This window comes from Primulina eburnea, chromosome 1 (genome assembly GCF_022965805.1).
Source record: "Primulina eburnea isolate SZY01 chromosome 1, ASM2296580v1, whole genome shotgun sequence".
Taxonomy (NCBI): domain Eukaryota; kingdom Viridiplantae; phylum Streptophyta; class Magnoliopsida; order Lamiales; family Gesneriaceae; genus Primulina; species Primulina eburnea.
In genome coordinates this window covers 59,775,073-59,845,717 of record NC_133101.1, presented here as the reverse complement: position 1 = coordinate 59,845,717, position 70,645 = coordinate 59,775,073, and the positions used below count along the sequence as shown (strand labels likewise).

At 35.6% G+C, this 70,645-nt stretch overlaps 8 protein-coding genes and 1 pseudogene across 15 annotated transcripts; 4 read left to right on the top strand and 5 right to left on the bottom strand.

Annotated features, from left to right (window-relative positions):
* Window positions 1–74: 74 nt before the first annotated feature.
* LOC140835487 (ATP-dependent zinc metalloprotease FTSH 3, mitochondrial-like) lies at window positions 75–6,606 on the top strand. The gene is made up of 8 exons (XM_073200982.1): window positions 75–270; window positions 391–646; window positions 742–813; window positions 1,371–1,504; window positions 2,597–3,091; window positions 3,206–3,973; window positions 5,506–5,733; window positions 5,825–6,606. Exons 1-8 carry the CDS (start codon window positions 220–222, stop codon window positions 6,302–6,304), a joined length of 2,484 nt encoding a protein of 827 aa, XP_073057083.1. The 5' UTR covers window positions 75–219; the 3' UTR covers window positions 6,305–6,606.
* A 1,163-nt stretch (window positions 6,607–7,769) lies between these two features.
* On the top strand, window positions 7,770–8,596 carry LOC140809099 (uncharacterized; the record flags this gene model as incomplete). The annotated part of the gene is made up of 4 exons (XM_073166584.1): window positions 7,770–7,806; window positions 7,905–8,002; window positions 8,125–8,162; window positions 8,506–8,596. Coding segments are annotated over 4 exons (264 nt in total), but the record flags the coding sequence as incomplete, so codon positions are not given.
* A 1,622-nt stretch (window positions 8,597–10,218) lies between these two features.
* LOC140835550 (scarecrow-like protein 14) lies at window positions 10,219–12,844 on the bottom strand. Its single transcript, XM_073201036.1, has one exon. The coding sequence runs from the start codon at window positions 12,518–12,520 to the stop codon at window positions 10,352–10,354; it is 2,169 nt and encodes a 722-aa protein (XP_073057137.1). The 5' UTR covers window positions 12,521–12,844; the 3' UTR covers window positions 10,219–10,351.
* A 14,000-nt stretch (window positions 12,845–26,844) lies between these two features.
* LOC140835516 (scarecrow-like protein 14) lies at window positions 26,845–30,217 on the bottom strand. 4 transcript variants are annotated; one of them, XM_073201017.1, is made up of 2 exons: window positions 29,909–30,217; window positions 26,845–29,389 (listed from the first exon to the last, which is right to left on the bottom strand). In XM_073201017.1, the coding sequence occupies exon 2, from the start codon at window positions 29,368–29,370 to the stop codon at window positions 27,130–27,132; it is 2,241 nt and encodes a 746-aa protein (XP_073057118.1). In that variant the 5' UTR covers window positions 29,371–29,389; window positions 29,909–30,217; the 3' UTR covers window positions 26,845–27,129. The 4 variants fall into 4 exon arrangements, with proteins under 4 accessions (XP_073057118.1, XP_073057114.1, XP_073057109.1 ...); XM_073201013.1 differs by having other exon boundaries at window positions 30,004–30,217; XM_073201008.1 differs by having other exon boundaries at window positions 30,036–30,216.
* Window positions 30,218–31,342: 1,125 nt separating this feature from the next.
* LOC140835479 (telomere repeat-binding protein 5-like) lies at window positions 31,343–36,362 on the bottom strand. Its single transcript, XM_073200976.1, has 10 exons — window positions 35,773–36,362; window positions 34,438–34,535; window positions 33,540–34,335; window positions 33,249–33,455; window positions 33,116–33,178; window positions 32,942–33,021; window positions 32,608–32,852; window positions 32,199–32,516; window positions 31,808–31,871; window positions 31,343–31,598 (listed from the first exon to the last, which is right to left on the bottom strand). Exons 2-10 carry the CDS (start codon window positions 34,516–34,518, stop codon window positions 31,404–31,406), a joined length of 2,049 nt encoding a protein of 682 aa, XP_073057077.1. The 5' UTR covers window positions 34,519–34,535; window positions 35,773–36,362; the 3' UTR covers window positions 31,343–31,403.
* Window positions 36,363–37,996: 1,634 nt separating this feature from the next.
* LOC140835470 (oxysterol-binding protein-related protein 3C-like) lies at window positions 37,997–44,579 on the bottom strand. The gene is made up of 10 exons (XM_073200966.1): window positions 44,317–44,579; window positions 43,174–43,267; window positions 41,611–41,727; window positions 41,450–41,522; window positions 41,229–41,347; window positions 40,873–40,994; window positions 40,603–40,779; window positions 40,023–40,167; window positions 39,400–39,578; window positions 37,997–38,431 (listed from the first exon to the last, which is right to left on the bottom strand). Exons 1-10 carry the CDS (start codon window positions 44,415–44,417, stop codon window positions 38,185–38,187), a joined length of 1,374 nt encoding a protein of 457 aa, XP_073057067.1. The 5' UTR covers window positions 44,418–44,579; the 3' UTR covers window positions 37,997–38,184.
* Window positions 44,580–46,884: 2,305 nt separating this feature from the next.
* Window positions 46,885–49,982, top strand: LOC140835451 (uncharacterized). 4 transcript variants are annotated; one of them, XM_073200958.1, is made up of 5 exons: window positions 46,885–46,979; window positions 47,184–47,306; window positions 48,686–48,789; window positions 49,356–49,485; window positions 49,583–49,982. In XM_073200958.1, exons 2-5 carry the CDS (start codon window positions 47,184–47,186, stop codon window positions 49,619–49,621), a joined length of 396 nt encoding a protein of 131 aa, XP_073057059.1. In that variant the 5' UTR covers window positions 46,885–46,979; the 3' UTR covers window positions 49,622–49,982. The 4 variants fall into 4 exon arrangements, with proteins under 4 accessions (XP_073057059.1, XP_073057054.1, XP_073057049.1 ...); XM_073200953.1 differs by having other exon boundaries at window positions 46,894–47,101; XM_073200948.1 differs by having other exon boundaries at window positions 46,894–47,104.
* A 1,256-nt stretch (window positions 49,983–51,238) lies between these two features.
* Window positions 51,239–52,694, bottom strand: LOC140809089 (xyloglucan galactosyltransferase KATAMARI1 homolog; annotated as a pseudogene).
* Window positions 52,695–56,056: 3,362 nt separating this feature from the next.
* LOC140813358 (RHOMBOID-like protein 1) lies at window positions 56,057–58,403 on the top strand. 2 transcript variants are annotated; one of them, XM_073171877.1, is made up of 6 exons: window positions 56,057–56,505; window positions 56,950–57,113; window positions 57,207–57,370; window positions 57,456–57,715; window positions 57,879–57,996; window positions 58,125–58,403. In XM_073171877.1, the coding sequence occupies exons 1-6, from the start codon at window positions 56,180–56,182 to the stop codon at window positions 58,251–58,253; spliced, it is 1,161 nt and encodes a 386-aa protein (XP_073027978.1). In that variant the 5' UTR covers window positions 56,057–56,179; the 3' UTR covers window positions 58,254–58,403. The 2 variants fall into 2 exon arrangements, with proteins under 2 accessions (XP_073027978.1, XP_073027985.1); XM_073171884.1 differs by having other exon boundaries at window positions 56,291–56,528.
* The last annotated feature ends 12,242 nt before the right edge of the window (window positions 58,404–70,645 follow it).

Sequence of the window (70,645 nt, the reverse complement as noted above, 5' to 3'; positions counted from 1 at the left end):
TGTAAGATCGTCTTACGAGACAGTGGATAAAAAGATTAGTAAAATATTTTTATCATTTTGACTGGAAAAAAAAAGATATTTGTATCATTCAATTCATGCTGTTTGGGTTTCAATTGGCTTCGATATAAAAAAAATCTGAACAATCGTAAATTACTCAATTAATTACAATAAACTATAAAATCCATCTCTACCACGCGAAATCGATCAGATTGCCGAATAATGATTTATTCCAGAATCGGTCGTTCCTTGTCGCGTGCCTCTCGTTCAAGAGTAAGCCACTTTCGAGCCTCCGCTTTGATATATATCTTTTGGGTGAAGTTTATAGATGTTTTCATCGGAGTATTTTTATTATTCTGTTTTGTTTTGTTTTGTTTTGTTTTTTGTTTGTAGAATGTGATTAATGGTGTTGACAACGGCGGGTCCTTGTTGTTGAACAAGGAAATTCTTGGAGCTCGGCATGTGTATCATTCGAATTATATTGTGAATAATACGTTTCATGGAAAACTAGGTTTTCTCAGCGGGTATTTAGCTACGAAAGGAGCTAAAAATGGGTTGATCTCTAGATCTTATCCATCAAATTCTAAGCACTTAATTGAAAAAGCCCGGATACGTAGATTTTTCTCTAGTGAAGCGCCAAAGAAGAAAAGTAAGAGCTTCTATTTTTAGTTCTATGTTGAAAATTTGGAATTGTGTATCATAGGTCGCGCCTTTTAATTTGTTTGTTGTGTTTTGTGTTGCTAGACTACGAAAAATTTTATCCCAGACAGAAAAAAGAAATTCCGAAGCAAAATGAGCAGAAATCTGGTTCGAAAGGTTTGTTATTCTTTCCTTATTTTTTGCATAGAAGACAGTCGGTGGAATCAATGAGATGTTTAAAGCTGCAAGTTAAGTCCTTGCGGAAATTATGACTCAGTTAAAATAAATTATGACACAGTTAAAATACATAAACCTGAGGGCTGAGTCCCATGGTTGTTTGTCTTTTTATATTGAACCCTGTATTGATTAATGAACAAATCTTCATTTGGTGTTTCTTCAAGCAGTATCATGCATCTAGGCATATCTTACTCAAGTTTTCTTCAGATATGTGATTCGATTGGTGCATCACTAAGAATTTTGCTACTGTTTGGAATATGTTTTCTTCAATTGGCTCCATCTGATTATGTTCTCCTTTGTTGTGATGGCTCCACAATAACAGTTGAGTGCTTGGCAAAGTGTCTTCTGTATAACTGTATGAGTGCCGTGATATTTCCACAATATGAAATTGAGTTTTGAGATTTTACCTTGGCGCAACATTTGAATGTTAGACTTTTAGATGTTTTTAAGTTGCCATATCAAATATCTTTCTGTGACCTTGGTTTATTCAATCTCAGAGGAAGGAAATACAGATGATCATGGCAATTTTCAAGACACTTTCACCAAGAATTTGCTAAATATCGTCCCACCAATCTTGGCGCTCGCATTGGTTGTTTCATTATTTCCACACATGCCGCATGAAGAGAAACAGGTAATATTATGCGTACTTACTATTTTTAATACTAAAATGAAGAATTGCGGGACTCTTTGCTCTTCTGGACTTTGGCTAGTTAATCTGTGTTGCTTTCTCTGTCTTAAAAATGTAGATGGATAAGTAGTCTATATAAATTTTACAATGTTACAATTTTTAAAACCCCGTGGATTTATTTACAGTCTCTCTCTTGAATACTAATCCGTTGGTTTCTCTGGGAAAAATAATCATCATGCTATTTTTTTATGTACGTCACGAACTGGTTTGATTTTGTATTGGTATTGATTGCTCGATTGCAATTCTCATATTCTTGGAACTTCAATTGCCATTTGAGTATATATCTATAAGGTTTAGACTTCAAAAGTAATTGGGCAAGTTATAATGTTCTTTATGCTCGTTCCTTCTTGTGGTGGGAGCATACCAGTTCTATAATATTGTTAATGATAATATCAAACCATTTAAAGGCCAAAAGGCCAATAATCAAATATTATATGCAGCGCAATTCAAATAATTTGACTTTCGGAATCAGCACTTGTTGGTACTTGGTAATTACTTGCTGAACTGTCACAATTTAATTTACTTTATGCGGTGGATGTTCACATTCATGGAATAAAAGAAGAGGAAAATGAGAAAAATAGTATAGATTGGTTTTCTGTTATGGATAGATACATAATGTCAGGTTCTAAGAAATAGTTTTAAAGAGGAAAAAGGCAAAAAAATTGCTACTCTTTAATTTGAGGAGTATTGGATTAAGCAACAGTATACACATACTATTCCGGACGCCATTTATGAGGAACTACCAAGAGCTTTAATTTCATGATATATTTAAATAACCCTGATATTAAGGCCATTCTCAAAAATGTCCTGGCACTGAAATGTTAAAACATATGTTTTTAGACTAATGTCTGCCTTGGATAACATTTGATTGCTTATTGACATAGCAAGATGGAAATGATTGTTTATGTGGTCGGGCCTGGTTAATTTGGGACTAAGGCTTGCAATGATATGGTGATGATTGTTGATGTCAATGACACTTCTATAAATTTTCTACTTTAGTCTTTTGAAATAAACTTATTGACTGTAACCTAGCAGATTAGTTTTCAAGAGTTCAAAAACAAGCTGCTGGAACCAGGTTTAGTGGACCAAATTGTTGTGTCTAATAAGTCAGTTGCTAAAATTTATGTAAGAAGCTCACCACGAAGTCAAAATAGCAATGATACAACTGGAGAATCTAAATTTGAAGATCCTGTTGGTGGCGCCCTTGCAAGTGAGAAAACAAGCCAATATAAATATTATTTTAATATTGGGAGTGTTGATTCGTTTGAAGAAAAGTTAGAGGAAGCCCAGGTAGCATTGGGGATTGACCGACATGATTATGTACCTGTTACTTATGTTTCTGAAATGGTTTGGTTCCAAGAATTAATGAGATTTGCTCCTACGGTTTTGTTATTGGGATTCCTCTTTTACATGGGTCGGAAAATGCAAGGGGGAATCGGTGTTGGAGGTACTGGTGGAAAGGGCGCACGTGGGATTTTCAACATCGGAAAAGCGCACATCACGAAGGTGGACAAAAATGCAAAAAATAAGGTTTGTCATCAAATCCTACCATCTTGAACCAAATATTTTGAGCATTTTCCATTCTATGGATATGAGTCTCCGAGGCTAAAGGTCTTTGTCCTCTCTTTTTTCCTTTTGTTTCAGATTTATTTTAAAGACGTTGCCGGCTGTGATGAAGCAAAGCAGGAGATTATGGAGTTTGTTCACTTCCTAAAGAACCCTAAGAAGTATGAGGAGCTGGGAGCCAAAATTCCTAAAGGTGCTCTGCTGGTTGGACCTCCAGGGACGGGTAAAACGCTTCTGGCAAAAGCAACTGCTGGTGAATCTGGTGTGCCTTTTTTGTCCATATCTGGTTCTGATTTCATGGAAATGTTTGTTGGTGTTGGGCCGTCAAGAGTTAGAAACTTGTTTCAAGAGGCAAGGCAATGTGCACCTAGTATCATATTCATTGATGAGATTGATGCAATTGGAAGAGCAAGAGGACGTGGGGGTTTTGCTGGTTCTAATGATGAGCGTGAAAGCACCCTTAACCAGTTGCTTGTAGAAATGGATGGGTTTGGAACTACATCTGGTGTGGTTGTTATTGCTGGCACCAACAGACCTGATATTTTAGACAAGGCCTTGTTGAGGCCTGGTCGATTTGATCGTCAAATCAGCTTAGATAAACCGGATATCAAAGGCCGTGAACAGATATTTCAGATCTACTTGAAGAAGCTTAAACTAGATCATGAACCACCTTATTATTCTCAGAGACTAGCGGCCCTCACTCCTGGATTTGCTGGTGCAGATATTGCAAATGTTTGCAATGAAGCTGCATTGATAGCTGCCAGATGTGATCAAACTCTGGTGAAAATGGAAAATTTTGATGGAGCAATAGACAGAATCATTGGTGGTCTTGAGAAGAAAAATAAGGTATGTCATTATGAATTGGGATCTTCTTGTTTATCGGGGTATAATTGTTTCTAGTTTTTCTACTGCTTGCGGAAGCTCTGGTACGAGGCAAATGAGTTTATTTTATGGAATTTTAGCCTCTCATCACCATGGCTAATTTTAAACAACTGTTTAGGAATTCAAGTCTTAAAGTTATATTTAACATAAGCAACAAATTGAGGACTGCTCGACACATAAGCAACAAATTGAGGACTGCTTGACACTCCTACTTTAGTGATCACTGATAAGTTGCTGCGATGTCAATTCTTCATCTATTATGCACTGTTTTCAAAATCATGAGGTGGGAGTACAATTATTGATTGGGATTATGAAAATCAGAAGAAAATGCCAAATTCAGAATATACTGGCCTTCGTCTTTTTCTTTAAAAATATAGTATATCTTAAATTTAATATATTGGTTGAGTATCATGTAAAACTTGAAGAAAGCATTCTCTGTTGTCACTGTTTGTACGTGTATTTGCTTCACATTTTCATCCAAACAAAATATTGACAATATTATCTTCATGGTAATTTAGAATCTAAATCTAGCTTAATATGACGAAAGTTTTCTGGAGTTGGATGGTTGAGTGATGATTTTACAGCTTAGTTGGATGTCTTGGAGGGGTGACTTCATGTATAGCTGAAGTTAGTATGTTCAAAAGTTGATAACAATGCAACATTCATTTCGAGACAGTTGAATGATGATGTAAATCTTACATTTCTCCGTGTAAAGTTGACAGTTGCCCGCATTTAATTGCTTCTGGATTCCTTTCAAAGTTCTAAAATTTGTTTGAATTTTGTCCCTTGATTTTCTAGCAATATTTCAATCACGTCAAACTTGTTGCCTAGGATTTTGGTTATGGACTCATAAAACATGATGTGTAATTGACGTTATATATGTTCTTATTTCTTTAATTATAAATGCCACTTGCTCGCCACATTAAGTGAATTTCTATTCTTTCCTTTTCCCTCTCAAAGGTCTGATATAAGGGGCTGAGTTGCAAGTTGGATCTAGAGGGGCTTTTGTCTATTATCTTTTGCGACTTTCTGTAGTTTGTGATATAGATATTGGCGTCCTTTTCCCTCTCAAAGGTCTGATACAAGGGGTTGAGTTGCGAGTTGGACTTGTATCATATGATCTAGAGGGGCTTATTTATGTCTATTATCTTTCTCGACTTTCTACAGTTTGTGATATGAAATGGGCGTCAGCACGGAAGTGCTTTTCTGAAGTCATTCTGTTTTTCTCTTTGATGGAACTTGGAATAAGTTCCTGGAGAAATAGTTTCCATAGGTCTCATTATCATTTAAAACAGTCTTTCATATGAGGTGCAATGTACTCATAGCAGTCGAACTCTAATCCCGATGATATATTACTGCATTTAAAATTATATTCTTTAGATCGACTGGTGCATAATGTATTTATGATTTCATAGTAACGTAATTGATTTTCTGCAGACTTTGTGACCCCTTTCTTTTCCATTAAGCACAACATTTTTCTGCTTTTCTCTCAACAGGTTATAAGTAAACTCGAAAGGCGGACTGTAGCCTATCATGAATCAGGCCATGCTGTAGTCGGTTGGTTTCTGGAACATGCAGAACCCTTGTTGAAGGTGACTATTGTTCCTCGTGGTTCAGCAGCACTCGGCTTCGCGCAATATGTTCCCAGTGAGAACCTTCTCATGACTAAAGAACAGCTTTTTGATATGACTTGCATGACCCTTGGTGGGCGTGCTGCAGAACAGGTTGCCAAGTATTTTAATTGACTTTGAAATTCTTAATTCCATCTTCTCTATGTATAAAATTTTTATACTTTTATTCCATTTTTTGGTTCAGGTATTACTGGGGAAAATTTCAACTGGAGCTCAGAATGATTTGGAGAAAGTGACGAAAATGACTTATGCCCAGGTTGCGGTCTACGGTTTTAGTGAGAAAGTAGGCCTTCTCTCGTTTCCACAGAGGGATGATGGATTTGAGATGAGCAAACCCTACAGCAGCAAGACTGCAGCTATTATTGATGCCGAAGTGCGAGACTGGGTTTCAAAGGCATACACACATACATTGCAACTCGTAGAGGAACACAAAGAACAAGTGGCACAGATTGCTGAATTGTTGCTGGAAAAAGAAACTCTTCATCAAGAGGATTTGGTCCAGGTACTTGGCGAGCGTCCTTTCAAATCAAGTGAGTTGACGAATTATGACAGATTTAAGCAAGGATTTCAGGAGGAAGAACAAAAGGTTGGGAAAACTTTAGAGGATGGGATAACAGAAGATGACGGGTCTTCACCTCTTATTCCAGAAGTAGTTCCCGCCTGAGTTTCCGTTGATCTTAGCTGATTTCTGATGTTTGTTTCTGACATATCCAGAGTGCAAAGTTCTACCTGCACCTATGATGCCTCGGGTTGCTCTTGTACTAACTGGAAAAATTCGTCGATACATGCCATAAAAATGTATTATTACTAAAGACTTTTCTGCATTTGATCATCGCTTCGTTTTAATCTGGCGAAGGGAATCTGGATTGTAGAGAAGACAGCGGAGGATGTAATTAATTGGTTTGTAAATGTAACGTAGTGACAATAAAATCTTGGCGACAAAAGGGGTTTCATTGTTCTTTCTCCCATCATTGTCCCAGTTTCGCTTGTTCGTTCAAGATTTCTTCTATCCAATAATCCTGTCCGTTTTATGGAATGACTGCATTTACGAAATCAAGTTTTATCTTGCTACCAATATTTTCATGATCGGATCGATAACCGAATCGGTCTATTTTTTAAAAAAACATACCAATCCATTAAATCGAAATTCTGTAATATTATATAAAATATTAATATAATATAATGAATAATATATTTAAATTTAAAACCTAGAAATGTATATAAATAAACAAAAAAATATATATTTATCCTAAGTTTAAAAACTAAATTATATATTTAAAGCATCAATTATAGTTATATATATTTAAAACAAAAAATAGATTAAATAAACTATAACAATGCTAAAGTAATATTCTTAACAAACTCTTAATTTCAAATAATCATATATATAACAAAATATTAAATTTAAGGTTTTTAAAAATAAGAAATTTTTTTTTATTAAAAAAAAAAAACTGAAAACCTGTCGACAAGTATAATTATTAACTTTTATAAACTAATTATTATTAACAATTAAAGGAGATTTCGAACATAACTCGAGAGAACACGCTTTAACGAAGGATGTAGCAATTGAAAATAAATATTTGTGCACATAAACAGTTATGCTTCTGCTCACAAACCGTGACAATTTTTGTGTTCATCAATGAGATGACACTCAACTATTGAATATACAATTTTGATATGTCTCATCACATCTAATATGTGAGCTACACCTAGTTGTGGACACAAAAGTGTGCATGATTGGTTTGCAGCATAACAAAGCTGCACACATAAATATATAACTTATTTTTGTCCCTTCGGATTTGAAACAGCACGAAGGGACTCGTGTAGGCGCCCCCCCGCGCGCGCTGTCGAGCGCTCTCAGTAGCGCCTGTCGAGATCTCTCAGTAGGCGCGCACGGGTGCGCGCCTGCTACTGTTCATCGAACTTTTTTTTTTGAGTTTCAGTCCCTTGTATGTTTCGACTACTCGTTTGAAATTCTTTCAACATTCAATGAACTCGTTTCAAGTTTAATTCGATACCACCGAACTTAATATTCATTCATTAAGCTTCGTTATTCGTTTCGAATTTTTCCAATCAAACACATTGATTAATTTGCTTAATTTTCATTCATCAAACATCAAATTATCCAACATGGTATACCTATTGAATGCACCAAGAACATCATAGGTAACATGTTGATAATGTTTATTTATATAATTTGTGAAAGTGGTCTAATTTCATTTTATTATTCATTCATTGACTTCTCATTTGATTTTTTGATTTAGAGTACATGATCAATAAGCTTCAGATAGAGAAGGGTAAAGCTCCGGAAACGTGTGCTTTATTGTACAAGGATTATGGAACCACTATGGCTGGTCTTAGGGTATGTGTTCTTGAATTTTTTCGTTAAACGCACATTTGACAATGAAGGTGATTGAAGAGAAACAATTTACCGTTGAATCAGACTTATAACTTCATAACTTAAAATTCCTTTTTTTTTTTCAGTTCATTGGATCTGATTTTGATTATGATGATTGTCACAGGTACTTAATATTGTTCCTTTTAAATCTTCTTGTTTTGTTTTGATTGTAGCTTCTTTTTGCTAAGAAATGTACATAGGAGAAGTGTTTGTTGCTGCACTCTCCTCTATAGCAAAATCATTATCAAAGTTTAATGTTTTCAATGGATATCTTACTAAAAAATAAAATCAGAAATTGAAATGATATGCCATGTGTCATATCTATATTATTACAAGCATTTCCATCTCATTTCCTTTGAAATGAAACAAATGTGGAAACGTGTTCCCTGCTGTTTTTCATAATAGAATTGTATCTGTCTAATTTTGTCTTCGTGCAAGTGTTCAAGACACCATATTCTTTTGTGCAGCTTTGTGCATGGAAGATTACCTTATGAATGGCTAAAGCTCGATCATACATTAAGAAGTCTTCTGCATAGCTTATGTTGCAGCCGATATTGATGTTGGAATAAAGTGTGAGGAAGGAGAGATGGGTGGTCACTCGGTTATTTTTGTTTGTGTGAGTGAGACTAGCTTTGTTTCCATTGTATATCATCACAATGGAATTTGAGGTTGTAACAGCTTACCGATAAGAAAAGTTGCCAGTTCCTCTCTTATTTTGATTCATTATTGATGATAAACCGATAGAAATTTGAGGTTGTAGCAGCATACCGACAAGAAAAGTTGTAAGTTCCTTTCGTTTAATATGTAGAAGTGAATACCTTCCATTTAAGTGTCTGAACTTCGACAATGTCACTTGATACAGATTTTTTCAAACGGAAATGACGCTTATGTCGCTCAAATTCTTAGCTGGCTAGGAACAGAGGATTGCTCTGATGATATCATATGTTTTGAGACGTTGAATCCTACAAACAAGGATGTAGTAGTTGATGATTTTGGTGATGAGTTGAACAGATTGAAGAGCATTTTGCAATTTGTCTGGCTTTATGCTTATATTTGACTATTTTCTTGATTTTCTCTTGTTCTAGGACTTCCCAAGTCCCCTTTTGTGTGCTAACCATTTGAAAACGCCTTTGAACAAGCCTTTAAGGTTGCAGATATTAATCCTCACAAAACGGTAGGAGATGAAGCACACTATATTCCTAGTTTTTTTCTTGGCATCTCATACTGACCGATACATCCGTTTGCATACTTTACAATATAGCTTTAACAACATTTAGATCCTTCATAGGAAATACATCGTAAAACAGAATTAATTTGTTTTCCAGTTGTTCTTTGATGACTATTCGAAATCTACAAACAGCAAAGCCCTTAGCCTATAAACCGTTCTTGTATTTGAATCCACCACTCGTTCCCCAGGACAAAAACTAGACAACTAAAGTATCAAACGTGTACATTTTTCCTAAGTACCTGTATTTCTTGAATAAAGGTTGGCAAACCTCATAAGCCAAAAAGGTGTAGATTATTCATCGGAGAGCATCCACAATATGGAGGAGGCCTTACCAGAGCTGTGGGAAGCCAGAGAGAAGATGGATACGCTCCATTCTGAGAAAGCTTCTCTTGAGACTTGAGTGAGAGCTTGAACTTGGGGCAAGTCTCACTAGATCTTTAGAACATACAAATTTGAACTCCTTGTTTTCGCTCACTTCTTTTTCCTGTATTTCTTCCGAGTATTGGAAATAACCATTGTTTTTACCATTCCTAACTGTATTGCTTGGCTTAATGGATGTGGATTTTTACCATATCCACCTAATCACTTTAATAACAGTAGCAATTTTCTCATGCATTTATCCTCCACCTTCCTTATATCAGTTACATTGCATCCATATTATGATTAAATCTATTTTTATTGAGAATCCATAATTATCCAACCATCCAAGCCCTCGATAGTCATCTATGTACCATGGATAAAAAAAAAAATCAGTACTTGAAATGCAATATGGCTACAACTTTACGACCTGCTAGAATTTTTGATAGTTTTGGTCATCATCACACATTGTACATCTCTTGCATTGGATGATTAATTCTAAGAGACCAGAAAGATATTCCAACACAACTGAATGGTGAAATTAATTATGGAAGTAACAAACGAGTAACATCAAAAGCAGGTGTGGCAAGAAGGGTCAATCATACGAAAGACGAAAAGTTCCATACAGACAAGAGCTATCCACAACTAAGGCAAGAGCTCTACAAACATGCTCCGTACATTATGCTCCACAAAAAATTCTATTTAATATAGCTTGTACCATCGTTAGATCACTTGCTGGTAGGCTTCCAATATGAGAGACCATATATGACACGACCTTTCCATCCTTGCAGCATCCACATCCCATCTTCATCCACTGAAAAGTCCTTGTGATATTCCTTCTTCACCTTGTTCTTCACATGTTTAACGATTTCTGGATCGAGCGGGAGCTGTCTAAATCCCGCTCTTATATTCCTGGCCTGCCACTGCTTATACGTCTCTGGCCTCTCGACCCTCTCACTGCCTTCACAAGCTACAATATTCATAATTTCCTTCCCAAAGATCTGTTCCTCGAAAAGAAGCCTTTCTGGGTCCTCCGGAGCTATGGAAGCCTCAAACATATCAAACATGGAGGAGAAGTGGAAGAGTGTTTCTCTAAATCGAGTAATAAAGAAAGGGGTATTGTACGTCCCATTGACGACTCCATGTATGAACAGATCAGGATTGATCTTCCTGATCAAATCTAAAACTGCATCTCTCGGGCTGTTCACGGTTACAGTCTCGTCTGGCACATTTTGAAGCCGGTGCAAAGAATTGACCACAAGTAGCTCGTTTTTGTCAATCCTGAGATCTTCAAGTTTGATAGTTTCCCACTTTTGAGCTATGGCCGTAAACTTAAATGGGACGTTGAATCTATCACAGTAGTTTGCAAGACGGTGGCCAGTGTCCTTGACCCTCTCTGCTGGCCGAAAACCTGTCTGTGGAAAATCTATACCGGTTATTCGAAGCTTTGGAGGTCCTTCCGGTCGATCAGAAAGAGCCTGGATCAGGCAGGGCCACTGGAATCCATACAGAATTCCAAAGTCAATAATGTGAATTCTTGTAGCTCCAGTGGTTAGTTTCTTGATCGTCCTGTTTGCAAACACATTCGACATCTTCCTGTACGGACATGCTGAGATATAAGTCTTGTAAGCTTTCAAAATCATCGCAGCCGATATCCTCCTGGAAGAAAACACAGCGTATAATTCTGTCCCAGTCCCAGCCAAACGAGCCTCAAGGGCATTGGCAAAATGGTGAGCCAGCCTTTCCGAGCCATCACCATGAGGAGACGAGTGCTGCCTTATCCGGATTAAGAGATCATTGAAGGTCCTCCTGTCAAAACTTGCAACAGCTTGTGCACATTGTATTAATAGGCCCCTCAAATCCACCACTTCTTTCGCCTCGCCTCGCTTCTTGCCACCTTTCGAATTTCCTTTCTTTGAATCTTTCGATTTATCTTTTTTTCGGGATTTCTTTGTTGGTTCACTTTTCTTGACTTCGTCATGGGCGAGCATCAGGGGTTTTTTGGTATTTGAACAAAGCAACACATTATCATACATCTCAAGTGGCTCCACTTCACCTAGATCGTCAGCCACTTGTTTGCGACTCCGGTACTCCTCCCGAAAATCACCATCTCCTCTACCACGGTTCTTCTTCTCTTTTGAACTATTTGGAGAACAGTCAAGTTTGTCTCTTCCCACGACTTCCGTACAATCATCATTTTTATCCTTAGTTTCTAAGGAATGGCTAACAAAGTTATCACTAAGCTTGAGTTCTGGGCTCTCACTCAATGGATTGGAAACCGAAAATTGACTCAACGGAGGGCAATCCAGTGTAAAACCACCATGACTAATGATCCTTTCCGAGGAACCAAAAAATGACTGTGAATCTAACTGCCTAGCCAACGAAGAAGAATTCAGAACTTCATATGAAGGGGTAACAACAAAGGACTCGAACTCCCTTTGATTTTGATCATTCCAATTGGACTCAATGAAACTGGTGGTATCAGAGGAGCTTGCACTAACACTATCCCTGGTATTTTTCGTGAAATTATCACTCGGGCTTCCGGGACTTTCACCAAGATCATTATTAAGAACATCATACAAGGATTTTTCAGTGGCTTGGAGAGCCAAACAATCATGAAGCATACAAGGCTTATTTTCTAAGTCTATTTCTTCCATAAGCATATGGTTTATGAACTTAAGCATCGGATCAGAATGGTCAAATTCTGTAGGACTTTCCCCCTCAGATGAAGATTCATCAGCAGGGGGCGACCCTTTCGTGTTAACCGGGAATCCATCAAAATCATGGTTGAAGTTGTATTCATTTAATCCTTTTTCTTCGGGAAATTTTGGTTTTGCGTGGTGATTAAATTGAAAATCTTCCGTAGCAACCGGGTATTGATGGACTACAGTATTCATTCCAAACTCAAACTTAAATTGAGTTTTATACCAGCTAGTTAAAACAGAAAAATCTTGAAATTTGATACTTTTATATCAAAAAAATAGCTAGCTACCTTATCCAAAAAACCAGGACAAGAAAGTGAAAAAAGGCCCAAACCCCTAAAATAGAATTAAAAAAATTCCTCGTAAATCAGAAGCAATTTCCCCTCAAAACAAAATAATGTTGTGTACCTTGGAGGAGAATATCAAAGATTGAATCTTGACGGGTTTCCAGCCATAGAAAAGAAAAAAGATGGAGACAACAAAAAGTTTGACCGAAAGTTTCCTAATAAAAGAAGGGATCGGGTTTTTATAGAAGTAAATGCAGATGAAAATGGCCAAGGGAAACAAAGAAGATTCGAGGAAATTCATGATCCTTAGAGCAGGGGCCAAAAGTAGTGGAGCCGGTAAACCATTAAAGTAGTCACCCACCCTTGACTTTTCACTCCCTGTGTAAAGATTCGAATATATTACAAAGATTCATACATGAACCTGTCTAGAAAGTCTCGTTGTCTTCGTCTCGACTGTTTGTTCTTGAAAGACATGCATTCTAAATTAACGAGTGGAGGATGAATCTTGATTACAAAATCGAATATTTGATTATATTATTATAATTAATTTGGAGGATTCTTTGACGATCTGTTCAAGTTGTCGAATGTAGTAACCCGATTCCTAATTTGAGTTAATTATCGGATTAATTATATTTTCGGTGGGATCGGAAGGACCGAACAAGTTCGGATCATCCGATGAGTTCGGATCGTCCGATGAGTTCGGATCGTCTGAGCCAGTGTCGGACCGTCCGAGACAGGTGGCTGGACACGTGGAAGGGTTCTGGACACGTAGTAAGGTTCGGATCATCCGATTGGGGTTCGGATCGTCCGAGACAGGTGGCTGTACTCGTGGAAGTCATGCAAGGATCGGATCGTCCGATCAGAGTTCGGACCGTCCGAAGTGTGCCGGATCGGAGCTTCCGAAATGGTTCGGATCGTCCGAATATTAGCTATAAATAGAGGCGCGAGGCTTCATTTGTGACTCGCCAATTCAGAGAGTTCCATAGCATTTCAGTCGTTTCTGTGAGATTCTAGTCTTTTTCCGAGGTTCGGGCACTAGCGGGGAGCTGCTGGTCTTGTAGCGGAGCTGTGCTCTAGTTGGGAGCTAGCGGCATCAGTGGGCTAGCGACGGACGAAGGCTTGGACTAGACCTGTTGTCTGGTTATTCCAGTGGATTAGGATTGCTGTGATAGAGGTACGGAAGTACTATCCGAGATATCCTGGTCGAGTATACATTCTTATATGTGTTGCATGATTATGTGGTGCATTGATATATGTCATATGATGCATGCTATTATGTCACGTTTATTACTGCATGTTGCATTTCATGTGGAGCCGTATCTCCTTCGAGATAGCCTTTACTGTTGAGCTGTATCTCTTTCGAGATAAGCTATATATCTTGTGGGGCCGCTCAGCCCTGTCTTGTCTTGTGGACGCATGGACACCGAGAGTACACAGTGGCCGACGGGTCGGGAGGGCTTCGGTGATCCGGGACATTTTAGGTCCACGTCTGTTCTTGCAGTGGATGCAGTGACCCAGAGGTAGGACCGCGCGGCACTATCCACTTGGCGCCTCTAGACTGAGCATTTTGAGATCTTTTGTGATTCCTGTTTCTTGACTACCCTGGTATCATATCATAGCATGTGCATTTCATATAGGTTTGTATACTCATGCTTTTGTACTGGGCGTTCTTATCGCTCACGTCCTCGGTTTTGTTTATCTTGGACACCCCATTTCCACGGGGCAGGCCTCAGGTTGGATGGCTCAGGAGGAGGAGGAGGACGTTGAGTAGCCGGTGGAGTTATTTATTCAGTACTCTTTGATTCGATATGGTTGTACCGTATACTTTCTTTTCATTCTGAGTTGTTATGGATTTTCGATGGGGTTGTATAACTATCATTTGTTGACCTTTTCCGCTATTATCTCTGATTGTTATTAATTAAGTTAAGTTGCATGCTTAGTTCTTGATTAGTAGGTGATTCTGGAACGGGTCACTACATTTATGGTATCAGAGCATGCTTACGATTTTGGGATATAGATTCTGTTTTGGGATTTTCGTTGACCATTTTACCATTTTTCCCCATTCTATCTTGTAGCGATGGCTGACCACTTTGGTGATGAGAGTAGTCAGGGGAGTGTAGGTCGTTGGGGCGACCAGGATGATCATAGGCGTCATCGTGAGCATCGTCATCGTCGGGATGGTCCTAGGCGTTTTGAGTTGCATCGTTTTATTCAGATGGGGCCTAAGCCTCTAGTCGGTGGAGAGACTCTCGATGATGCTGAGGACTGGTTAGAGCGCATGGAGAGTTGTTTCCGTGCATTTCAGTGCACCGAGGAGCAGAAGATAGAGACCCTTAGCTTTCTTCTCGAGGGCCGTGCGCGCAAGTGGTGGCGATCGACTTCTGCGCCGATAGTCCAGTCCCAGGGTAGGGTGACTTGGGCCGATTTCCGTGCAGCTTTCATGCAGCTGTATTTTCCTCCAGCCCTTCGCCAGGCGAAGACGATTGAGCTCCTGAACCTTAAGCAGGGGAGTATGTCTGTTGATGAGTATCAGCAGAAATTCTTCGAGCTGTTACCCTTCGCTCCTCATATCAGTGGCAGTTCTGAGGCCAAGTATGACCATTTCCTCCAGGGTCTTAACCAGGAGATCTTTGACCGAGTCACTGTCTGTGATAATCCTACTTCTTATGATGGGTTAGTGAACCGGTGTCGCCAGGCAGAGATCAGTCTCCAGCGTGGTAGGGCTATTCTTTCTTCTAGACCTCCGAGTACTCTGAGGCCTCGATCTCAGTCGTTCAAGAAATCTGGTTCGTCTTCTTCTGGATCTGGATCTCGATCTAGCGGTGTTTTCCGTTTTGGTAAGAAGAAGGAATCTTGTGCGCATTGTGGGAAGAACCATCCATCGGAGCAATGCCGAGCAGCCGCAGGAGCTTGTTATCAGTGCGGAGAGATGGGGCATATTAAGAAGAATTGTCCTCAGTTGCGAGGTGGAGCAGGATCCAGTTCTGGATCTCAGACGACTGTTCAGCAGAGGAGGCAGGGTCAGGCAGTGGGTAGTTCGAATCTTCGACCTCGTGCCCAAGGTCAGGTGTTTGCGCTGAACCAGGATCAGGCTGCAGATGAGACCGAGAGAGTCATAGCAGGTACTTTTTGTTTATGCGGTATTCCTGCTTTTGTTCTTATAGATACCGGAGCATCTCATTCATTCATTTCTGCACGATTTGTTAAGCGTCATAAGTTACCGTATGTTTCTCTAGACGTTATTCTTTCTGTTTCTACCCCGATGGGTCATTCGGTTTTAGCCAAGCGTCTAGTGATGGGTTGTCCTTTAGATTTTGAGGGTAACGAGTTGACTGCAAATCTTATGATTCTGGAGATGGAAGACTTTGATTGTATTTTGGGTATAGACATTTTGACTACCTACCGAGCTACTGTGGATTGTTATCAGAAGCTTGTTCAGTTCCGTACGACTGAGAGCTCTAGTTGGTTTTTCTATGGTGAGGGAGCGCGACCTCCGATGCCAGTGGTATCTGCTCTGAAAGCCTGTCGTGCTTTAGAGGCGGGCGGGGAAGGCTACCTCATCTATGCGATTGATACATCCACAGGTAGTGTTGGTATAGAGGATATTCCAGTGGTTTGTGAATTTCCTGATGTTTTTCCAGATGAGATTCCTGGTTTTCCTCCGGTTAGAGAGGTGGAATTTGGCATTGAGTTAATGCCAGGGACTGCACCGATTTCTCGTGCCCCTTATCGTCTTGCGCCGTCAGAGATGAGGGAACTGAAGCAGCAATTGCAGGATCTTCTTGATAAAGGTTATATTCGCCCGAGTGTTTCACCTTGGGGAGCTCCAGTTTTGTTTGTCAAGAAGAAGGATGGATCGATGCGATTGTGTATTGATTATCGCCAGCTGAATCGTGTGACGATCAAGAACAAGTATCCATTACCTCGTATCGATGACTTGTTCGATCAGCTTCAGGGTACCTCTGTTTACTCCAAGATTGACTTGCGATCGGGTTATCATCAGATGAGAGTCAGAGATGATGATATTTCCAAGACTGCATTTCGTACTCGTTACGGGCATTACGAGTTTCTAGTTATGCCATTCGGATTGACGAATGCGCCAGCGGTGTTCATGGATCTGATGAACCGAGTCTTTCGTGATTTTCTAGATCAGTTCGTTGTGGTTTTCATCGACGATATCTTGATTTATTCTCACAGTGTGGAGGAGCATGTCCAGCACTTGAGGATTGTGTTGCAGATTCTTCGCGAGAAGCAATTGTATGCTAAGCTGAGTAAGTGCGAGTTCTGGATTGATCGTGTAGTATTCCTTGGTCATGTGATTTCCAAGGAAGGAATTTCTGTGGATCCCAACAAGATTGAAGCAGTGCTGAATTGGTCACGTCCTACGACGGTGGCCGAGATCCGTAGTTTTCTAGGTCTGGCCGGGTATTATCGTCGCTTCATCGTGAATTTCTCCCAGGTAGCTAGACCTTTGACGCAACTTACTCGGAAGGATGTTCCATTTGAGTGGTCATCTGAGTGCGAAGATAGTTTCAGAGAGCTTCGTCGACTTCTGACTTCTGCACCTGTTTTGGCGTTACCGTCAGGATCTGATGGTTTCAGTGTTTACACCGATGCCTCTTTCCAAGGCTTAGGGTGTGTGTTGACACAGAATGGTCATGTGATCGCTTACGCTTCCAGGCAGCTGAAATCTCACGAGGAGAAGTACCCTATTCATGATCTAGAGTTGGCAGCTATAGTGTTCGCACTGAAGATCTGGCGTCATTACTTGTACGGGGTTAAGTTTGAAATCTTTACTGATCACAAGAGTCTGAAGTATCTGTTCACTCAGGCTGAATTGAACATGAGACAACGTCGTTGGATGGATCTACTGAAAGATTATGACTGCGAGATCAAATACCATCCAGGTTCTGCGAATCTCACAGCCGATGCTCTTAGTCGTAAGGTGAGAGCCTCTGCACTTCAGACCAGTGCTATGATTAGTACTATTCAGGATTGTTGTTCGTTGGGATTTAACTTCAAACATCGGAAAGGTATGGAGAGCATTCGTGTTGCTACCATTTTATCTGAGCCAGTTTTGTTCGCTCAGATTCGAGATGCTCAGATGTCTGATCTGAAGACTCAGAGATTAGCTCGGTTAGCGGGTGGAGATAGCGGTTTACATTATCAGTCTAATGGTCTTCTATGTTTGTCTAATCGGGTTGTAGTACCAGAGGATGATAATTTGAGGGAAAAGATCTTGTCTCAGGCTCATCGAAGCAAGTTGAGTGTCCATCCAGGAAGCAATAAGATGTATAAAGACTTGAGGACACGATTTTGGTGGAAAGGGATGAAGCGCAGTGTTTATCAGTTTGTTTCCAAGTGTCTTGTTTGTCAGCAGGTTAAGGCAGAGCACCGTCGACCTGGAGGATTATTGTTGAATCTACCTATTCCTGAATGGAAGTGGGAGCATATCACGATGGATTTCATTACTCACTTGCCATTGTCTTCGAGGAATAGTGATGCTATTTGGGTAGTGGTGGATCGACTCACCAAGTCTGCTCATTTTCTGCCTTATAACCGTGACTTCACTTTCGATCGGATGGCTCGCTTGTACATTCAAGAGATTGTACGTTTGCATGGAGTGCCAGTCAGTATTGTTAGTGACAGGGATCCTCGTTTTACCTCACGATTTTGGGGTAGTTTCCAGTCAGCATTGGGCACTTCACTAAGTTTGAGTACGGCTTATCATCCAGAGACCGACGGGCAGTCAGAGAGGACTATCCGTACGCTTGAGGATATGTTGCGAGCCTGTGTTATGGATTTCGGACCCGCTTGGCAGGATCATTTGCCTTTGATTGAGTTCGCGTACAACAACAGCTATCATCGTAGTATTGGTATGGCACCATTTGAGGCATTGTATGGGCGACGTTGTCGTACTCCATTATTCTGGGACGAAGTTGGGGAACGACATGTTGAGGGACCGGAGTTAGTCCAGCAGGCTATTGATAAAGTTGCAGTAATCAAGAAACGGATTAAGATCGCTCAGGATCGACAGGCTAGTTATGCGAACACCAAGCGGCGACCTCTTTATTTTCAGCCAGGTGAGAAAGTGTTTCTCCGAGTTTCGCCTTTTCGCAGGATTTTGAGATTTGGTCTCAAGGGTAAGCTATCTCCGAGATTTATTGGTCCTTTTGAGATTCTGGAATGTGTGGGAGATTTGGCTTACAGGTTAGCATTACCTCCGTATCTGTCTGGGATTCATGACGTGTTTCACGTATCCCTTTTGCGACGATATGTGGCAGATGAATCACATATTTTACATCCATCTGAAGTTCAGCTTGAATCGGATTTGTCTTACGTGGAGCGACCAGTTCAGATTCTCGATCGCAAAGATAAGGTGTTGCGGAATAAGATCATTCCTCTTGTCTTAGTTCAGTGGCAGCGTAGAGGCACTGAAGAAGCCACTTGGGAGCTAGAGAGTCGTATGCGTTCGGAGCATCCAGAGCTCTTTTGAGTTGTACTGTAGTTGTACTATGGATGTAAGCATGTTTTCCGTTGTAATCCAATTATCAGTTGTGTTTGGCAACAATTGAGATGTAATAACAATGTTGTTATTTCAGTTTTGTTCATCCTATAAACTTGATTTCGAGGACGAAATCTTTTAAGGGGGGGAGAATGTAGTAACCCGATTCCTAATTTGAGTTAATTATCGGATTAATTATATTTTCGGTGGGATCGGAAGGACCGAACAAGTTCGGATCATCCGATGAGTTCGGATCGTCCGATGAGTTCGGATCGTCTGAGCCAGTGTCGGACCGTCCGAGACAGGTGGCTGGACACGTGGAAGGGTTCTGGACACGTAGTAAGGTTCGGATCATCCGATTGGGGTTCGGATCGTCCGAGACAGGTGGCTGTACTCGTGGAAGTCATGCAAGGATCGGATCGTCCGATCAGAGTTCGGACCGTCCGAAGTGTGCCGGATCGGAGCTTCCGAAATGGTTCGGATCGTCCGAATATTAGCTATAAATAGAGGCGCGAGGCTTCATTTGTGACTCGCCAATTCAGAGAGTTCCATAGCATTTCAGTCGTTTATGTGAGATTCTAGTCTTTTTCCGAGGTTCGGGCACTAGCGGGGAGCTGCTGGTCTTGTAGCGGAGCTGTGCTCTAGTTGAGAGCTAGCGGCATCAGTGGGCTAGCGACGGACGAAGGCTTGGACTAGACCTGTTGTCTGGTTATTCCAGTGGATTAGGATTGCTGTGATAGAGGTACGGAAGTACTATCCGAGATATCCTGGTCGAGTATACATTCTTATATGTGTTGCATGATTATGTGGTGCATTGATATATGTCATATGATGCATGCTATTATGTCACGTTTATTACTGCATGTTGCATTTCATGTTGAGCCGTATCTCCTTCGAGATAGCCTTTACTGTTGAGCTGTATCTCTTTCGAGATAAGCTATATATCTTGTGGGGCCGCTCAGCCCTGTCTTGTCTTGTGGACGCATGGACACCGAGAGTACACAGTGGCCGACGGGTCGGGAGGGCTTCGGTGATCCGGGACATTTTAGGTCCACGTCTGTTCTTGCAGTGGATGCAGTGACCCAGAGGTAGGACCGCGCGGCACTATCCACTTGGCGCCTCTAGACTGAGCATTTTGAGATCTTTTGTGATTCCTGTTTCTTGACTACCCTGGTATCATATCATAGCATGTGCATTTCATATAGGTTTGTATACTCATGCTTTTGTACTGGGCGTTCTTATCGCTCACGTCCTCGGTTTTGTTTATCTTGGACACCCCATTTCCACGGGGCAGGCCTCAGGTTGGATGGCTCAGGAGGAGGAGGAGGACGTTGAGTAGCCGGTGGAGTTATTTATTCAGTACTCTTTGATTCGATATGGTTGTACCGTATACTTTCTTTTCATTCTGAGTTGTTATGGATTTTCGATGGGGTTGTATAACTATCATTTGTTGACCTTTTCCGCTATTATCTCTGATTGTTATTAATTAAGTTAAGTTGCATGCTTAGTTCTTGATTAGTAGGTGATTCTGGAACGGGTCACTACACGAAGAAAGTTTCGAAGGAATAGTGTGCACTTGTTCAGCAAATGGAAAGTGATCAACGCGTTATAGTCGAGAAGATCACGTGTTCGATTTCTAACGATGGAAGATGACACCATTATGGAGAGCTAGAACGTTGAAGTGAAATAATTACATATATTAGGAAGACTATCTATACATGATACTTGATTTATTTATGAGATTTAAAATATTTGAGTTGTACTATTAACGTCGAGTATAACTTTTAATAAAATAACAAAAACTTAAATCTTATTAAGTAAATTTTAAGAGGTTTGACCTTTTAATTAGGATTTTTTTATAATATGATGATATTATCTAAAATAGATTATATAAATTCAAAACACAATAGTCTTAAGTCTATTCCCTAATTAATTGTAATTAAATGCTTGGCCTCTCTTCGACCAATAAATATCTAACCATAATCTACATATCACCTTGTATGATGTATCCTGATCCTTCCTAGCCAATGGAAGTATGGAATATACAAAAATGTGTAGATGATATGATATATTTATTTCTTTAATTCAATTTCTTGATCCATTTTTAGCAATATTAATTAACATTATTAATTTTTAATTCTAACAAAAATATTGTAGATTACACGTGGGAAAAATAGTTAATTAAATTAATGAAAACAAAAACTTGTGTGAGATGGTCTCACATGTCGTATTTTGTGAGACAAATTTCTTATTTGGGTCATTCAATCCATGAAAAAATATTACATTTTAGGCAAAAACTTGTGTGAGACGGTCTCACGGGTCGTATTTTGTGAGACGGATCTTTATTTGGATAATCCATGAAAAAGTATTACTTTTTATGCTAATAGTATTACTTTTTATTGTAAATATGAGTAGGGTTGACCCGTCTCACAGATTGATATCCGTGAGACGGTCTCACATGAGAGCTACTCTACATTTTATACTAAGAATATTATTTTTTATTGTAAATATCGATAGGATTGACTTATCTCAAATATAAAGATTCGTGAGATCGTTTCACAAGAAAATTTTGCACATATACGAAATTAATTCCAAAAAAAAAGAGCCTTGTCTCCAACTCCTCGCATGTCTTCAATAAATTCCACTTGGTGAATCCATCCATGTTTAGAGTAAAATTCAAGGTTGATCAAGTGTGGAGTCTCACTATAATGCGTTTACTTACTTTATGATGCAACTCCTAGCATGACTTTGATACTTTTATTATATTATACTATTATTTAATTGAATCATTATTAGAGAAATAAATATTATAAAATAAGAAAAGGATAAATAAAGACATCAATAATGATATAGATTAAGAAAACAAATATAGTATAAGAAGTCATATCAAGAAAAAATAATTATATTAAAATGACCACAAACTATTATTGTAGGCCTGGTGGCTAACTATTGTTTGACTATTATTAGATAGCAGATTATGACACACACGATGTATATAATTTGTAGAAAATAATAAACAAGTATTTTTTAAAAAAATATTAATTTTTTTTTTTTAAATAGAGATGTTGAGAAAGAAGTTATAATGAAAAAAATATATAAAATATAAAGTTGGTAGTTAAATGATATTTTTTTTGTAATCTAAAAAAAATTATCCCACATATATATCAAAATTTAGTTATTATTGAAAGTTTAACTCAGAAAACAAGCTGTGGGCGATATATATGATGTATTTCAAATATATTTTGGGAGGTATTTTTGAAAAAAAATGTTTGAAGACAATGAAATATTGGGTACACATTTTATTTAGAGTAGGTCTCATGTGAGACAATCTCACATATCTTAATCTGTGAGACGGGTCAATCCTATCGATATTATCAATAAAAAGTAATATGTTTTGCATAACAAGTAATATTTTTTTTATGGATGACCCAAATAAAAATCCGTCTAACAAAATACAACCCGTGAAATCGTCTCACACAAAATTTTTTGCATTTTACTTACGTGCGTATTTAGGTGATTTAGATAAGAAATCATCACCAACATTGTATTAAAAAAGAAAAAGAGAGGAAAACTATAATTTAGATGGAAATGTGTAACATTTTGTCAAAGTTCATTTATTAAATGCACGTGTATATATGTGGATGTGGAAAGTAAACGGTCAAGGGATGACTATTTAATCCATGAATCCCTTTTCCCCATTAAAACACACACACACACACACACAACTAATTTATGTAATAATTATAAATACATTAATTTAATTTTAAATAATAATCGATTCGAATGATGGATCATGTGGATATAAGATTTAAACTATATAAATTAATTCGTTATCATAAATTCATAAAAAATTTCATTAGATCGTTTCATATATTAATTATTAGACAAAAACTTGTGTGAGATGGTCTCGTGGGTCGTATTTTGTGAGACATATCTCTTATTTGAGTCATCCATGAAAAAATATTATTTTTATGCTAAGAGTATTACTTTTTATTATGAATATCGATAGGGTTGACCCGTCTCACAGATAAAGATTCGTGAGACCGTCTCACAAGAGATATGCTCTAATTTTTATGATATGAATATTCGAAATTGACTCGATTCATGAAAAATTTCAAATATATTAATTTTTATGAAAAATTTGACTCGTAAAAACGATAATTACAAAAGAGTTTTAGTCTCTTTTGTTTTGTAGACATATCCTTCTCGAGTAGAAGTCAAAGACAAATTGTAGACCTCAGCAATTAAGATTGAAAAGCAATTAATTAAATATTGGTAGGTTTTTCTCATTGAAAATGCGAATTTATCTTCTTTGGGAAAAAAAAGGATAATTATGAATATATCTCAATCTCATATATTTTTACATCTATCAAATATACAAGTCGGTTTATTTTTCACACATTTAAAATATCATTGAAAATATTGTAATAATTTTTTTTATCTTTATATATTAATTCAAGAAATGTTTTTACACATTTTCTCATAATTTAGTTAATAATTGTACACTATTAAAAAAGACAAAAATTTGTGTGAGACGGTCTCATAGATCATATTTTGTGATACAGATCTTTTATTTGAGTCATCCATGAAAAAAATATTAATTTTTATGCTAAGAGTATTATTTTTTATTATGAATATTGATAGGTTGACCCGTCTCATAGATAAAGATTCGTGAAACCGTCTCACAAAATATTTTAAATAACAGAAAACGTATATACGAAGTAAAATAATTCAATATATGTGCAATAATAATCAACCGGGAGCCACCGGTAAAAGGTTGCCAAAGTCAATAATTGGCATTGACTGGTCTCAGGCCCGCTTTTCGAAATTCTTTATTTAAGGTAAAAAATGAATATGAAATAATATAAATTGAAAAGAAACAAAAACTTTCACTAAAAATAGCCTCTAATGCAGCCATCTATTATCTATCTATCTATTATTATTATTATTATTGTAATAGATTAAAGAATAAAAAATGGTGTCTTGTTATGTTTTTTCTTCTTCAATTTTGCTCTTATATTATACTAAAATTATATTTTTTTATTTTTAATTTTAATTTCAACAATTCAAATAACACTTTAGTCCCTTGATAATTTATCAAATTTCACTTTAATCCCTCGATAATTTTAGAAAAAAAAAATACATAGGCGCACCGTGTGTGCAAAGTAGTTAGTTATTATTAAAAATCTCCATAAGAGAAACAAAAATGGTGTTTTAGTCTGTTTTTGATCTTCCAATTTTGCCATTATGTTGTACTATTATTACACTTTTGTTTTTTTATTTTTAATTTCAACAAACACTTTTGTTTTTATTTTTTTTAATTACAACTATTCAAATAACACTTTAATCTCTTAATAACTTGTCAAATTTCACTTTAATCCCCCGATAATAATAAAAAAACTGTACATGCACCGTGTGTGCAAGGTAATTAGTATGATATAAAGACAAGCTACGTCTCAAGTATTTAGATTTTTATGATATTCATATTATTTTTTTTAATTTGATCATTTGTTGGAATTGGAAGGAAATTATTGGCATTTTTGAATAACAATCTAATGGTTTCAGAAAAATTTAAATATAAAAATATTTTTTTGTTGAATATCTTCAATTTATCAATAGCCCAAATTGATGTAAAGTCTGTGAAATGAGTTTGGAGACTATAACTAAGCCCAAATTTCTAATTCTTCAGCTACATTCGTTCAATTAGTCCAAAGTATTGAAGTCTCCCACATATCATGAGCATTTTTAGTAGGATGCTTTTTGGGAAAAAAAAAATTCCAAATATTTTTCTTAACAAATAAATTTTGATCGATTAGAGAAAACACAATTATTACACTATTAAGAAGGAAAAAAAATTCAAAATTAGTACCATCCCACGTAGAACCAACGTGTACAAGCTGAACCACAAAATGAAACTAATTTATAAACATGTCCAATTTGGCGTGAGTCAACCTAACCTGCAACCCACCTTAGGTTGAGCTGGATTATGAATTTCTCAACTATGAGAGTTTTTGACGGGCTAACCCAACCCGTCATCCATGAGAAAATATTACTTTTTATGTACAGAGTATTACTTTTTATTATAAATATCGATAGGATTGACTCGTCTCATAGAAAAAGATTCGTGAGACCGTCTCACAAGAAACATACTCTTACATTTTTATAATACACATCACTCCGTCTTACATATCATTTAACCGTTTGGTGGGAATGACACATATTTTTCATCTCATTTTTTAATAAAACTAGTATTTCAATCTTGCAGTAAATAAGTATTTTAAAATTATTAATATAACATCATGAATATATTTAAATTCGAAATATTATTATAAAATATATGCTTATGAAATTTGAGACAACGTTCAAATAAGAATAACAATATTATGTTATTAAATTGATTTTTTATTTTGATTAAGCAAAACTGTTATTAATAAAAAAAAATATAGAAAAAGATATTTAAAAATGATATATTATTTTGTTAGAGATATTTTTGTTTTTTAACCTTAGTCAACCAAAGTTATTTTCAAAATTTCTCCATTTTGTCATCAAAATTTTAAAAAATAAATAAATATCGTTCAAAAATCAAATTTTTATCATTTATTAGATTAATAAATTTTAGTATTTGTGATAATATATTAAAAATATTTATATTAAAGTTCTAATTAAGATAATAATAATAATAATAATAATAATAATAATAATAATATCATATATATGATATTATTAAGGAGTAGAAGAGTGAAACTCGTTTATAGCTTTTCAAAAACTACAAAGTTCCTCCATGGCAGGAGGTAAATTATCAAGGAGTGAGTCTAATGTAAGAGAGGTGGATCTTAATCCGTGAGACGAGTCAACCCTACAGATATTCACAATAAAAAAATAATACTCTTAGTATAAAAAGTAATAATTTTTCATGGATGACAAAAATAAAAGATCTGTCTCACAAATATGACTCGTGAGATCGTCTCACACAACTTTTTGCCATTATCGAATTATCCATTGTGCATGCTCTGTGATTCTTTAAATATTTCTACCATTCTAATAAATTCCATAAAAGCTAGTTTGTCAATCAAGTTTATCTTATTGATGCTGAGAAAAAAATCAAATTCATCCGACTTCAAAAAAAAAAAAACAGCTCGAAAACTACTCAAATCGAGCTCAAAAGTTAGTTGACTATTTGAAGTAATCCAACAACACACACTACATCATGCAACGTTTTCCGAGAAAGAATACGAGTTGAATTTGAAGACCAACTTTGGCGGCTCATTTAAAGTTGAATTTCGCCAAAAGTAATGGAATACATAATCTAATTGGATCGATGTATTAGTTCGGTTCTTACCCCATCTGTGGTAAGGGGAAAGGCCTGCAAATTTGTTAGTTTGGTTAAAATAATGTTTGCTTAATCCCAACTAGGAGCACAGCAAATCACATATTCAGTACTACGGGGGAAGTCACATATTCAGTACTAACGGGTCATGCGACACATTATTTCAAATAATGGCTTCTTTAACATTATGCCTGGTATAAATAAATTCATGCATGGAATGGTTGAGCTTGTCTTAGCTCGACTCATATCGTAGTTAAGCTAAATATTTAAGCACAAGCTCGAATCATATCAAACGCAGCACTTTTTCGTGCTTTCGGTGCACCAAAATCGTGATATATACCAATATGTGTGTACCATGTACCTCATTGCACTCAAAGCTAAGCAAATTGGGATAGGATCTAAAGCTCAGCGAAAGCCACGGGCGACTAACAAAATTGATATTAGGATTCCATACTACAATATAATACAACATCAAACTGTCTGATCCAACAATGTATACTAAGATTACACGTCACCGGTTCAATTATATGTTCGCAATGGATTTTCGCTAAAATCACTTGAACAATACAAATCTAGTTAAAAAACACAACTAACTAGGCCATGTTAATGAAGTCTTAAACACCCTCATCATCTTGGCAAAGAGTAGAGAAGCAAGGACTCTCGCCTTTGAATTTTCTTGGAAATTCTAGGCAGGGATCCAGCACGAGATCGCGCACATGATCCGGCCTTTCCATCCCTGTAACATCCAATTTCCATCTTCATCACACAGGAAATCTTTGTGATAACCCGCTGCAATCTTATGCTTAAGTTTCTTCATAATCTCTTGATTCAAGGGGAGTGGTTTGAAACCAGCTCTTACATGGCGTACTTGCCATTGCTTGTACGTCTCAGGTCTCTCCACCCTCTCTGCTCCCTCGCATGCAATGACATTTATAATTTCACGACCAGAAAAATCTTGTTCGAAATTTATTCTCTGTGGATTATCCCGAGGTAAGGTAGAGTCAAACATATCGAATAGAGCAGAATAATGGAAGAAAGCCTCCCTGAAACGTGTGACAAAAAATGGGGAACTATATGATCCATTAGATACGGCATTAACAAAAATATTTGGTTTCAGATTCCTAATCAAGTTGAGAACCGCATCCCTTGGACTGTTGTCCACAACGGTTTCGTCAAGCAATCTACCAAACCGAAACAGACAATTCACTGCAAGAACCTCTCCACTCACAATTTTTAAGTCTTCGATTTTGATTTCCTCCCAATTCTGTACTGCTTTGGCTTGGTACTCAAACGGCACTCCAAAACGTTCACAATATTTTTTCAAGCGGGACCCTGTCTCTTCTATTAGTTCTTCTGGTCTGAAACCTGGTTGTGGAAGCTCGATTCCGGTTATGCGCAGCTTTGGAGGTCCACCAGGTCTCTGTGACAGATGTTGGATGAGAATAGGCCATTGAAAACCGTAAAGAATGCCAAAATCTATTATATGCAGCGTATTTGCTACTGATGCCACCGATCCAATCATCTTATTAGCTAAGATAATGCATGTTTTCTTGAATGGAGATGCTTCAAGATAAACCTGATAGGCTTTTAACTTATCAGCGGCAGTAATCTTCTTGCGAGCAAGGGAGGCATACAGCTCGGTCCCAGTGCCTGCCAGGCGTGCCTCGAGACCATAGGCGCATACAGTAGCCAACCTTTGATACACATCGCCCGTATTAGAAGAGTGATTCTTGATCTGTTTTAGAAGCTCGTATGCTGTCCTACGATCATCAGAAGCCACAGATTGAGCACAGTTGAACAAAAGGGTCCTCAAATCAACTGTTTCCCGTTTTTTCTCATTTTTCTTTGCACGAGTTCTTCCACCCGTCGATCCATTTGGCAGAAGAGCTTGTTGAATGGTTGTGTCCACCCGACTTGGCAAATTAGCATTGTCATCGCAACAAGCATCACGGAAAAGCAGAACTCTGTCGAACATGTCAGATAAATCAACATCTTCTTTGTAATTAGCTGATTGTTTTCTGCTTCTCTCCACATTTTCAGAATCACCATCCTCTCGATGGTGATGCTTACGTCCCCTTGAGCCATTACGAAACTGCTCAGTTTTGTCTTCTTCTACCTTCACCACAGCATCAAGTGAAATGATTTCTGTTTTTTGTGGTAACTCGTATTGCTCCAAATCAATTATCAACTGATTTTCAGTCGGTAGGAACTTACTAGCTTCTTCACATCCTCTCTTGAACTGCAAGATCAACTCGCTATCACTAATCACATTCGGAAATACACCAGTTTTTTCAGAAAGATTCGATTGAAAGCTTGCATTATCATTGAAACCGTCGAGCGTAGAATATGAGAGCTGTAATCCAACTTGCACGGATGAATTTGATAACGAATCAAGAAAATAACTCTGTTCAAATGACAAATTATATTCACCGCGATCAACAATGCATTGAGGGTCAATGGAAAAACTACCACCATTACTACTGCTTGTATTCTCACTAGAACTCCTGAAAAAGCTATCAGGGCTGTCCGAAGTTTGATCAACCACATTATCAAGCGGGTATTTCTGCCCAAGAATCTCATACAGGTTTTTCTCGGTAGCTTGTAGAGCTAGAGGATCATGAAACATGCTCGGTTTTTCTTCTATGTTCTCTTCTATCAGTATTTCTTCAAGGAACTTTAGGACCGGATCTGAATTTTGATCATCTGGAGACTCTGCCTCATAATTAGCAGTTGACGATGGAGCGAAGTTTAAAGAGTTTGGGCTTAATGGAAGGAAAGGAATATCCAGGACATCGAGATCTAAAGATTCATGTTTAAACCAATTGAATGGGTGTGCAGATTGCTGGTCACTAGTGGATAAGAAATCTTCATCCTCGAATATGAATCCATTTATAGGGTCGTTCAGTCCATTGAATTGGTATTCCATAAGTTAACCCTCGGAATTCCTATGTCAAATAGAACATCATCCCTAAATGAGTCAAACTAAAATAACTTGTTTTACAGGACAACAAAAGAGGAGGAAAATCAAATGGTTATCAAGTGAAATTGAAATTTTCAAAAAAATTTCCAAACTAAAATTCATATGGAACTAACTCACTTTATCCATCCATCTCAAAGGTAAATATATTTATGATTGATTACACGGTAAAAAAAAAAAAATTACTTTCCACACCATCAACCCCACAAGACATAGTCTTTATCCTACAAAAAAATAAAAAAAAAAAATCACCAAAATTCTTTAAAGAAAACCCCACAAGCACACGAAGAAAATTACCTCGCACACTTGGCACACGATCCAACTTGGAAAGAACCGTGAAATACATGTTTAAAACTCACATTTCCATGAACAAAAATCCTCTTATTCCAGTCTATTTGACAAAGAAGATAGCACAGGAGAATCAAATCACAAGGTATGATAATACAAAACCTAGACGAAAAGAAGAAAATTAAAGAACACAGCTCACCAAATTTTCTGTGCTTACAGATTATGAACAAACATAATCTTCAAAAAAGTTATTAAAAATTACATCAAAAGGTAAACAATGAAACCGAGACACACCCACAAAAAGGAGGAGGAATTGCAGTCTGTACCTTAGATTTCTTGATGAAATAAATGATCGAGGATAAAGTTAACAAATCTGGAGTAGGGGACCGTGAGCGATACTGACTCAGTTTATTTGGTAGAGTTGAGAAAATTGGTGGTGAAAGTCTGTCTCAAAGGTTAATATATCGAGAATGAATAAATAAGAACCTAATAAAAAGAGAAGGGAAAATGTCGTTGAAACTTCCACGAAGGAGATTAGAGTCAGTCACCCAACCACTCAGACATCGTTGATTTCCTTGGTCATGTAAGTCGATCTACGAGATCTTATTTTGTGACTCGGATTTTTTATTTAGATCCATGAAAAAATATTATTTTTTATTGTGAATATCGATAGGATTAACTCATCTCACAGATAAAAATTCATGAGACCGTCTAACAAAAAATCTACTCCACTTTTTTTTATCCTCAATGTGACCATTGGGTCATATTTTTATTCAGATGATAGATGACTTTAGGTAGGCTGGCTCGCGTATAAAAGTTTCAAAATACAAAATTAATCGGAAATAATATGTAAGCAACAGACACAACAAGGAGGGTGAAATAGTAGTGAGCCGAAGATTTCGTATTAATTTGATTTGACAAAGTAATCTAAAGTACCAAATCAGATTCCAAATATGAAATTTTTTCATCAGAATCATAATCAGCGCATTGAATTTCATTCAAATTTTCTTCTAAATCAGATTCTGGCTGACTTGAAATTTCACGAAACAAATTTATTAAATTTATTTTACTGTGTTTTCCTCCCGATTTGAGCTTCTTCAAGGCCTTTTTGCATTTATTTGCGTAATGGCCAAGTTTATTCTTATTAAATTCAATTCAGAAAAACGTGTCTTGTTACCCAAGATTAATCAATAATAATCCTTTTTTAAAAGATTCATCAATAATAATTAATTAAATATTCCAATTGCCATATGGTTTGCCGTCATGTCATAATTAGGGTAGTTTTTTTGTGATACAATCTCACTCATTTTTATTAACGAGACATGTCACTAACGTAAGTTTTATATAATAATGATAATAATAAAAAATAACTTTATTTTTTTGACCATGAACACAAGGATACTATGAATAAATATGCTGAGATTTGAATTTTTGTCTTCCTTTTTTTCCTTATTCTATTTTGTCAAAAATAAACCAAACAAATCGTATCCTCAAAAAAAAAAAAAAAAGAGTTAAACCAAACAAGTCGTGATTGGTTAAAATAAAACAGAAAAGTCCTCGATCCCAAGAATTGAGGACTTATTGCAGATGCTAAATTAATCACAAATGTTACAATGTAATAACAATATCTCGTTTCACCTAGTAAGACCTATATCTATAAGCTACAACCACTAATTCCACCTTCCCCGGTATACTTAGGGGTTTGTACAGCGACTATTTTCAGAGAAGAATGTGAGAATGGAGCTAGATTTTAGGTGCTGCTTGGCTTGCTGCTGCGACCAGTAAGCATGCGCAGTCAAGACTCGATCCAGCAGTTCCTGGGGCACAGGCTCGCCTCGCCTTTGTTGTGGTGATATTCTCGCCGTGTGAACCAATGTTTTCCACTTGTCCTGAAATACAAGTGCAGTAGTAACTCGGAAAAGGGTAGAATATGACCACTTGAGGATTCAAACGGTAAATGTATATGTGTTTTATATAAAACCGCAACACAAAATATGATTTCCCTGTATTCTTGCATAGTTAGAAACCAGTAAATGCATCAAAATCAACACAAGAAAGAGAGAGAGATGAGAAAACTGTTGTGGATCGATATTCATACCTTCAAGTCTACGTATGTTCTATGTTTAGCGCTATCAAACGCTCTCAGCTTAACATCCCGCCATCTGCAGTAAAACTAAATGGGTGAGCCAACATATACGATCGACTACTTGCCACTATATTTATTTTTATCAAGCTATAACTAATGTGCAACTCAAAATCGTTCAAACTATAAAACAAGTACCATTACTCAATTGTTGAGTCACATAAGAAACTACATTCAAGTAAGGGGCAACTATGACCCCCCAACAAACAATATAGTTCAGGAAGCCAAAAAATTGATGTATTTGGTGAAACTATCATCATAATCTAATGGTTACATAGATTTCAGCAAGCATGTATCGCCATACCCTTTATCAAATAATTCTAGTATATAGTTTCAACAGACATACCGTCCCGTTCCAAGTTTCTCAACAGCCTGAACTAGAGCTTCCACTTCAGAAACAGTGAAAGGTCTGCGGATACGGCGCTGTGCAGAATCAGACCTCTTACATTTCCTCAGAGGAACCACGGCCAATGCATCTGGTTCCATCGAAGGGACGGGAACGAGTGCTCTTGATTGTGCACCAGGTACTTTTAATGACGAATCAGGAGCTGAATCATTATCACTTTCAACTAAATTATTGAAATTATTTTCCGAGAGATCTGGTGAAGTATCAAGATTCCGGTTTCGGACAGCACTTCGAGGGGCATTGGGACTCGAAGGGTACCTGGCAGAGCAGCAAGTTAAACCGTGAGACAATAGACAAGACAGATGCAGAACAATAATCTTCAAGAATCCCCGTATACTGGAAAGAATACCTTGTCAGTGGTCGAGGATTGTTGTGCAGAAGCTGGCATGGATGATCATCCGGACAAAGCTGTGATGATGGGGCAAGGGGGCGGTTTGGCTCAAGAGTAAAACCCAATGTATCCATCTTGTTATCATGAGAAATTCCAGTCTGCAATAAAGTTTTGGTATCATCCCGAATCTTCTTACCCTGAAGAAGCACTCCAACTCGTAGCCCGCCACCTAATATAGCGTTCACTGCCTCCATTACGGTTTTCTGCGGGATATTAAAGCCGAAAAATAAACAATGAAGCTTATTGTAGCCAGAAGGATCAGCTAGACGAGTCTGACTTGAAGTTCAAATACCTTGAGGGAAGCAATGGTTGCCATTTCTGGGATTTCTATAAATAGCTCCGGGACCCTAAATGATTTGATCTTAAGTTTCACTGAGTCAAATAAGACCTTCCAAATGAGAACCTCTTCAAATACGAAGCTCAAGGCAAAAAAAAAAACAATTTACCCCGTGAAAAGTTCTCATACCTTGGGGGCTCTGAGAGTGGAAAGATGCACGTTCGCTGGATGAGAAAGTCGGAGTTTTTCTCACTGCATATAGTGTTGATTCATTAATCTATCGCCAATCATATCCAACCGTAATCCACGATTAAATATTTACCTCCTTGAAGATTTGGACGAGAACCCAATGCACTATTACTTGTGCCATTTTCAGGAACGGCACACATTCTATCACAATTGATGCCTTCATCAGAATTAGACACCAAGTTAAAGTCATAGAACTTTCTCTTCTTGAAAGGATAATCCCTTAGGGACCTTTGGTGTTTAATAATTCTCTTCCGGTTAAGAAAATTGCATCTTTCCACATCTGCAGGCATGATGCACCAAATTCAATATACCGTACAATCATTATCACCATATAAAATAACAAAATGACATAGAAGCAGCTCACCAGCACTATATTGGTCATCATCCTTCACATTTGGTGTTACTTTACAAGGTTTAGATGTTATTAACTTTTGGCCTTCAATGTTGCTGACACGAAGTGAGTTCCTAAACTTTTTAATTCCGGTGCTTGTTTCAGTGCACGCGGAAGAATTTTCGTCATCATCTCTAGTATCTAACTTTACATTTTCCCGATTAACAGGGGCAGAACCAGTGGGAGAGTGGTCTCTGCACAAGAGAAACTTTACACTATCAACTGAACTAACTAATCCTGAGGTTAGATGCTGCGAATCAAGCATATCAGCCCGATTTGTTACTGAGAAATTCCTAGGTTTCCTACTTTCATCATCTGATCCACTATTAGAAGATAATCGACAACCAGATGATTCAAGATTTGCTGGAGTGAAAATTCCAAGTCGTAGCTTGCAATTGTCGTTAACCACATGTTCAGCAGAATCAACTGTTCCCGAGCAATTAGGCCTAGAGATTGCATCCTTTTGAGCACATTCAAGTTCGTTCGAATGGAAATCTGAAATGGGATTCTTTTTGACAATATCAGTGAATAGAAAGTTCCTCTCATAGCAATCTCGATCACAAGACTTTCCTTCCAACAGCTTCTCTTTGTTCTTTTCTTGTTTCCCAATAGAATCTTGCACAAGTGTCAGTTGCTCCTTTCGAGAAAAAGAATCCACAGATGGAGAAGAACTTTCCCCTTCAGAGAGTAACTTGCCAGCTACAGTAGCCAACAGATCAAAAGCACACATTTGGCTGCCATTGGCTTTTCTCTCAAATGTCCGCCTCCTCTAAAACAAAGGATGATGAAATAAATGAACATAAACCATTTTCCATAAGCTATGAAAATAAGAGGAAAAATGATAATAAAAGCGTGAAGAGCCAAAAATTACCCTGACTGACCGGGCAGCTCGAGGCATGGGAGGCACCTGATAGCCATTAAAACCATATTCTAACCTCTTTTGTAACACCATAACTCAAAAACCATAGCCTGGACAATTCATCATGCAATGAGTGCTGTTAGTTGTAACATTGTTGAAGTACAGCAAATTACAATAAACTTGCCAACACACCAACATCAGCAACCGGAACATTGCGGGTCAATATGAAAATCTGTGTCGTTTAACTCGGAATTGAGCAACAGAATCAATATGGGCGAATGACAACATCACGGTTTCCACGATTTTAAAACTAATGTGCTTCCATACCATAGCAAATAAAAAGGAAAAGCTAAAAAATGCGGGTAAGAATGTGAATTAATTTTTACATAAAAGATTAGGTCACAGTTATATCATCTTGGGATTTCTCTTTAAAACCTATTTTTGAGTATGGATGATCTTCATTAGAGAACACTGCAAGGGCTGAATAATGGCACGATTGATGAAGAAAAGAAAATAAATTTTCAACAAGAAATATAACCGCAAAACAGTAGTACCCAAAATTTCCCACAAATCTAACAGGATTCATGTACCTATTGAGATCCTTCTCAATATTAGTACGTATTAAGACCTTTCGGAAAAAAAAAAACGAAGCAAATAGGTAACTCCTCGAAATCACAACAAACATAGATAATCAAATTAATTTAAAGTTCAAACCTTTTGCATAGCAACACATCAGTTTGTCATCCACAAAGTAGACACAACGCATAAAATAGGCATCATTTTACTTGCAAATACTAAATTATTAACTCTTTCAACTATATAGCGGAAATACATTTCGTAGGACAGAACATAAATAGAAAAAGAGCCCTCAGAAAAACCATGGTAGAAAGTATTTTTGAAACAGCATTTTAAACCACGGATATACGATTATTTCATACATCAGTGAGTTTTCAAGAATTATCAAAAACAGAAAATAAACAATTGCGTGCAAGTGATTCAAAGATCAGCCCAAACCAACTATTTAGATTAAATTATTTTAAAATAATGTCAGTAACTTGTTAGTGAATGATGGATCTTACCATCCTTCAAGATTTCGGCATCTTATCATCTAAACCGAGATAAATGATACTTTGCATGAAAAAAATCCCAGATCAAACTTAAAAGATGAAATTCAAAAAATTGAAAAATAATCAGGAAGAAAGAAGAATAAATGTATTGAATTGAAAGATAACAAGCCAGATAAGTTATAAACTTTCTTTCACTCTTAAAAGATTTCCAATTTTGAACCAAAATTCGTCAACTTTACCGAACTACAGATCAAAGGCCCACAGAATTAGATCATCTCACCTTCAAAGAACCAATTTTTCTTTCATCCAACATAGATTTCCGCAAATTTCCTTCAGAAAAAAAAACCCTTCAGGATTTTCCTGAAACCATACTCACAAGATCAAACTTTCCCCCGAGATTACTAATCTAAACAGCAAAAGAATCCAAAATTCTCATTCTTATGACCCAAAACCTCTAAATCATTTCGCAATCTAAAGGTAAAAAAAACTCCTGAAAAGCCCGGATAATAAATTCCCTCGATTTCCTCCGTTTTATCCCCAAATTTTTTTTAACCACTGTGAGAAATGAGAAAAATAGATAACCCAAAACCCAGTGAAAACCAACCCCCCACACTATTGCTTAAACCCCAACTCTTATACGATGGACCCCTGTCACCGGACCTATCGGTAATTTCAGTGGCAACAGAAGGTTGCGGTAAAGAAACTGCCTGAAGACCTGTTCTTTTGGGGGACAAAAACGAATTGGGATTCTGCCACGTGGAGCGAGACGAGAATCTTGTGGCCTTGTCTCGTTTACACAACCGAGAAAAACGTTGGGTCACCAAGCGGGGGAATTTTAGTAAACTTCAAGGTTGGTTGGAAATCCGAGTTGTGAGGAGGTTTGTATATAATAATATTTTGCAAAAGGTTTGCCTTAAAACTCACCAAAATCAAGCTTAACCAACAGGTATCTGTGGTTTTACTCAAACTTAGCAGATAAATTCTCCATACCCAAAACCATAAAACACAAGTATATATTATTAAGTTCACCAAATAACTAACTGATTTTGCTCAAAACAAACTAAAAGGTTTTTGTTGTTTTTAAGACAAGAAATGTCTTGTCATCATGATACGTTTAAGATTTTCAAGAATTTTTTTATTCGAATTATACAAATAAAATTGTTCTTGATTTTAAACATGCTGAATAATTATGGTAGTCTACATTTCTGGCTTTCTTATTCATGCCATTATTTTTCTAAATGAAATAATTTGATATTATCCATAATTTATTTAAATTAACCTTATATATCATCTGCATATTTATTTTAATTCATTTATAATAAAGTTTCATATATATATATATATATATATATATATATATATATATACACACACACACATATTTGCACGTGCATAACATGTCAATAATAAGTAATAACTAATCCACGCTATATGTTAAGAGACACATGTGAAAACCAACTTTTGTGTACTTGAATTTGTGAAGCTCAAGCGACTCGTATTTTAATGAGAAAAATATACTTAAAAAAAATCTAAAGTACATAATTAAATAGAAAAATTACTCAAATATAATTACACTTCATATAAACAATAATTGTGTATAGGATAATATTTTATAATATAAATTATCATACATGCATCATCCGTCAAAAAAATAATATTATAGAATTAATTATTAAGAGAGACCATTCGATCAACCCTGATATTTTTAAAATTTAAAAAATAAGAGTACCATTCAACTGTTTTCACAAAAAGACGACAATTTTTTTATAATAAACTATTCAAACTTATTTTATGAATAAATACCATATAATTTATTTAAAAATAGTAAGTTATACGTTTGGTCATATAATTTATATATTTTCCGTTATTTACTTTATTGTAAGTCAATTCTCAGTTTTATTTCACTATTTTTTCTTCAAATTTAATCAATTTCTAACAAGTGTTGATGTGATGATACATCAATGATTTCGACATTACGCCAATAATTTTCAATATCACATCATCATTTTTCGATGTCATATCAATACTATGATGAAAAATCCTAATTTTTTTTTTTTAAAAAAAGTGTTGCTTAGTGGACCAGAAATCAAAAATAAAATCCTAAATTAATAAATGATTTTTTTTTTAAAAAAAAGTTTGCAAATTATCGGAAAGTGTAATTTTCTTTCTTACTAAATTATTTATTCATCTCTTACATCAATGTAACTCTCATTATTTAAATTTTGATAACTGGGTACGTTTATATTCAATGAGTTATATTACTCATTATTATGCTTCACACATTTTAAATAAAATATAGCTTTAAATAATTTCTCTACTGTTTCCACATTCAAATCAATAATATATAAACAATAAATTTTTGTTAAAAAAATATTTTCATCATCATAAATTCATACGGAGAAAAATTGTTTTAACTTAAAATTTTAAATGCTTAGTGGTAATATGCGAACCAAGCCAAACTCAAAAAAGAAACAGAAAACTGCTGGAAATAAAGATTATGGCACTAGAAAACCACTCGGTATAATACGAATATCTGAAACGGGAAACAAAATATAATAAAGTACAGTTTCTTAACACAACCTAACCAAGGCTTCAAAATTATTAAATAAAATTACAAGCCCACCAACATACATAAAATGTCATCAGGCACATGTAAAACCAATTGCATCTTTAACAAATGAGAATAAGTTCTTCATTCTTCGGATAAACTAGCATACTGCCATGGATTAAATTCCGTCAACTGGACATCACTTGTGTCGACGGCAATTGAATTCTCGATAGCATTCCGGTGCTCGGTGTACTTGCCATTGTAACGGTACACCTCGAGGTCTCCCCAGGGTGTCGGTGTAACTTCATCCGTTGGATCAAACCACTTCGGTGTGAATGGGTCACCTTTTGCTTCTCGGTTTCTTTTTTCAGCTCTCTGTCTCTCCTCCAGACTGAAAAGATGTGTTGTAAAAAAAATTCAGAGATAACAAAATTAAAAGAAACGATTACAAGTGACCATATATATCTAAATGGATAATCAAGGGATACATTTTTATAAAAATATCCCCTATCAAGAACTCAGAATAAAACACCGTAATCATACGCTTCTTAAAAGACCAATTTTATGATATCATACATTAAAGGACAACATTAGTTTTCCCAAGTGATGAAATAACAAAATCTAAAAAACTAGATTTGTGGTGTGCAAATGAGCAGAGATGATGAAAAGATCCATGGGAAGAAGTGGGAAACCGAAGGAAAGGAAACAAATCATATTAAAAAATTAGACTAAAATATAAATAAACAGAATAAGCAAATCAATGACATCAGCAAACTTAAATAAAAACGAGCAAACTCTCGAGAATCCAAGATGTCCGACAATCTACTTCAAATAATCGTGCATGATCTCATCCGAACATCTTTCTATCGAGAAAGAAAAATTTGGTAGGTGGACTAAACAGCTAAGGAGCCGGCTTAACCTGGCGGATCAGAAATTAATGACTATAAATGTCCTTTAAAAAGTATAAATATCTCCCCATGTCAGAAAGCTAATTTTAAAGTGACCTGTGAAATCTCCATATAAGCTTGTACATCATGGTCTCATACCAGGTGGCCGTATATAGGGGCTGCAAATTTTTCATTCATTCTAACCACAAAACTGAGTTGCGGAGGATGATTGTGCACCGAGTGACATCCAAAAACATGGGTAGGGAGCATACTCATTGTTTTAACAAGGGTTGAATGTGAAATTAAAACGTGAACTCCCATGAACATCAAGCGCTAGCGTAACTCACTTCACTACATATTGACTGCATAGTCTACCCTCTATTGGTAATTTCTGATAGTGATCAACAAGTTCACAAGCAAAAAGGTAGCAAAGAAATAAGGCAGTATATCCATTGAGAGATAAGGAACAAACTTGCTCTTCTCTGCACCGGCCTTGGAGAGGTCACCTTTCTCAAGTGCCCATCTATCAGGACGTAACCGAGAATCTGATGCCAACAACTTCTTGGGAGCAGTATCAAAACTGTTTATTTTATGTGCGAAGTGGGTGTACTGAAATTTGTCATTTGCTGGAGTTTCTGCAAGATGCCAAACCTGCACAAGCATTTCTTCTCAGCTATCAACCAGTCAGGCCACAACAAAGAAGAGGTCGTTGTTTTGCAAAGCATGCAAAGCAAATGGATTTTTCCAGGCCAGTATGCATCGAACAGTTCATAAAAACAAAAATTTGATCCACCAGTAATATCCTGTATGTACTAGGGGCAAAAATAACTTTAATAAATATCTCATTGCATCGGCAAATCCAAAGGGATTACAATGCTACAACAGATTTTCCAACATAAATTTGACCCACAAAGTTCATGCGAGAAGTCCCCAAGGAAAAAAATAACAGATAAAGCGAAATCCTATAATAGCATGCAACAAAGCATTCTTTAGCCCTTATTTGATGATAGTTTCATGTAACAGGTCATAAATCTCATTTTCACATTGTAATAGACAATAACAGAAAAAGGAATGAGAGAAATTCACAAAGTTAACCTCTTTCAGTTCTGAGCCAGGAAGAGGTTCTCCTTCCAAATCACATGGTTGATAACTCATTGACTCGCTCCATTTCCCAGTCATCAAAATTTTAGGCTCCTCATCAGCATTATATACGTATCCATCTACCTCATATCGATTAGCCCTGCAAAAAAAAGGTCAGCAAGCATCAGCAGCAGAACTGAAGAGATATTCGACAGCACAAAAAAAATCTACACACTTAAACATGAAAACCACATTCATCAGATATTTCAGGGAACACTTCAACAAAGCTTTAAATTGTTGTCTCCTATTATCAGGTGAAGAACTAAAAACATTTTCAAATTTTCTAATAAAATCATTTTGATTATGAAAAAGGGAAAGGAACATTCTGAAGTTGATGGAATAATATTTTAAGTAAAATCCATCTGAAAGATTCACCATTAGACTTGGTTATTACCTATAGCCAAAGTAATTAGAAAACCTTTAACCGAATGTCACTTTCATTCGCACCACACACATCGATAAAAGTGTTTCTTGAACCATAAATGCTAAACTCTAAAGTAAAAGAGAGTAAATGATTATATACAAAGCAACATACCCAAACCAACCGCAGGGTTGAAAATAGAGGATGACTTTGTCCCCGGTGGTCAAGTTTGTCATGACCATTTCTCCAGGTGAATCCACCCATGTTCGTCCAAATATCAAATTATTAACTTTCGTTGGTGGAGGAACCAAATCCAAGACAACACCATCACGCTTGAGAGTTACACGTGTCCTGCATTAGAGAAACATGAGGATTTATAACGTCATCACAACCTTAATAAATGAAAGAGGCGTGACTGGTAAAAAAAATAGGACACAAACTTACCTTCCAACAGGATAAACATCAAGAGAGTTCCCTAAAAATTTAGTTTTTAACTTAGATGTCACATCATATGTGAAGTGCTCATTTTCAGCATGCCCAGCACTCATAGGAGGATGATGGCTGATCTGCATAATGTTAAAACATCAATATAAAAAAAAAAACTCCAAAAAGACTAACAGAACATCAATTCCATCATGGTAAATCCGGTGTTTCAAGATTCAAGCACTGATGCAAATCATGCTCAGAATTCAATCATGAGGCGCAATCAGATTATGACGCACAAGTCTAAGGAGCACATCACGCTGAAAATTCAATGACACGAGGCTCAATCAGATTATAGCGCACAAGTCTAGCCTCACCTGCTCAGAGATGAACGTAATACCACCATGGTTAGCCATTTCATATGTCTCACCAAGAATTGGATTGAAAGGCTTCCAGGTGCGTTGATAGGCAAAATAAACGGAAATTGCCCATGATGCTGCATCAAATAAGGGAAGTTCATTTAATGAATTATTTAATTGTATCTCCAGTATCAAAATTAATGCACACAAAACGCCTTTGTTCATATCGAAGTACGCACCTGCATACACCAACCGCAAGTAGGGATCTTCACATTCATCTGCTTGATCTAAAAGATGTGAATATTCCATTAACTGTATGATAATGGTATAGTCAGCATTACTTTGCATGAAATGACATAATTAAAACAGCAGTAAAAGTATTTGATGAATATTCATGTACCTCTGCCACTTTCTGAATCATTGTCATTGGCTCAAATATAAGAACAGGGAGGGTCACCATTGATGTAACGTCTGCACCAATGTATTTTTGCATCATCTTCCAGTAACCGTCGCGTTCCTTTTAAGGAATTAATAGATATATCAGTACATACATCCACACACATGCACACAAAAAACAGTCACTAACAACACAACTTAAAGTTTCATAAACATAAATAAAAATGGAACCCCCACCAACACAATTAATAAAAATGGGATATATAGGCTCCTGCTGGGGAGACGTTGCGGGTTATAAAGCAGAGAAAAGTGCTTCAAACAAGTAATTTGTTTCTAGCACTCCTCACCAAACAAATGTTTTTGTGCATGGTTACCAGTTGGTACTGCCATCGAGAAATAGTACGGCTATAATCCCAAGTATATGCGAAGTTTTGGGTAGCCACCACCCATTCAATTAGATTTTTGGAGACAATGCTGTTTCCAACTGCATAAACGTTTCCTACAAAAACTTAAACATTCCTAAGGTGAAAGGTATTATCAGGATGGTGGTCTAGGAATGTTATCTAATGGAAAATAACTTTGGTTTATAGATTCTGATATTTCTCAAGACTTCTGACTAAGTGACATTAATTAAACTAAATATATCAGAGGTGCGTACACTCCTATTTCGACATTATTTCGCAAAAACTCTACGAAAATGGATTTGGATGTATATTGTTGTTATTGGTGATTTATTGTTTCCTTATCTGTCGGAATTCTATATTTGGTTATGTACTTCTGATGATATTCTGGATGATGTGTATGTCATGTGAGCCACCTCTTGGTTCATGCGGGTCAAAGTGCTGTATGTGGGAAAGCATGTGAGCCACCTCTTGTTTTCCTATGGTCAAAGTGTTGCATGAAAGGGTCTCATTGTGGATGTTGTTATGTTTTGTCTGTCATGTGAGCCACCTCTTGGTTCCTGAGGGTCAAAGTGCTGCATGTGGGGGGCATGTAAACCACCTCTTGTTTCCCTATAGTCAAAGTGCTGCAAGATAGCAATTCTGATATGGATTCTGTTATTTTATTCTTCTTGTTGCGGTCATCCTATCTACATGTGTATTATTATTTATTATTGTGAAAGCTTTTGTCGTTATCCTTGAGATCGAATTAGTGGTTGTATATAGGAGTGTACTGAATAAGTTTGGTTTCAGGTAATAATCTAGATAAGGAAGACGAGTAGGTAGAATATATAGAAGAGATCATTGATGACGATTATGATGACCAGACATGGAAGATGTTTCGTAGAGTTTAGTGATTTGAGTTCTTTTAGGATTCGTGGATTATTTCCTTTTAAATATTTTGGTTAGTCTTTTGGAAGACTAATCTATTTACTCATTAATCTGATTGAGAGATTGACTCAGTGTTTCCTTCCAATAAATAAATTATGATTGTTTACAAACTTTAGGCTTTTGTGTTGGTTATATGGGTTATCGGTACATTATATGAGACTTAAAACTTTACAAATATTGCACGTGTTCATATGTGAGAAACATGGGCCTTACAATATAGCCACTAGAAAACTCACCTCCTGTTGCCATCTTCCTCTCTGTGCTTCCTCTTCTGCGTCTTCTTTGCCTCCTTCAGGATTTATAACTTCAACTCCTTCATACCCTAGCAATCTAGCAACAGGTAATGTGTTTCTCAGAGAAAAATATAAAAAAATTCCATGCATTGGAAAGATGGAAGAATCTATTCATGCAACAGAAAGATCTCATTCCTTGATCATCTTTATCAAGATGAACACGATAAATGTGTATCTGTATGTGTGCATTAATGAATTAAAGGCGCACACATTAGCATAATAGAGCATATAGCAAAGCTACTTATTATATACTTAGCCAATTTTTGGGCAATGAAAGCCCAATATGTACTCTTGCATCTCCAAAAATGGAAATTCATATCTCTTGCTCCAGAATTCAAGACCAACACAGAGTTCAACTGTTTACACATGATATATTCTAGATCTTCGTTAATCCTCAATTATAACAGTGTTTTCCATGTGATTGATTCATCACATCACTTTTACTACGAAAAATGTAAGCTTTGAGGTATTAAATCGCCAAACCAAAAATTCAAGTAGGAATTCTTGCAACAAATTACATTTTCATGCCATGCTCCTATAGAATGTCAAAAAGTTAAACTACAAATCAAAGAACTCAACTTATATTCTTGTTCGCTAGCCCATATTATCTTCCTCATTAATTCCCAAAACTGCGCAAACAATTGCCAAAAAATAGAGGAAACTAAATCATTTACCCAAAAATGACACTTAAAAGGAAAGACCTCATTCCCACCCTCTATATTTTTCGGATAATAAGAAACAGAGCAAGGGTAATATACTGAAATCATCTGGCACATCCTTTTTCTCGGAGATTTGCAAACATAACATTTATAGAGGCACGAAAAAATAAAGCAGGAAAAATCAAAAGCTCGTAAAAACTCATCAATCAGTAAATCGATTGGGAAATCATGAGCTCCACCTCACACGTATGTATTTCTAGCTTAGATCATCTAAATCCCACAGATGAACATATATCATCCGGGAATCCATCCAAAATATATGAACCAACATATTTCTGGAAATCAAATTGAGATTCAACAAATAGTGAATACATAATGCTCACTTCGTGTTTCGTAAACCTTAAAAATCACAAGCACGTTCATATACCCGTTGACAGATCTATGCATAGCGTTGCTGAACATCGACAATCCGGACGTCATCGCCGAGAAGAACCCCCCTTTGCTCTGATTTTTTTTGGGACTACCCATTTGCCTTACACCGGAATTAGAGAAAAACAATTACCTTATAAAAATCGAAAAACCAGAAACCAATCCGAAATCCCCAATCCAAAAACTCAGATAATTAGAATTTCCAACCCTGAATTGATCTGCACGAGGTAGGGAATATAAGAAGGTAGTACTTGCTATTCAAGATGATCGTTATAAAAATCAAGTTGTATGGCAATTCTTATATTATGTGAATCAACAGGGGTAAAAATGGAAGGAAGGGTCAAATATAGTTGGCGGTTCTTGTCCTATAACGTGACACATTGATGGTGCGTGCGGTACAACACGTTTATAATCCAACCGTTGATAACAAATGAGATGCAGTATAACCAGGTTCAGTGGATTTTGAGGAGTGATGCCGCGGGGTGGGAAAATATGTATTGTACCGAAAAAATGTCGAATTTATCGAATTTTCAGTATATCGAAGATTTCGAGATTTCAATACGGTGTGATACGATAAGAATACGGAATTTTTTCGTTACAGTAACGATATGCAATTTGAACATTTCGATATATATCGGAATACCGAAATACTCAAAAAATATTTAAAAAATTTAAAATATATAATATTTTAAAACAATAAATTTATAAAAAAATTAAATGTAATGTTTTTTTCGGTATAAAACGGTAGATACTGATACCGTACCGATCTCGGTATACCTTATAATTTCGGTATAATCGATATGCTAGTTATATTTACCGAAATTTTCGGTACGATATCGGTATGAAATTCTTATACCGAAATTTTCGGTATGATATACAGTATAAGAGTTTAGGTACGATATGGTAAGGTATACCACTCCTAATGCCGCTCGTTCAATCTTGTTTATATATTTTTTTTATAAGTTTTCTTGTTAAAAAAATAAACTTCTAAAAAAAATAAATTAAAATCAAAATTTCCGATATATATAGGTTTGTTTCCTTCTTATGTTCTGATATGATTATACATATAATCTTATGAATCTCATGTTTACGGGTTTTTTTTGAAAATAATTTAATTTAAAAAAAAAATCAAAAATGGTTTTAAAAAAAATTTGTAAAACTACTGCAATCCGCGTTTGGTAAGCGTGGATGGTGCTCACGTGGAGGAGCGTCCGCGCTTGCTTTGCTCCACGTAGCAGCGGCCACTCCGACGGAATATTTTAGCGACGGAATATATACCAAAACCTTCGCTAAAATTAAATCAGCAATGGTTCAAAAAATCGTCGCTATAATATTAAATATGTCGCTAATTGTAGCGACTGTTTATAAATTGTCGCTAAATCCTACAGGGTATCTTGAATATCAAACAATAACAATTGCATATGTCTGATTGATGGGAGAGCTGCACGCTGCGGATAATTGTATTAACGATGTGTTGCGGATAATAGTATTAACAGCGTGCATATGTACGTCGCGGATAATCTTGAACTTTCAACGGCTTACATCTTTGCAGCGTGAAATGTGCGCTGCGAAAAAAGTGCTTACCAAACGCGGATTACAGTACTTTTGCAATTTTTTTTAAAAAATTATTTTTTTAAAAAACCCCACATTTAGTTGTTTTTTCACGGTTTGTACTAACTCATAAAGTTCATCTATACTTACTTAATTTATGTTTAAAATTTGATGATTTATCACAAATAAAAGGTGTGATGTATAATAATGAACCCCAATCATTCACTTTTTTTTTTAATAATTTTGCATAAAGAGCTAGAGTTGTAAGTCTCAACCCATCACTAAAGTTATTTCGATTTTATTGGGGAGCCAGGGTTGTGAACTTCGGTCGGTCATTCAGTTATTTTTTCCAATTTTATTAAAAGAGTTGAGGTTGTAAGTCTCGACCTTTCAATAATTTTTTCACATTTTATTGAGAAGCTCTTCAATTATTTTTTTCGATTTTATAAAAAGTTTCGGGATTGAGTGTTTGTGCCCTCCATAATTTTTATAGATTTTATTGTGGAGTCAGAATTGTGAAATCTAGTCTTAGTCTCGATCACTCGATATTTTTTTCAAATTTATAAAAATAGGATATTTTAATAAATTTTTCAAATTTATTAAAATAGTCGAGGTTTTGAGCATCAACTCCTCGATGATTTTTTAAAATTTTATCAAGGAGTCTGACTTATGCACTCTAGACTGTTAATAATTTTTTTCGCTTTTATAAAAACATATGAGATTGTGAGCATAAATCTCTCAATATTTTTTAGATTTTATTGAGATCCAGAGTTTCTTCGATTTTAATTTAAAATGTGAGTTATGAATCAGGTTCATCAATTATTATTTTTTATTTTATAAGAAACATATTGGGGATGTGAATCACTAGGCATCCATAATTTTTTTAAATTTTTTTTATTAAGGAGATATAGTCTAAGACGGAGCATATACCGGAGAGTGATAATAAAATAGATACATTATAATTGATGTCCCGAAAAAAAAAAAAAAAAAAAAAAAAAGATAGCAAATCTCCGGACGTCAATTAATTGTTTAAATTTTATTTAGAGTTCAGGTTGTGAAGCATTTAACTTTGCTGGGATTCTTCCTCCAATAGAATCCAAATCTCGTTAGGTCTCTGATTCCTTCGTTTCCAACTATTTATTTATTATATTTATTGCATCGTATTTGTTCCTCTTTGCAATCTCAGTTTCAAGCTCACAAATCTGCTTTGGGGATTCGAATTCGTCGAACAACTCGTACTTTTCTCTACATTGAGTTATTTTTGGGAATTTGGAGGAGTTTACTGGATTTTAATTTTATTTTTTTACACCAAAGATGAAGCAAAGGAAATCGGAGAAATTGGATCTTCAACAGGAATCTCAGCTTCTGCATCATAATGATCACATATCGGCGTTTAAGATAACGAAGCTTTTGGATCCTGATGCTTCTTGGGATAAGGTTTTCATAATCTTCTTCTTTTTCTGTCATATCTTTTTTATTGTTGCTGTTGTTTTTCCTAGGTTTTATTTCGTACTATATGTCAAACTCTGAAAGAAAAAAGTCAACCTTTTGCCATGATTCTCGATTTTTTCTTTTGGTGATAATCGTTGATATTTTAAGGTCAGAAATCCAGAAGATATGGATGATAAATTTTGTGGATCATGCTGTTTTGAATGACGTATTTTTACTTCAAGGAAGTGCTTAAATTGAGATCGGTGATGGGACTTTTACAATTGCTTGATCTGGATATGGAAGAATTAATTAGCATTAACCTTAAAACAATGTTCACAAAATGTTACCATGTCGGCTCGGATGTGTGAGGTTGACTGTCGTGTTTAAGGTTATTCAGGGAACTTTACTAATTAGTATGGAATAATGTTCTTCTGGGAAGATTTTTTGGACTAGAATGGATTTGTTTTCCACACTATTATAAAATGCACTCTACAGTAGGAAGAGTGGAGACATTTTTCATCAATTTCCTGGCTTTTATAGACTCACATAGTGAGAAATTATTGCATATTTCATTCGTTGGAAATAACGAAGTTAATATCTAGGACAAGCTTCTAATGCTTTTTGGAAAATGAAACTGGTACAGATTTCTAATGCAAGGATAAGGAGAGTTACACAATTATATAGGGAGATGGGGATAGAACGAATTATTGAATGGCATTGAGAATAATGCTGTGCTGTTATTTTCCATTTATTTGTTATGATAAGAAATTGTAAGCCTCCCTGTTTGTTCATTTGAACTACCCCAAGCAGTTGAATTCATCCACACAGAAATTTGTTTGGAGTGTGCCGTTGGGAGACCAAATATTTTGTTATCTTAAATTGGTGAGAAGAACATAAGCCAAACCCTCTCTTTCGGGTAAATTGTATTTCATCAAATCTTAAATTTTGTTTCTTAATGTCGATATAAGCAAATTTTGTCAAGGCTTAAACTGATCTCAACTGAGGTTCTAAACCATGCTCTAGTCTCCATATCTACCACTGTTATTTTCGTAGTATGGAGAAGGAGAAACCGGTATTGTCCTAGGGATTTAAGGATATCCTATACTAAGATTGCCGTGAAACACTTTATTTTTTAACTGGGGTGATAACCAGTGGGTATGTATTGCTTCTTTCATAAAGCTGAGTATTCAAAGGCTAATGTGGGTCATACTAGTGTCATTAGCATTCATATGCTTGCATTGAAGTCATGTTTGTGGAATAAACTGAAAGCTTGAGTGTCCATGATAATATTTATGAACACCTTTGACTCAGAAAATTTAATATGTTCTATGTCCTTGAGGTGTTGCCATCTAATTCTAAGTGATTTTATTATATATCTGGTACAGGATCAACTGGCTGACGTTTTACATTGGATTAGACAAGCATTAGCCCTCATATTCGGATTGATATGGGGTGCGATTCCCTTAGTTGGGGGCATCTGGTTTTTTCTGTAAGTTATTTTGCTCTTTAGCATTGTTTTTTTCTAAATTATTGTTGCTACTATTGTATGCATGAAGCTTTTGTAGATTGGAAGTGTGGTGGATAGTTTTATCTTTTTGGAAGTCTGACTCCTGATTAATAAATTGGGCAGCAGAAGGTACAGCCATTTGGGGAATGGAATTTTCTGATGTTCTCTTTACAGTAACAATCAACATGCACAGTTTTTAAGTTTAACCAAGTTTCGGCTGTTATTTGTGGAAGGAAATTAGCTGACATTCTTCCTCAGTGTCAATTCTATTTGATTATCTTCTGGTTGGAGATAATCTTAAATCAGTGAGTGAACATTCTCTACAGTAGTGAGTTTCATAGTGTAATTTTCAGTTAAATCTCTTGACAGAAAAAAGTTATTCCACCAAGTTAAAGATACCATTGCAATTAGTTACTATGGTTAAGGTTATATACTCCAAAGTATTTTGCGAGGACTAACTTTATGTTAATGACTTGTTTTCATTTCACTTTGCTCTTAAAAACGGAGAAAGCTGCCTCAGCTATTTATGCTGCTATTTTGATATCCAGGTTTGTGGTGTTATCCACTGGGATCATCTATGCATATTATGCTATTCTTCTGAAAATTGACGAAGAAGATTTTGGCGGGCATGGAGCCCTTCTTCAGGAAGGGCTCTTTGCCTCGGTATCTCTGTTTCTGGTATGTTGAGCATTTTTTCTCCTTCATTACCAATGTTCACACTTACATATGGTTAGTTTATACTTTGTCACAATCTCATTTTCTGATTGTATCACAGCTAGCATGGATTTTAGTATACAGTTTGGCGCACTTTTGATTGGCTCTATTCATCCACTTGGACCATAGCTCCGCTCCGCCCTCGCTTCCGCAAGATAGCAATAGGTCGATTTAAATTTTATGCTCAAAGGGTAAACTTCTGTACCACCGTTTCATCTGAAGAAACACATGATTCAATATTTTTTAGTGATCGTTTTTTAGCCTGAAAATAAGTATAGGCTAAGCTTCCTTGTTAGTTGAACCTTTTTTCTCAAGATTTTGTTTTTTTCTTTTTTTGTTGTATCATTATCAATTTTATTTTCTAGCTACATTTGTTTCATCAGCGTAGATGTGCATCTCGAATGAGACCCATCATTTTCCAACACAATAAAGTAATTATACCTCTCTTGTTTATTGGCAAATATCCTGAGTGACACATGTTTTATTAGATACATTTTATGCGGGAATACATATATGTGTGTGCTGCCAGACGGGGATGCATGATAGAAGACCTAAGCATTTTAATACATATTCGCAACTCAGGCACACAATAATTAGTGTGCATACATTTTTAACCTAATTATATTTTTTTTCCCTATTATATAAAGCAAGAGAGTCTCTTATTAACTTCTTTGATCCAATTTGATTATATCAATGTAATTATACATAAATATCCTCAAACATCAATATGAGAGGAGTCACATTTTCAAAGTGCGAAATGATAATAAAAGACTGTCTATTTTCTCTTTCTGCTCTTACAAATTGTAATGAAGTTTTTTTTTCATCAAACTTCTTCAACTAAATACCTCAAGGCTGTGCTTGGTAGGCCTGATTAGGTATGATTGTCTAATTTTATCCAGCCTAATCCATTGCTTGGTTCAATTATAAATAAACCAACCCAATCTGTTGTGCAATGGACAAAGTTGTACAAGCCTGATTAATTTTAACCCATGTCCAAGCCCATTATTATTAGTCCTGGTTTATATCACACGTGTATTTTACTATACTACCCTTCATTATCGATGCCAAAATCAAATTAGCGACGGTTTCTCAAAAAAGATCGGCGACGGTTTCTCAAAACAAGATCGACGACGGTTTCTCAAGATCTGCGACGGTTTCATGCACTAATAAACCGTCGCCAAATGTCAAATTAGCGACGGTTTCCTAAGATCGGCGACGGTTTCTCAAAAAACGTCGCTATTAGCGACGGGTTTTCAGAAGCCGTCGCAAAAGGGAAGGCATGATTCCCCCTCCGACCTTTTCCGGCAGTCCATTTCCGACCGGCCACCTGCCGCCGCCGCCACTATCGCCGTCGCGAAAGGGAAGGGCAATTTCGTCTTTTCATCAAAAAATTCAAAATTATCCTACACTTAAAAATCGTACCAAACATAATATTATTTTACACAATATATTACAATCATACCACAATCATTTTCTTTATCATTTACGTACTAATCATTATCCTATCCTATCCTTCCAACCAAACAGAGTAAATTGTAACTTAAACATGAAACGACTATCACATGTGAACAGCGTTCAAAACACGAGTCAAACTCAAATATTGTACCAATTTTTATGATCAAATGAAATGATCGATACCATGGTTTTCCATACACTCGTGCGATGACAACTTGTGAGCATGTAAACAAATAATTATAACACCTCGATCATAAAGCAATCATGCATACTGAAAGCTTATCCTAGTTCTATCAAATAAATCATCCCATTCATGCTCTTCTGTTTTCCCTAACGCGTGGTATTTCCAACTCTTTTCTTCATCAAAATCAATGGAACTTCTCCCTTCTCTCATATCTCTCCTCAAACCCTCCACTGTTTGAAGAACCCCTTCCCACCACCGTTAGATCGAATGCATCTTCTACTGTCTCCAATCTCGACCTTGGATCAGCATAAGTAACCTTTGCGATCGGTTTAATCACCTCTTCTCTCATGGACAACACCTTATTTTTCGGAATTCGAAATAGTACTCTCTCAATATTCACTTTCTTGTCCTTCGCGTCCTCCTCCGACATGAACACCGAATATTTCTCATAATTCTTAGGCAGATGCCACAGATATTGGATATAAGACGAGCCCGGATGGAGAAAAACTGGTATACAACCAGCAACGATCGAATCAGAAGTTGATCATCTGGTGAATGAGTCTCCTGGTGGCTGGAGGCAGAAGATGGAGCTTTGAATCAGCTTCATCACATTAACTGGCACTACAACAAAAATGGTTTTTCGCAGCGCGCATATGGGCTTTCCGCAGCGCGCATTGCACGCTGCAAAGTTGCAAGCGGTTAAAAGTTCAAGATTATCCGCGGCGTGCACTGTTAATACTATTATCAACGGCGTGCATATGTACGCTGTTAATACAACTTTCCGCAGCATGCATGTGTACACCGGTAATAATCATAAAAAAAAATATTAGCGACGGTTTTGGATAAACCGTCGTCTATCAGCGACGGTTCAGAAGTGACATACCGTCGCTAATATAGCGACGGTCTTAAAATAAAGCGACGGTTTAAAATTTCGCGAGCCCTTCGAAAATCGCACGTTATGCCCCTGTAACCAAGAAATGGTCCCTCCCTCCCATTCTGCTCCATTCAGGTTTTGCTTTCAACCATTTGATCAATCCCATGGTATCATAATCCTTGACAGATGTGTTGTAATGATCCCACAAGTATCTAGCAATATTCAGCCCTGGATAATATGGGACAAAGATTCCAGCAGCCTTTGATGAGTCATTTGTTCAGCATTCATATTGCTTCATTCTTGTGGAATATGACTTCTAAAGCGAATTGGTGTGTAGCATACCAACCGGAGCTCAAGAAAAGCCTCTGAACTCTGAAGGTTCCCGATTCATTGCCCAAGTTCGAGGTTGTCGAAATAAGGGCACATGTTGCGCCATTTGTTCAAAAACTTGCATTGATTTATCAGACCATCATTGAATCGAGTAGGTAGATCGTGTACGTAGATAAATCTACCATGACATGGTTTTGTTTTCCTCCGGTTTTCACCTCCATTGTTGTCATCGTTTTCTTCTTCTTGTGGTAACAGGGGTTCTATTTCTTTTTGTATCACTTCAAGGTCTCGAATTTCATAATATTTTTCTGTGTTCGTTGAAACATTCATATCTCTTTCCGAAATCCACTGGTGCCATATCTTGATACAATGTTTCTCGGTGAATGATTCAAAGGTATCATAACATTTTGATCATTAGAAGCAATTTTCTAAGGATAGAACTTGAATCTAAAAAGATTGGAGATGGTTTTCTTGATATCGCGAGATTCCAAAGAGAGACTCGGTACACGGGAGAGAAGACCAATCAAATTCATATATATATATATATATATATATATATATATATATATATATATATATATATATATATATATATATATATATATATATATATATATATATATATATATATACCCTGCACCCAAGGGTGAGCTGGCGCCCACATGTGCATTTTCTTTATTTTTTTAAAAAAAATTTAAAACAGCTGTGCTGGCGCCCATGTGGATGCAACGAAACAACGTTTAGCGACGGTTTTTAAGAATCTGTCGCCAATAACGACGTTTTGTAACAAACCGTCGCTAAATGTCTAATTTTTTTTTAAAAAAAACCGGACAGAGGGGGACAGAGAGGCATTCACAAAATCGATTCTCCCGTCCAACCTACCGCCCCATAACACAAAAAAGTTTGAGAGAAACTCGATTTCACCCAAATTCTGGAGATCTCGTGCGCCTCAAATCCGAAGGTAACTCGATGTTGTTAGAAAATTTCTCACTTACGGTAGAATTTGTGCGTGAATGCTCCTAAAATCGATTCCTTTATGGCCTCTTCTCAACGAAGGTACTCCACGCCCACCTAATTATCGAGAAACTCGATTTTAACATGAATCTTATCGTGTGATTTAAAGATATATGTGGATGCTAGTTTTTATTTGCTGAGAAATTACTAATTTTGTTACTGATATAGCCGAAAACAAATTCCACAATTCTTAAATATTAAAAATCACATACCAACATGTCTTACGTCTTACACAATTACCAGTATGTAGAAAATGACAAAAACTTGATAATGTATTCTTCAGTTAAACAAAGGTAACAACTTCCAACAACATATTTAATCATGGTCACTAATTTGTAGAGATTTCAAATTCTCTACAATCGCTTCCAAATTCTTCTTTATCTCATCCAAGTTCTGTTCTATCCCTTGCAACTTCTTTATTTGTTCTGTCTGCGAAACTTTTCCCCTCGTATTTGAACTTGAAGATGTAGGTGAACTAGAACTTTCATTTGCACTAGAGTTGGAAGAAATGCCTGCAGCTTGTTTTACCATAAATGCGTGATAAGCTCTTTCTGCCTCATCTCTATTTTTGAAAGACTGGTGGACAGCACCCTTATGTCCGGTAACTTTAGAAGATGCTTCTCCCCACGTATCTTAAATACCTGGTTCACGTCCAACAAACACAACATATGTTTTCCCCTACAATGTACAAAAATGCACAAACCTTTTCAGCACGCAAACACAAAATATTATAACTACAAACATTTAATAATTTATAACTCATCATTGTCAAAACTCAACAAAAGAAGTACGGCAATGACGGTGAATTCTTCCTACAGGAAACTAGAGCCACGATGGGAAAACACCAGGGTAAGTTTACGAATACATAAATTGCATTCGAGCATGTAGAAGTAACGAACAAGAAGCTATTTTTTTAATCCTGCAAACATAGTTTGGGGGCACAACAGTCAACAAGAACAAGAGAAGTTAATCATGCAACCAATTTCCTGTACTTATATTCTCTTTCACTCAAAATAAGCAAAAGAAAACTATCAAATTACTCCCTTTTTGCCCATTAAAGATATCAATCACAGAGATTACTCACATATACATCAAACCTGGGATTTATTAACAAATTTTCACATTTAGAACTACATACTCCCAAACTTTCACAAAGATGACGCACTTTTTCCAGTTAACTATTCTTGAGCTTCATGTGGACGTCTTTCCCAAGTTAACAAACATACAGCAAGTTACTAACAAACAGTATATAATTTTTTCTCAAATCGGAGAAATGCGCAAACTATGATTGAACTCAGCAACTTCTATCGAATTAGTTGAAACTTGAACGTAAGTAAGGCTCCACATTAATGCAATTTTCCCTTAGCCCGACCTCGCATTTAGCCTAAACAATTATGCCTCTGCTGAATAGCAGAATGTTAATATTTAGGTTGCTCACATATAACATCAATATTTAGCCTAAACAATTATGCCACATTAATCACAGAGATTACTCACATATAACATCAAACCTACACTAAATGCCCCCAGATGCAGTGCAAATTCTTTTCAATCAGTTGCTACAATATTACGTTACCAACTCGTGATTCGGAGATTTAATTAGGTGGGCGTGGAGTACCTTCGTTGAGAAGAGGCCATAAAGGAATCGATTTTAGGAGCATTCATGCAAAAATTCTACCGAAAGTGAGAAATTTTCCAACAACATCGAGATACCTTCGGATTTGAGGCGCACGAGATATCCAGAATTTGGGTGAAATCGAGTTTCTCTCAAACTTTTCTGTGTTTTGGGGCGGTAGGTTGGACGAGAGAATCGATTTTGTGAACGCCCCTCTGTCCCCCTCTGTCCGTTTTTTTTTTAATTAGACATATAGCGACGGTTTGTTAAAAAACGTCGTTATTGGCGACGGATTCTTAAAAACCGTAGCTAAACGTTGTTTCGTTGCATCCATATGGGCGCCAGCACAGCTGTTTTAAAACGTTTTAAAAAAAAAAAAGAAAATGCACATGTGGGCGCCAGCTCAGCTGTCACCCACTTGGGTGCAGGGTAACAACCATCATATATATATATATATATATATATATATATATATATATATATATATATATATATATAATAGATATTAAAGAATTTGGTAGTTGATGGAAAGCTAGGTTTGTGAGAATGGAATGGTAGGTTAAAGTTCATAAAATATTGTTTCATATTTAGGTTTAAGGCGAACAATATGCACAGAATTTGGCCATTTTTCACTTCTTTTTTTTCTTTTTGAGTCTAGGTGATAAAAAAATAGTGTTGATGAAAATTAGACTAAAATTTCGTTACATCATGTGTGTGTGTGTTTTATGTACGTATTGATGATGTATGTATGTATAATTTAGTTTTCATTTTGGTTGACGAAATATATTATATTTTTGGAAATGGAATCCAATTTGGTGGACGAAATATATTATATTTTTGGAAATGGAATCCAAAACTGGGCAAATATTTCCCAAAATAAAGGTGTAAACAAAGAAAATATAGTTCAAAGTTATAATCACAAAACAAGGAACTACAATCTGCATTGTGCAGTTTGATAAGTTAAAACACACACACGTAAATCACAAATTCCATGCAAAATATTGTACAAACACATATCCTAAAATTAGACTCTTACAACTCCCCATGATTCACGAATCATCCTCCGTCTCTCAACCATTTTCATGCTCCAAACCAACATCATTTTTTTATGGATCGAATTCCCTTCATCAATAATATTTCATCAATATAATAATTCTTCATCCTCACAGCTAATCTTGGCTCCGATATGGGGAGGACTCCGATCTACTCCACGCCAGATTCGGAGCTCGAGATCAAAGTCCAACCTCGCCAGACCGACTTTCAACCCCGGTTGCAACCCAAAAACCGCCCTCCGCCTCCTCCGCCTCAGCGGCCTTATCCACCTCTCTTTAAAAACTGGTTCCCATGGCTGGTGCCCACAATTGTTGTTATCAACATTGTGTTGTTTGTGATCGCAATGTACATAAATGATTGTCCTGCGAACTCCGATAAGTGCATTGGTGCTGCCAACCTAGGCCGGTTTGCCTTCCAAAGCACCCAAGAAAACCCTTTGCTCGGCCCCTCTGCCGCTACGTACGCCAGCTTTATTTTCTTAGGTTACTTGCGCACGTTTCGATTTTTCTACAATTAATTATTTATGGGTATTGTTCGATCGGAAACCGTTAATTTGTTTTAGACAAACGATTTTTTATGTATTTCAAAATCTAAAAAAATAAACTTTTGATGGTCATTTATTAATTTCTAGTGAATGTATTCTTAATATACATGTATATGAATGTGTGCGTCAACTTGTATTTTCATTTGCATCTGATAGGATCTCACAACCTCAATCTCTTTTCCACTCAAAATTTCTATGCAGAGTTTTCAGAAAACATAAGTAATAAATTCACCCCTCAGATATTTAAGTTGTTTTCCTTTTCTAAAATTAATCAATTGTTCAGCAAGCAAACGAACCCTCGAAACCTATTTGGTTTTTATGGGAAACTCTTAATTTTGTGATTAAAAATTTAATTTCAGGCTTCAAAAAATGGGGGCATTGGATGTGAAGAAAGTGGTGGAAGAACACCAAGTGTGGAGGCTAGCATCATGCATGTGGTTGCATGCTGGAGTGTTTCACGTTCTTGCAAATATGTTGAGTTTGTTATTTGTTGGCATTCGGCTTGAGCAAGAATTTGGGTTTGGTAACTAATTTGTTTTTGCATCAAATGCTACTAATTTCACAACTACCTATATATCATTAATTGTTGGTATAATATATATGTTGCTGCATGCAGTGCGAATCGGAGTGTTGTACGTGATAGCTGGAATCGGGGGGAGTCTGTTGTCGTCTTTGTTTGTTAGGACAACGATCTCGGTGGGTGCATCGGGAGCTTTGTTTGGATTGCTTGGTGCTATGCTTTCTGAACTACTTATCAATTGGACTATTTACGAGAACAAGGTTGGTTGATTAGTAAATGAGACATTATATTAAAGATGCATAACATGCATGCTCCTTCCTCTGAAAACTTGTTACATTTTTGCAGTTGGAAGCACTACTGACTCTTCTGCTCATCATTCTCGTCAATCTAGCGGTCGGAATCCTCCCTCATGTAGACAACTTCGCGCACTTTGGAGGATTCGTGAGTGGGTTTTTGCTTGGATTTGTGCTTTTGATTCGACCTCAGTATGGATGGGTCAGCCAAAAGAATGCTGTCTCCAACTATTTTGCATCAAAACCCAAACCCAAGTACAAGATTTATCAATACATCTTCTTGGTTCTTTCATTGATGCTACTCATATCTGGGTAAGCATGATCTATCGTCATATGAAATGGATTGATTTAATCATATGCATTTTGATACCAATAGTTTCTAAGTGACCGGTACTGATAGTCCTACGTAAAAACAGTTGAAATTCTGAATTATCACCTAATTATATATAATGTTTATTACAATTTTCTTGTGCAGGTTTAGTATTGGATTGGTATTGCTACTTGGAGGGGTTAATGGAAATGAGTATTGTTCTTGGTGTCATTTCTTGAGCTGCGTCCCCACACCATTTTGGAACTGCGAAGCGCGATGTTCGGTGAGTGATTCGTCGCTTTGATGATCGGCTACATTGCATCTGAACCATTTTAAATCGAAATTCAACTAAATCCCATGTTGAAAAATTAAATATTTCCTGGCTAATGAACTTATCTCTTTTATATGCAGTCAAGCCAAGAGGGCAATCACTTGTACTTAACGTGCATGCAGAACCACAGGAGCAAGTTCTACATGCTTGCAGATAATCGCAACACCACCGCAGAAATCCAGCAGCTCTGTGTGGATCTCTGCCGATGACTTCGTCCACGAAATGTAGTTTGTTTACACATTATTATCTCGTTAAACCAAATATAAATACTCTGTTCTATTTTGCCGGTCACTAAACGTTACATTAAAAGCTGTGTTGGACATATCGAACATTAATATAATTTGTTCATTCTCATTAAATGTAAGCATATATATGTAGATTTTAATTTTGAATTTAATAACGATTCGTTCATGAGTATTAACTAAATGAATTTAGATATATAATTAAATTGTTTGCGCAAAATTTCTTGATTGTGGGCGTGGTGCAAATGCACTAATTTGAATAAAAACCTAAAAAACTAACTTTAAAACAAAATGATTGTAAATCCATAATTTGATCTTCAGTTATGATCTCCTAGCTAATATGAATCAAGATAAAAGAAATTGATGGAAACGACGCTGGAAATTGAAGAAAACCCAACGTGCATGATTTTATTTTCATAAATTATTAGGAATCCATAATTCTGGAAATTATAATAAAACTTGCTGAAAAGTAGAATGAAAAAAAAAATCGTAATATACTTGAAAATGACAAAAACTTGTGTGAAATGATTTCACGGGTCGTATTTTGTGAGACGAGTCTCTTATTTGAGTCATCCATGAAAAAGTATTACTTTTTATGATGAAAGTATAACTTTTTTATTTTGAATATCGGTAGAATTGATCCGTCTCACAGATAAATATTCGTGATATCGTCTCACAAAAGACATACTCATTGAAAATATACTAGAAAACTGAAAATATTTGATGATGAAAATTAGATATTTTGCATAGTGTTTGCAAATTGTTCTGAACTGATGGGCTTTCTTCATCTTTTGTCCGCTTCTTCATTCTTCTGGTCTTTGGCCTGCTTATTTGGGTTTGGCGAAAGAGTTTTTGCTCGAATCTTTCAATAATATCGTGCCAAAACATGGCTGTGTTACAATTTTTCATCCTCAAAAGAGACACTTTATGTTGTCGGAATCATCCGGATAAATGATTCCAATGCCCCATGCATCGCAATATTTTTCTTGCTTTTTATTTGACCCTTTATTGACTTTATAAAGGTTAATTAAAGTGGCTATGGGTAGTTGTTCTATAATCAAAATAAAGTAATCGTGTACAAAAAAAGTTGTCTGATTCAAAACTTTGATTTTTTGAATAAAATTATAAAGAGAACAAAAAATTTCATCCATTCCAATAATTAATCGCGCTTTTTATTTTTATTTTTTTAAATAACGGTAGATCCTAAAATCGGGTGAAAATGGAACATTTTTTAAAAAAAATTAAAAATCTGGGTTTTTAAATTTAAATAAAAGTTATTTTAGATAGATTTCGAGTTTCATGAAAGGTAAAAACTTGTGTGAGACGGCCTCACGGTCATATTTTGTGAGACGAGACTCTTATTTGGGTCATCAATGAAAAAATATTAATTTTTATGCTAAGAGTATTATTTTTTATTGTGAATATCGGTAGAGTTGACCCGTCTCACATATAAAGATTCGTGAGACCATCTCACAAAAACCTACTCTCTATATGAAATTAGAATGGTTGCGTAATTTAAAATTTTTTAGATAAAAAAAGTAAAGTTAACGAATTTATGGGGTTGCTTAAAGTGGAAGAAGACCAGTTCTGGCAAGGACGAAAATTTTAATAAAAGAGAGTGCATGCTTAGAAGCACAAATGGTCCCATTTTAATTCTCACAAATGACATAATTATTTGCTATGTACTCCAATTCCAAACACTAAATTATGGTCTATGTTACTCCAATAATTTGTCATAAAAAAAACATTGGCATTCGTAATATATTGACATTTAACTTTTAGTATTATTTGATGAACACTTTAGTATTTTTTTTGGGAAAAATTACAATTTCGGTTCTGAATATGTTTGTTTATATAAGGTTTTGATTTCTCTATATGTCAAATTTCAGTTTTAATTTGTCGACTTTTTTTTAAAAAAATTTATTCATTGGGAATTTTTTTTGACTTGTATGGTTGTCTTTTTGTTATTTTGATAATCTATATTGGACAAAAACTTGTGTGAGACGGTATCACGTGTCGTATTTTGTGAGACGGATGTCTTATTTGGGTCATCCATGAAAAATTATTACTTTTTATTGTGAATATCGATAGGATTGACTCGTCTCACAGATAAAGATTCGTGAGACCGTCTCACAATAGATCTACGTCTCACAACGTGTCTGGTACTAGAAATCAAAGTTTTAATTAGAGATCTGTTTGTGTCGATACTCCAAAAAATTAGGGGCAAAAAATTGTGTGAGACGGTCTCACGGGTCGTATTTGTGAGACGGATCTCTTATTTAGATTATCCATCAAAAAATATTACTTTTTATGCTAAGCGTATTACTTTTTATTGTGAATATGAGTAGGGTTGACCCGTCTCACAAATTAAGATCCGTGAAACAGTCTCACGTGAGATTTACTCAAAATTAGGGGCAAAGCACATTTGATGCTGCTCTACAATTCATTGATGCATCCGAACCACACACTGTCCTTGGTGGGCCGTCTCTATATAATATTAAATGGAAAAATTGCACATTTGGTCCTTTAAATTTTACTCATTTAAGATTTTCGAGTTCTCTGGCTAGCTAGTATTGTCTGATAAATACGATTCTTTTACGATGTAAGCCTTTTTTTTGTAGCTAGTTTCTCACAAATCATGGAGATGTGAATTTTTTGATTACTCCGAATCTTAGAGACCGGAATAATGTGCAATGAGAAAAACAGTAAGTCGAGGTAAGGATGTATCCTTTGTCTGTAAGACGAAATATCCGTATAACAGTGCTTTACATTGTGGGCAATTGTCTGTAAGATACAACGACTTAGAATCAATAATACAATCAGGGCCGTGCCTATGTTGAGGCATGAGAGTCCATTGACTCAAACCCATTTATTTTATGGTGCCTATATATTTTTGAAAATTTTATTATATATTAGTATATGTTTTTCCAATATAAATATATTATTTTGGGTTTTTTCATAAAAAGTCATTGTCTTCCTCAGACTTTATTCCACACATTCCAATATTCAATATTTCTTACAATTATAATTAAAAATATAAATATTATAATAACTACCTTTTGGTAGGTTGGAATCTCCATATTTTTATTACAAAAATAACAATCATTCTTTTTGTTAATTTCAATTTAATATTTCATGTATCTATTCTACTTTATTAAAGTTGAAGACATGATATTAACTACCTAGGAAGGACACCAACTTTTTCTTCCAACTTTATTCTTATATGATAATAATATTACACTTTTGTTTTTTGTTTATTTTTATTTTTAAATTTCAACAAACACTTTTTTTTTTTATTTCAACAATTCAAATATCAATTTAGTCCCTCCATAATTTATCAAATTTCACTTTAGTCCATAATGATAAAAAAGACTGTACAAACACATGCGTGTACAGAGTAACTAGTATTTCTTAAGTCTTAACCCGCATAAAAGAAAAATATTGCTCTGCCTACTCAATGTTTAGTTAGTGGACAAAATATTTTTGACTCTATTTTTTAACTCGCGCGATCCTCATGCCCAAACACTACTAGTTCGAATGAAATATTTGACTACAGGGAACCTATTGAAAAAAACGTTCGCTACCGCTTCTTGTCGCCAGCAAACGGCACAGCCACGCCTAGAATCGAGATTCATTTGGTGTTATTAGATTAATAGTGAATTCTTTAGAAAATCTAAACCATGAAGTTTCTCGATCTTTCTAGATAATCACGAATCTTCCGCTATATTTTTTACCATATCTGATTATTTTTTGCGGTTGGTTTTCTTTTTTTATTTTCTCGTACAAGATTGTTTTGCTGCATCGAGCACTAAAATTTTGTATCATAGCACTAGACCAGTAGTATTGCTATATTATCCAACAATTCCATCTGTTTTCTACACTCTATTCGGCAAAATGTATAAATCTGCTCTATAAAGTGATTTTTTTTAGTTATCATTTTGGACATGTTTGATCTTTTTATTCGTTTATTTTTTATATTAATTGTAATATATTGCTTTAATTCGAAAAAGTTGTTATGGAACTAAAAAATATGAACACACGATGAGAGAATTTTTTTAAAAAAGTTAGACTCGTGTCCAAAAAATGTGTGGGGCCTTTAGCTCCTAATCTTTATTACAACACAATCTGATTAGGGTTAATTAATTAACTACAGCGGAAAACGAGTTTAAATTTTCTTTATAATGAGCCCAAAATATCTCTTCTATAATTTGAATACTAAAAATAGTATCTAATTTCAAATCATAAAACACACCCACACATAATCGAAACCAATCACATACAAACAACTAATGTCCTCGTGACATGCCCCGGTATATAGATACATATACATATATATTGGGAAACAAAACATAAAACCTCATCCCAAACTGTGACTCCCTCCAGAAGTACCCTCTCCGGTCTCCTGATATACTGGAGTACCTGCCATTGTCCACACACAAAGACAAAAACAGCCCCCCTTGGGAGTGAGCAAAGCTCCGTGTGGAACAACCATCATATATACCACAAATATCTAAACAATGATATATAATATGCATTGCATGTATGTCGTGGAGGTAACAGGTAATATGCCCATCCACTGAGCACATGCCAGAATCAAACGAATCGCTATCAAATCAATGTTCGAGCTGGCACACCGGCCTCAATAAGGGATACTCGTATGATAGCGTCGACGAAACGCCATCAAATCCCAAATCTCAAATCAATCGTCGGGCCCACAAATGCCTATGTTTTAAAGGTCATGTAATACCAAACATAGCATTGTGTTCACAAACCCCATAATCCAATCAAATCATATCAGGGTATCCAAGGATCATAGTTCAACGTCCATGTCATGTATCGGTATGCATCAAACAATGTGTGTTAACAAAGCATTTATTTAATACATCGATATTCAAATCTCAATGTCATGTATGCCACATAAACTCAACAAATAAGGCATATAGACACATGTTCTCAATCCAATCAGTCAAATCAATCCAACATATATCATATAATACAGATACATGTCGTATGTTACCCGGTCGCAACATACCTCAATTCTTCGTTCCAATTGATGTAGCCTGAAGATATCGGTATAATACTCTATCTACATCAATAACATACTCATTCCAATCAATAACATAATCCAAAATCATTAATATGAGTTTCAAATATCATTTGAAACTTCAAAAATTCATATCAAATCCAAATCAGTACATAATTCAATTCCGACTTCGAATACGAGTTTCTTGCCGGTTATTCTACTACATATAGGAATCTCGACTTCAAATATAGGCTATTCCAGCACTTTCATATTTAGAGCTGCTGAAACTAGAAGAAGTTTACCTCAAAAGAAAGCTCTCGACGTGTAGATTCCAAATCTATAATTTGTTTCGCGTTTGGACAACGTTTCGAAGTGATTTTGGACGATAGAAATCAAATTTCCAACTTTTCTCTCGAAGTTATCAAATAAGAAATGAAGAAGGAAAGAGGAAAAAAGTTACTCTCATCCTCACCGCTTCGGCGCTCGAGTGATAGAATTCTCGCGCCTGAGCGCGAGACATTCTGTGTAAGGCCCGAGAATTGAGTTCGATACTTTGTATTGATATATATATAAAGTATGAATAAGGAAGGCAACAACAGAAGTGGAGGAACGATGTTGCAAAACTAGAATATTTTGAGAAAATAGCACCGCACCCGCGGTGCCAGACATCACCGCACCCGCGGTGCATAGATAGTAAGTTGGCAAGAAATTCCGTAGCATCACCGCACCCGCAGTGCTAGCAGGAGCGCATCCGCGGTGCTCGAATCCAGAAAAATAAAGATAATGCCGAAGCATGAGCGCACCCGCGGTGCATGACACGACCACACCCGCGGTCATGCGTGTTGCATGAAAAATGATGCCACGTTTCAGAATTTTCATGCAGTATATACAGGGATGATTGACACGATAAATCATCAGAAATTCAGTGGAAAAGAGCGAGGCTTTGAGAGAATTTCCTTCCGCCTTTTTGAGTTGCGGTTGTGAGAAATCCGTCCGTCAGAATTCAAATCCGATTTCAGTTTTGAGTTCCTCGTGACACGAGCTACACAAGGACGTAAGTTTTGTTACGTTTTGAGATGTTTTGAAAATAAGATGTTGTCAGAATTGAATATGATTCAGATATGGTGTTTCTGCTACAGTAGGTATTGTATAATCGAAGTCAGACTGAAGAATAGACTGTTTATACAATTGTTATGAATTTCAGAAGATATTGATTTAGATTGAACATTAGAATTGTATTGTTCTTGATTCAAGAATGGAGAAATGATCATTCTTATGTGCTCTGAATAGATTGTTAAGTATATTGGTGAAATCAGATCGAAGAAATTATACCATATGTCTGAGTATGAATTAGATATGATATCTGTGATGTTGAGATTTACGGAGTTACAAGACTGTGTTATTATACCGTCGAAACATCAGTTAATTTAGATTGATCAGATTCAGTAATGATTTAGAGTTCATCGTGATAGCGTTGATATGAATTAAATTGTGTCTTGTTCAGATATTGATCAGATTATGTACTGAGTTGAGTATTGATCAGAACAGATTGTGCATTGAATTATTCACTGACACAGCGTATTCGATATTGTCATTTCAGATTGATATGGACAGATTTGAATACAGATCATCGTCTTCGTCAGACCGGGACGACAAAGGTATAATTCATGTGATATTTGGGAAGACATAACTCAAATCAGATCTCATTTGAGTTTCCCAACTAAATCACATACTAGACTTATGGTTTATCTTTTGATATGATTATGATTTGTTTGTAGACTTTATATTCAAATCTTTTGAAATGAACATGCTTTGTTGATAGATTTTCTTCATTGCATTTGAGATAGGAAAGTTTGACAGATAGTCAGACTTCTAGACATTCGGTGTACCGTTACATAGGAGCAGACACTCTCCTATTGTAGATTATTCGATACAGATATGACCGAAGTCTAGGAATAAGACGTACGTCACCCCGATTGGGAGGGTAGGTGACAGACAGTGACGTCTTATTCACCCCGGGATCCCTAAAGTTATAGTTGAGTCGAGTCTAGACATGATTTGACTAGAACTGCATGCGTTTATGGATGTGGTTTCATAGACTATGAAACCCGTTTTTATTGCTTTCAGTCATGATAGCATGTTTTTATGATTTGATTTGAGTTGCATGTTTATCAGATTCGAGTTGCATGCTTATTTGATTTGATTTCATAGATTATGAAACCTATTGCTTTTAGATTTATTCATGATAGAATAATTCACGATTTACTTTGTGTATATGCATGTTTACCATGTTTTATACTGGGATTTATTCTCACCGGAGTTATCCGGCTGTTGTCTTGTTTTGTATGTGTGCATGACAACAGGTGAGGCTGGATCGGGGTCAAGAGGATGAGGAGAGAAGAAGAGTTAGCGTGGTGATTCCGGACTTATTGTAGACTTGGTTTTATTACTTGAATTTAGTAACTGAACCTTAGACCTAGTTTGTACAATATTGTACTTGTATACTGAAATGTAGTTTTATACAGAGATGTATATTATTTAGATTCCATTACCTTCCGCAGATGCATTTTAAAAAGAAAAATTTTTAGACCTTGTTTATCAGAACTGATAATTAAATCCCAACGATGATTAAGAAAATGATTAGCGTCCGAGTCCCCACATTCTGTCCCCGAGTTTCAAATGCACCGCGCTCGAACGGTCACAAACTACCGCTCGGGCGCGGCATGTTCTGTCCGAGTACTCCCATATGCTATACTGGCGCTCGGGCGGTAATCTTCTACCGCTCGGGCGCCATATGTTCTGTCCAAATATTGATTTTTTTACTATATTGGCGTCCGGCTTCTCCACTCGAGCTCTCACAACGTCAATTCATATCAAATACTTATTTTCTCACTTTCATTGTCATGATATACATCAAATACATAATCACATGACCATTTCATAGATTATCGATAATCACATAATATTTACGATAATACGATACACGGTCCTTACAAATTGCTAGGATCGGCCTTGAATGCAACACTACAGTTCATGATAAAAGGCGAACAAAATATGCAAAACTTTCAAGTTTCGAAAGAAAAGAATGCAAAAAAATGTATATCAGCTATTATGAATGTTTGGCAGATGGATATATATAAAGTGAGCCACATGAAGGACGCATCCTTCTGTGATAAGCCATGTGACGCGTACAAGCCAAGTGACACATGGTTCTGTGCCAAAGGACATGCGCACGAGACGCACTAGTTCGCACATGAGACGCATTGTTTGGTCCGAACATTGCCTGCTACTACTGTGAAGGACATGCTAAGGACACTATTGGAAACATAAAAATTATTTTTTAAATAAATTTTGTCCAAAAATATTAATATAGTTAAAACACCACACCACACCACACCATTAGTTAATATGATAACTCTCACTCTTTTTTATTTACTACTCACCATCTATCTGACAAATTCTTGATGAAGAAGAGAAGTATTGCATGGGTTCAAGCCAAGTGATGACGCGTAAAACTGACTAAATGATAAAAGTTGTTATCCTTGAGGATATGATTGTTAATTCAGCCAACAATTAATTTAATCCTAAATTATCTAATTCCACAGCAAAATAATAATAATAATAGTAATAATAATAATAATAATAATAATAATAATAATAATAATAATAATTCATTACTAGTTTATATTTTATATAAAATTTGGTTTATTACGGAAGGTCAAGTCATGATTTGTCACTTGTTCGTTAGCGATCTTGTGTATCGGTAGGACCCGAGCTCAAGTAAAATTCGAGTGATTCAAAAATTGAATTCTTGAGCTAATGTTAACTTAAAATATCAATCAAACTACTGCTCACACTTATCCTTGAAAATATTATATAAGTTTGACAAAAACATCAATCCTGTCATTAAACATGATCATTGGTGACATTTTACCACCTGTAAAGATTCATAAGACTGTCTCACAATAGACATACTAAAAAAATGGCATTCAAATCAGGTCTGAATTGAGGATCCATGTGTATCAGTTGCATGATATATAAATAGTATTTCAAGCAAGTTGATTGTGGCGAATAAGGATAAAAGTGAAAAGTTGTTGAGAATTACAGAAATTAACTAATACATTAAATACAGTGTGCCCAAAGTTATTGCCTGAATTTATATAAAATGTATTCAAAGTCAATAAAGAGGGTAACAAATTCCTATCAGAATATTTGGTTTCTTTTTCTTCTTCTTTTTGGTGGTTAATTAGCCAATTTTTCACATGAAAAAAAGTTACATTATTAGATAATGTTACATATATGCATTAACGCCTATAAAAATAAATCCAATAATATAATTAACACTTGATGTTTAGGGAAACCGAGTGAATTGGTACTTTTATTGATATATTGCTGCTTTCTAGAAAAATCAGAACCACAAATTTTTATTTAAAAAATTGGAGATAATTCGCCAAATAATTCTATGAAATTCTCGATGAGCTAATACTTTCATATGTAACAAATTGATTCAACCCTTCTGTTAAATGCAAAATGTGTCAATACCTCTGTGAAAATTCTCGTCGAGTTAGATTTTCATCTTTCAGATTTTAACATTTTAGTCTCTCTGTTATATTTCTTGATCATCCAAGCTCCTGTCTTAATGAGAAAATTACGTCAAACACACATCACCTCATTTTTCGTGTATTTCATTCTTTTTTATTTTTCAGTATAAAATTAATTGATGCAATTAAATCGAAACAATTATGGAAAACTTTGATTTTATAATAGAAAAAAAAGAATTTCAAGGATTCAATTGGCTAAAATATTGAACAATTTCAATTTTTTGTTGAACCAATGCTGTTACAAATGAGATATTAGTTCAATTCCAGCATTAATATTGGTTGCACCAATATTCCATTTAGATAGATTCCAAATATACAGCTCCATGGCTACATCAAGCTTTTGAATTTATTCAAGTTTAGGCAAATAAATCCATGATTTAAATCTACTCAAAAACCATATAAATAACATTTCTTTCGAGGGTAGATGTCAACAGTTTGTCTGTTATTTCTTGTACCATATTGTTTTGATGTTTACTATTGATTATTATTATTTAATAAAAGATATACATAGTTGACTTGTAATTGGACAAATTTCGGATATGGCCATGGAACAACATTACTCTATTAATCTCCTTCATAAATATGATTTTGATAAATCTAATTTGAAATAAAAATAAAAATATTATTGTCTTAAAAAATTCAGTTTTTTTCCTTCTTAAACTCATAATTTTCGTTTAATTTTTTCTTAATAGAAAAATAGAAGATAGTGGGATACCAATTTCTCTTCTACAAAAGACATCAGACAAAAGTTAATATTAAAATACCTTATTTATCAAACAATACATACTTATTCGTAATCTATAAATTTAATCACTTCTATAAATTATAATATTTTGCACGCACTCTCCTATTTTATATATAAAAAATACAATAAATATTAATTTGACTCAATAAGGTAAAATGATAAAATGAGTAACTTTAAAATAATGGAGACAATAAATTTTTTTTTTTTTGACGGATGGAGACAGTAATTTATAAGCCAAATGAAGCTTCGACCAATGGGTGAAAGACTAAATGAATAGAAATAAGACATACTAATTAATTACAAGTAAAATTGAAGGCACCTCCATTAATGACAGAGTCTAATATATGATTAGCATAATTCTAATTATTACATTCGGATTTTTTAAGGAAAAAAAAAAGAGAGAGAGATTTGATTTTACATGTAAAAAGTGGGATGCACATGGGAGAGTTGAAAATTAGAAGATTCATTTAATGATGCGACATGACAACCTCCAACACATTCTTTACTTTTTCCAACTCTCCTTCCCAAAAAATTTTATGCCACAATTTTATTTTGTTTGTTGGTATTATACTATTATATTTATTTATATGGTTTTGACAAAAATGTGACTTGATTTTTTATTTTTATTTTTTACCAATAAAATTCAGTTTTATGTTTTATATACTGACTAAGTGTTTCATATGTACAGACAATTTGATACGTTTTCTGTTCATCAATTGTGTCAACTTAGTAGATGTACAAACGTATATAGTATAAAATGAGCATAGAATTAGGAGAGTTCAAACTTCGAATAAAATCGAAAAACTCGAACACTAAATTGAACTGAAAACTGAATTTTATAATTCAGATATAAATGTTAAAACCAAAATTTATTTGGTTCGATTTCAGATTATATATGTCAAAACCGAACCGAACGAAAAAACGAAATTTCATTAAATTAATAATTTTATTTTTATTATATATTTTATGAGATGATATCAGTGAATAATGAATTATTTTGAATAATTTTTAATTGATTGTTGTTATATAAATCATTTAAATTTTATATTTAAATGTTTTAATAAAAAATTATGTAAAAAGATAACTATATCAAAACCGAAATACGAAGTCTCGTAAGATTCACCAGAAATGGTTCCTAAATCCTAATATTTAGTTAATTATAACATTCAAATCCAATATCTATATAGGAAAAAAAACTTCGTACTTATTAAAAGAATGAGTGTTTGTTCTGAATAAATTAATTAATATTTTGAAATAAATTGATCGAGAAGAGTTGTGTGACGCAATTTAAGCATAATTTATTTACATTTTTATATTATATTTTTTTTCTAATTTTCGTTTTCATCATTTAAATAACTATGATAAACAAATTTTTTTTTAAATCGTTTTTATACATAATTCTAAAGAAATTTTGCTCGCCGTGAAAAATATGACTAGCTACGCCACGTTTTGCACCTCGAGAAATGCGTGCAACATGTGGAGCCCGCCCCCAACATATGATTTTTGTTTTTTTTTTTGTGTGTGAAATTATGTATCATCTAATTTCAAGAATAAAATCAATTAATTTCGATTAAATTTTAGTATAGAACAGATGCCACGGGGCATTGGATAGCTGGAGGTTAGGTGTTCGAAAGCATAATGGCGATTTATTTGTCGCATGTAATCTGAGTGGGGTTATGTTTGTATCCTTGTTAATTTAAGAATTATAGCCACATGTTGCGCCTAAACTCCCGTTAAAGCCTATCCATCCCCCGTTTCTATTCATTCACTTGTACGGCCCCATCTAAATGCTAATTCTTCCTATAAAACTTCACTTTTGTGTATATATATATACTCGTGATAATACACACCTCAAGGCATTTGTATTTATTTAAATTGAAGATAATTAATACAGAATGTGTCTCTTTTGATACGGTTTCACGAATCTTTATTCGTGAGTTTTTGATACAAAACACATGTATGACCAAATAAAATATTTATATCACAAAAT

What these genes read in the sequence shown, in the direction of transcription:
- LOC140835487 (XM_073200982.1), top strand. Translation starts at nt 220, where the DNA reads ATGATTTATTCCAGAATCGGTCGTTCCTTGTCGCGTGCCTCTCGTTCA. An exon ending in CGCGTGCCTCTCGTTCAAGA is followed by an intron (nt 271 to 390) that starts GTAAGCCACTTT and finishes TTTTGTTTGTAG; the next exon opens with AATGTGATTAATGGTGTTGA. An exon ending in GTGGGCGTGCTGCAGAACAG is followed by an intron (nt 5,734 to 5,824) that starts GTTGCCAAGTAT and finishes TTTTTGGTTCAG; the next exon opens with GTATTACTGGGGAAAATTTC.
- LOC140835550 (XM_073201036.1), bottom strand. Translation starts at nt 12,520, where the DNA reads ATGAATACTGTAGTCCATCAATACCCGGTTGCTACGGAAGATTTTCAA.
- LOC140835516 (XM_073201017.1), bottom strand. Translation starts at nt 29,370, where the DNA reads ATGGAATACCAATTCAATGGACTGAACGACCCTATAAATGGATTCATA.
- LOC140835479 (XM_073200976.1), bottom strand. Translation starts at nt 34,518, where the DNA reads ATGGTGTTACAAAAGAGGTTAGAATATGGTTTTAATGGCTATCAGGTG. An exon ending in TGATGACCAATATAGTGCTG is followed by an intron (nt 33,456 to 33,539) that starts GTGAGCTGCTTC and finishes TCATGCCTGCAG; the next exon opens with ATGTGGAAAGATGCAATTTT. An exon ending in TCGTCCAAATCTTCAAGGAG is followed by an intron (nt 33,179 to 33,248) that starts GTAAATATTTAA and finishes CACTATATGCAG; the next exon opens with TGAGAAAAACTCCGACTTTC.
- LOC140835470 (XM_073200966.1), bottom strand. Translation starts at nt 44,417, where the DNA reads ATGGGTAGTCCCAAAAAAAATCAGAGCAAAGGGGGGTTCTTCTCGGCG. An exon ending in ATGCATAGATCTGTCAACGG is followed by an intron (nt 43,268 to 44,316) that starts GTATATGAACGT and finishes ACCTGTTGCTAG; the next exon opens with ATTGCTAGGGTATGAAGGAG. An exon ending in GCCGGTGCAGAGAAGAGCAA is followed by an intron (nt 38,432 to 39,399) that starts GTTTGTTCCTTA and finishes ACATCTTTTCAG; the next exon opens with TCTGGAGGAGAGACAGAGAG.
- LOC140835451 (XM_073200958.1), top strand. Translation starts at nt 47,184, where the DNA reads ATGAAGCAAAGGAAATCGGAGAAATTGGATCTTCAACAGGAATCTCAG. An exon ending in GGGGGCATCTGGTTTTTTCT is followed by an intron (nt 48,790 to 49,355) that starts GTAAGTTATTTT and finishes TTTGATATCCAG; the next exon opens with GTTTGTGGTGTTATCCACTG. An exon ending in CCTCGGTATCTCTGTTTCTG is followed by an intron (nt 49,486 to 49,582) that starts GTATGTTGAGCA and finishes ATTGTATCACAG; the next exon opens with CTAGCATGGATTTTAGTATA.
- LOC140813358 (XM_073171877.1), top strand. Translation starts at nt 56,180, where the DNA reads ATGGGGAGGACTCCGATCTACTCCACGCCAGATTCGGAGCTCGAGATC. An exon ending in TGAGCAAGAATTTGGGTTTG is followed by an intron (nt 57,114 to 57,206) that starts GTAACTAATTTG and finishes TGCTGCATGCAG; the next exon opens with TGCGAATCGGAGTGTTGTAC. An exon ending in GGACTATTTACGAGAACAAG is followed by an intron (nt 57,371 to 57,455) that starts GTTGGTTGATTA and finishes ACATTTTTGCAG; the next exon opens with TTGGAAGCACTACTGACTCT.